The sequence below is a fragment of the Lynx canadensis genome, chromosome D1, assembly GCF_007474595.2.
Source record: "Lynx canadensis isolate LIC74 chromosome D1, mLynCan4.pri.v2, whole genome shotgun sequence".
Taxonomy (NCBI): Eukaryota; Metazoa; Chordata; class Mammalia; order Carnivora; family Felidae; genus Lynx; species Lynx canadensis.
This window is the reverse complement of record NC_044312.2, coordinates 16,229,289-16,301,118: the sequence shown is the minus strand read 5'-3', so window position 1 is coordinate 16,301,118 and position 71,830 is coordinate 16,229,289. Positions and strand designations below refer to the sequence as shown.

General features: G+C 41.7%; 1 protein-coding gene and 1 non-coding gene across 6 annotated transcripts; one reads left to right on the top strand and one right to left on the bottom strand.

The window, feature by feature from the left end:
• Window positions 1-34,072: 34,072 nt before the first annotated feature.
• Window positions 34,073-70,190, top strand: DDX6 (DEAD-box helicase 6). Of its 5 annotated transcripts, none has more exons than XM_032594996.1 (14): window positions 34,073-34,135; window positions 36,944-37,417; window positions 42,324-42,387; window positions 43,754-43,858; window positions 52,304-52,433; window positions 54,015-54,161; window positions 55,267-55,361; window positions 56,849-56,971; window positions 57,457-57,585; window positions 58,823-58,939; window positions 60,319-60,382; window positions 63,454-63,555; window positions 64,346-64,528; window positions 65,793-70,190. In XM_032594996.1, the coding sequence occupies exons 2-13, from the start codon at window positions 37,218-37,220 to the stop codon at window positions 64,519-64,521; spliced, it is 1,452 nt and encodes a 483-aa protein (XP_032450887.1). In that variant the 5' UTR covers window positions 34,073-34,135; window positions 36,944-37,217; the 3' UTR covers window positions 64,522-64,528; window positions 65,793-70,190. The 5 variants fall into 5 exon arrangements, with proteins under 5 accessions (XP_032450887.1, XP_030186609.1, XP_030186612.1 ...); XM_030330749.1 differs by having other exon boundaries at window positions 64,346-64,555; XM_030330752.1 differs by lacking the exon at window positions 34,073-34,135 and adding an exon at window positions 34,247-34,354.
• On the bottom strand, window positions 61,275-61,359 carry TRNAH-GUG. Its single transcript has one exon. It is a non-coding gene; the product is annotated as a tRNA-His (tRNA).
• Window positions 70,191-71,830: the final 1,640 nt, after the last annotated feature.

Genomic DNA, 71,830 nt, shown 5'->3' with positions numbered 1-71,830 from the left:
CTGAATCATGAGCAGAGGCCACAGTGGGCCATCTGAAACTGAGTGGCAAGAGAAAACTGAACGCTAAGGCATAAGCTGCATGTAATAAAGAATTGAAACTCTCCAGGCAACTGGTCAGTTCCAGGCATTAGCTGTGCTGGGAACCAGGCCAGGAAGCTGAATTTTAAAGCATTTTCTTCCTGGCCAGGGCCCTGCAACAGTGATATTCTACCTCCTCACCCCACCCCCACCCTTGGATTCCTGCAGTCCCCTGGCCTGTCAAAGGACTACAGGACAACGCGGCTCTTCCCACGGCTTTGCCTTGTACTGCAGTGTCCTCCCGTCACCTGCTGCTCTGCCCCTCCCCCGCAGCCCAGGGTCACAGCAGCCTGCAGCGCTGACAAGGAGCCAGCATCACCGGGACCCAGACGGCAGAGGTGTGGGTGAGGTGGCCGGCCACATCATCTGTGACCGGAGGGTTTGTGTTCTCTGCAGTCCGGCAATGCGAGGACCTGCCAGTGACCCTCAAGTATGTCCTGCGTTCTTTGGCCTTTGGGAAGTCAACGGCTGTCGTGAAAACAAAGCAAAGCCATTTCTGATGGGAAATCATTTCCGGCTTCCTTCTCTCCTGCCTTGTTTCTACCTGGTCATCTTCCTCCCGTCCCTCATAACTCCTGTGTGTCTCTGCTTCTGGAAAGGCCTTTCTGAACCCTTAAGACCCACTTCTTCAGGCTTCAGGTCATCTCTGCTATGATCGCCAAATAATTTTCCCTCAGGGCTCAGCTTTCTCCTAACCAGGGAAGCCGAAGGAGTGTTTAGAGAAAGTAAATAGCATTTAATATCAGCTTAAGTCACACATAGGTCTTCCGTACATGGTAGATGCTCTGTACAGAATGTATTTAACTTAATTGAAAGCAAATATAAAACGCCACCACACTTGAGAGCCAAAGCAACTTTAATTCTTTTCTAAGATTTATTTATTTATTTTGAGAGAGAGAGAACATGAGCGGTGGAGGGGCAGAGAACTGAGAGAGAGAGAGAGAGAGAGAGAGAGAGAGAATCCCAAGCAGGCTCCAGGCTCCGCACTGTGGGTGCAGAGCCCGGCTTGGGGCTCAGTCTCACGAAACGTGAGATCGTGATCTGAGCCCAAATCAAGAGTTGGACACTTAACCGACTGAGCCACCCAGGCGCCCCTAATTTTTAAATGATGTATGCACACATAACTGACAACATCTCAGGATCTTGGTTTAGACAGATCTAAGCGGAACTAGTTGTGACCATGGACAAGTCGCCGCGCTTGTCTGAATTGCCTTATTTTCTAAAATGAAGACAACAATAACAACATGTCCCACAGGGCTTTTGAGCGGATTAAATGTGACACTCTGTGTAAATGAGCCCTTTGTTCGTGCTCATGAACAGTGAAGAGAGGGCAGCGTTCTGCGTGTGCATGTTCTTTCCTAGGCTCTCTCTCTGAGCCTCTGCTTTTTGACCATGATCTCCGTGAGGGTGGGGCCAGGATGCACCCCCTGAAGGAGAGTGGTTGGCCAGCGGACTGATCCTATGTGCATAATCCCAAGGGAGCTCAGATACCGTCTCATGGTGTTTAGGACAGACTTGCGAGAAGGGCCTGGATCCTTAATTCTGAGTCAGAGGATTAATATCTGCGGAATGAGCCAAGCATGATACGTCAGGCCATGATGCGTAGTTGTGAAGCTTTAGGAAACTCGTTCATTTATTTATTTTTTTATTCACCCTAACATTTACGGCACCTCCATTGTGTCTGAGGCTACAGTGTTGAAACACATGCATGGTCTCTTTCCACCTAAGCTTACGGTTTAATGATTTAACCTAATCACTAATGGGCGATCAATAATGAGGCAATTAATTAGCATTCATTGAAAAACCATTCAATTCAACTGTGCGAAGGAACATCGTATTTTATGAAGCAAAACCACGACCCCTAAAGCTTAGCTCTTGGAGGAGAATATCTAGAGAGGAAGAACTGGCTGACCACACACACCTGCACCTGTCCTACGTTCCCCTGTCTTCAGGTTTCCTGTCTTTGCTGTCCCGTCGCCAATCCTCTAGCCTAAACATAGATTTTAAAACGTTTGTTTGTAGATGAAATGGGATGGAGTCCTCAACAAAAGATTTGACTAAAAATAAGGGAGACATCGTTGAAAGCAGTATGAAGCAATGCTGTGGCTTGGGAAATTGATAGTACCTACTAAAGCTCATCATAGTCACATATATATGGGATGACCCAGCAACGCTGTTCCCAGGAACACACCCCATGTGCATTTTTTTGTAAACATCTGTTCACTAAAACCATATGCTAGGGTGTTAATAGCAGAGGTATCTGTAACAGCCAAATATTAGAAACAACCTAAACGTCCATTTGCAATAGAATAGACAAATTAGGGTATCTTCACGTGAGGGAACACTTAGTATACAGCACAAAGATGGGTAGTACATGCAGCAAATGGGTGCATCTCAGCAACACAATGTTCAGCGAGGGAAAACCAGACACAGTAGGGGATATACTGTATGGTTCTACTCATCGAAAGTTCCAAATTAGGCGACACCAATCAGTGGTGTTTGAAATCAAGATAATAACTGTCTTTGAGGCTAGCGACTAGAAGGGGCTCAGGGACTCCTGGGGTACTAGTGGTATTCTATTTCTTCGATTTGGATGCTGGTTGCGTGGATGGAAATTCATCAAGGTATACACTTAGGATTTGTGCACTCTTCTATACGTATACTATGCTTCAACAAAATGTTTTTAAGAAAATAGTACAGAAAGGTCTGATCTCCTGATTGTCCTATAGCTGACTTACTCACAAGCTTGGTTTGAATGCTCTATAGCCCACTCTTGGACTGGACAAGTGCCCAAGCACTTTGCATATATATGTCCTGTTTTCTCAAGCCTTTGAACACATATTGGGAGCAGGCGTGGTCTTATCTTCCACCACCCAAGAGCTAATGTCTAGACAGCTTTCTCCTCTTGGTGGCTAAGCTTACTGTCTCCCTGGGTCTTCCAACCAGTTCCTGTGTCCCAACCGAGAGATATTCCAGAGCCCAGAAGATTGGTAAGACTGGTGAATAGGCGTATCTTTTGGGTGAGACCCCAGCCTCTGTAACTAAGAGAGGCACTGCCCCCAGCATAAACCCAATAATGAAATAATACGTTAGTAAAACAATAGTGATTGCGTTCATTCCGTAAGTTCTCTTCCCCTCCCCACCCCACCCCCACCCGCACCTGAGAAAATAAGCTTCACGAGAACAGGGATTTGGTTTTATCCATAGTTTAATTGTGTTTGACTCATGGCTGCTGTAGTCCCAGCACCCAGAACAGTCCCTGGCACATAACAGGCACTCAATAAATATTTCTTGAATGAAATAACTATTTTCAAAGAAAAGCAGCATAGCACAGAGGATAAAAGCGTGTATTCTAGAATTAGATTGCTTAGGTCCAAATTCCAGCTCTGCCACTTGCTAGCTGTGAGGTGTTGGACAAACGATTTAATCTAGCCATGCCTCAGTTTCCTCACCTGTAAAATGGAAATAATGCTAATGTCTTCCTCTTAGGGTTACTGTGAAGTCCAAAGAACACATGTAAAGATAAATATGGAACAGTTTGGTGAACAGTATGTCGACAGTGGGCTTGTCTTATCTACACAGGAAAATTGAAGTCTTCTGTGACATACAATAGATTAAGTAACAAGAAGAGATGTTAAGAAAAACAAAATACATTAAATGAAGAAGACATTTTTTAAATGTTTACTTATTCTTGAGAGAGAGAGAGAGAGAGAGAGAAACAGAGTGTTAGTGGGGTAGGGGCAGAGAGAGAGGGAGAGAGAGAATCCCAAGCAGGCTCTGTACTGTCAGCACAGAGCCTGACACGGGGCTTGAACTCATGAACTCATGACCTGAGCCGAAATCAAGATTGCTTAACTGACTGAGCCACCCAGGTGCCCCTAAATGGAGAAGACTTATAAAATTATTAAAATTTGAGATCCCAGAAAGATGTTTTGTAGGTATAGACAGGCTGATTCTAAAATTATATGAAAAGGCAAAGGAGTTAGAATCGCTAAAACATTTTGAAAAAAGAAGAAAGTGGGAGGAATCATTCTATCTCATGTTAAAGCTTATAGTATAGCTACAGATTCACTGCAAAGCTACAGTAATCAACACAGCGTGGACTGATAGACACATAGATCAATGGAACAGATGAGAGAACCCAGGAAGAGACTCCTACAAATATGGCCATATGAGTTTTCACAAAGAGACAAAAGCAATTCAAAAGAGGAATGACGGATGGGGCACCTGGGCAGCTCAGTCAGTTAAGCATCTGACTCTTGATTTCGGCTCACGTCATGATCTCATGGCTCATGAGTTTGAGCCCCCTGCCGGGCTCTGAGCTGACAGTGCGGAGCCTGCTTCGGGGGTTCTATCTCTCTTCCTCTCTCTTTGCCCCTTACCTGCTCTCACTCTCTCTCAAAATAAATATAAAGAAACTTAAAAGAAAAAGAAGAATGATTTTTTTTTTTTTTAACAAATGGCACTGGAGAAATTAGACATCCATAAGCACCAGAAGAAAAAAAAAAACTTGACCTAAACCTCACATCGTGTGCAAAAAAGGTAATTCAAAATGGATCGTGAATTTATAATACGTGAGAAAAGTCAACCACTGAATGATGCCATTTGCATGACATTCTCAAAATGACGAAACTATAGAGATGGAGAAGTGGCGTTAGAGGACAGAGACTCTGTGTGTGTGTGTGTGTGTGTGTGTGCGCGTGCACGCGTGCATGTGTTGCTCACAAATGTAAGGGATAGCACAAGGGAATTCTGTTATGATAGAATAGTGCTTGGTCCTGATTGTGGTAGTGGTTCCACGAATCTGTACACGATTTAAAATTACATGGGACCTCACACACACAAGTGAATGCATGCAAAAAATGGCAAAAAAATGAATAAGGTCTGTGGTCTAGTTAAAAATATTGTTCCAGACCTGGGTAGCTCAGTCAGTTAAGTGTCTGACTTCGGCTCAGGTCAGGATCTCACAACTCAGGAGTTCGAGCCCCATGTCGGGCTCTGTGCTGACAGCTGAGAGCCTGGAGCCTGCTTCAGATTCTGTCTCTCCCCTCTCTCTGCCCCTCTCCTGCTCGCACTCTGTGTCTCTCCCTCTCAAAAATAAACATTAAAAAAGTTTTTAAAAAGTATTGTTCCAATGTCAATTTCTTGGCCACGTATTGCACTACAATTAGATAAGATGTTACTATTAGGGGAGGTTGGATGAAGGGCAAACAGAACTCTGTGAACTGTTGTTTCAGCTTTCTGTGAGTCTGTAACTATTTCAAAATAAAAAGTTTTTTTAAAATGTAGATCATTTCTCATAGCACTTGATACATAGTAAGTGCTCAGTAAACATTAACCATTATTCTTTTTCTTTTTTTTTTTAAATGTTTTATTTATTTTTGATACAGAGAGAGACAGAGCGTGAGCAGGGGAGGGGCAGAGAGAGAGAGCGAGACACAGAATCCGAAGCAGGCTCCAGGCTCTGAGCTGTCAGCACAGAGCCCGATGTGGGGCTCAAACCCACAAACCGGGAGATCATGACCTGAGCTGAAGTTGGACGCTTAACGGACTGAGCCACCCAGGTGCCCCTGAAACATTAAATCTACAAGTGATGCCTGGGGCGCCTGGGTGGCTCAGTTGACTGTTGATTTCAGCTAAGGTCACTATCTCATGGTTGTGAGTTGGAGCCCCGTGTCCGCTCTGTGCTGGGCATGGAGCCTGCTTAAGATTCTCTCTCTGCCCCTCCCCCTTCTTTCTCTACAAAAAAGAAAGAAAGAAAGAAAGAAAGAAAGAAAGAAAGAAAGAAAGAAAGAAAGACAAAAAAACAAGTGATTTCTATAAAGCTAGTTCAAAGAAACTCTGTAACAGCCCCCCTAAAGTCCAGTAAAGGATGTTATAATTCAGAGATTTGCACTTCTCTTTATTTCTCCACCTGGCCTATTTCCTGTTTCTAAGGTACTTTGGTTGCCATGAAGACATAAACACAGCTAGTTTCCTCTAGATGGACTGCTGAATCCCACCCTGGGCTCTACCCCTCTGGTTTCCCTCATGACCATTCCCCCCTACATCACGGTTAGCCAATTGCCTTTGCCACTAACCTGCCCGCTTCCTCCACTCCCAACTTTCTCTCCCAATCTCCCCGTCCTGGTGAGTCGCACACTTTAGTGTGTGTATAGCTATGGGTATTTGCCCTCCCAATTTATAAATTCTGTGCGCAAACTCACCTCTCGCCACCGGGATTGACTCCTGCAAAGACTGTTTTCACTGAAGTATATTGATAAATGATAGATATAATAGATATTGATCTAAATTGGCCCAGTGTATATTGACTGGAGTTAGGAACACCTCGGATATTGACATTTTGTTTCCTATTAAATAGCTGCATAAGGAAATAGTAATAAATTTTTATGAGTAGGAATATAAATAACACAGAGCATCAAGGAAGTGGTAAGATGTTTACAAGTTGGTACAAAATAATGATCCAAAACAATGAGTGACTTGGGTAAAATTAAGAATTGGGCTACTCTTGGGGTACCTGGGTGGCTCTGTAGGTGAAGCGTCCAGCTCTTGGTTCTGGCTCAGGTCACCATCTCGCAGTTCATGGTTTCGAGCCCCGCATCATGCTCTGCGCTGACAGCAAGGAGCCTGCTTGGGATTCTCTCTCTCTCCTTCTCTCTCTGCCCTCTGCTGCTCCCACTCTCCTCTCCCTCTTAAAATAAATAAATTTTAAAAACTTAAAAAAAAAAGAATTAGGTTACTCTGTAGCCCAAATACAAAGGAAATAGATTGAAGGGAACAGCCATAGTCTGGAAAACTCAGAAATGAGCTATGTAGTAACCATTCATTTTCTTTCTTTCTCCTTCTCTCTCTTCTTCTTCAGCTAGTCATAACTTGGGGACGATAGGTGATCACACACACTGCATGAAGTGCGGCATTCCTAATGGTATTCAGCAGCAGTACAGATCAACTGGGGAAGAGATTTCATTCTCTGTGCAGAAGCTCCTGGAATGTCCTGAAGCAGCAGGTGGATCTAATGTCAGAGCCATTTGTGAAGTGGGAAAAGGGGTAAAACGTTTCATCGACCGTGATAAGCACTATCAGCATGAAAATCCCTGTGTGGAGCACCTGCTTCTGCCTTGTGCTGCCAGGAGCAAATTCCACCAACAGGTGCCCTACGAATGACGAAATGGCAGACGAGAACTCAAAAGATTAAGCACAGATCTGCAGTGAGATGTGTTTACATCCTATATATAGGTAGAGCGAGTATATTTTTAGGGTAGCAAGTTCTGGCCAAATGAGCTGAACATGAAAACATGAGTATTGCTCTACTTCAGCAGACCCACCCAATGTAATATTTCATCTCTGAGAGTGGAACTGAAAACTTAATTATTATGAAGAGCTTTCTACATAAAGCTCTAATGTATGACTAATTTAGTTTTCATTGTATGCTGTCTTGTAATAAATCTACACCATCTTCCCTACTGGATTGACTTTCCACTAGGACAGAGTCCCTGTTAAATCACCAGCTATCTGGGAACTTTGGGAAAAGTCACATTGGAGAGACAAGCTAAACACGGAGGCAAGCACTAACTTTTGTAAGTACGTAAAATTTTTCTAAATGGCCAAAAACATAATAAAATGTGTCAAACTATTTGTACACTAAATGTCTCAGAATGCTGCACTTCTAAAGTTTTTTTATGTAGGATTTTTCCAGTTTTTCCTGTTAGTTTCCCTGTTACCGTCTCCCACTCTCTTTGCTCTTAGGATAGAGCTTACTTAGCACAGACCCTCTTCTCTTCTAACAGTTTCTTTCTTCTTTTTTTTAATGTTTATTTTATTTTTGAGAGGAAAAGAGAGAGAGAGAGAGAGAGAGATGGAGCACCAGCTGGAGAGGGGCAGAGAGAGAGGGAGACACAGAATCCAAAGCAGGCTCCAGGCTCCCAGCTGTCAGCTCAGAGCCTGACTCCAGGCTTGAACTCATGAACCTCGAGATCATGCCCTGAGCCAAAGTCAAATGCTTAACCAACTGAGCCTCCCAGATGCCCCCCCCCCCAACAGTTTTTAATTGGCTTTGGGCAGATGATAAGTATTACTTACATGTGTACCACATTTCACCAATTATAAAGTGCTCATCCGGGGGCACCTCAGTCAGTTGAACGCTGACTCTTGCTTTTGGCTCAGGTCATGATCTCACTGTTCATGGCTTTGAGCCCCTTGTCGAGCTCTGCACTGACATCGAGGAGCCTGCTTGGGATTCTCTCTCTCAGCCCGCTCTCTCTCTGCCCCTCCCCCACTCACGTGCACATGCACACACGCTCTCTGTCTTTCTCTCAAAATAAACACACACACAAAATAAAATCTTAAAATAGTTTCAGTTGAATGTCTGTCATTTGTAACCGAAAGAGCTCTGCCAAATATAAACTTCACATCAACACTTTGAAGTAATAGGAATATTGTTACTGGCTTTACAGGTTGAAAAACTAATGACTGACTCCATAAATGAATATACTTCATTATATACAGAAAAAGAACTTCAACTCAGGCCTCACATTTCTTTCTTTTTTTTTTTTTTTTAATTTTTTTTTCAACGTTTATTTATTTTGGGGACAGAGAGAGACAGAGCATGAACAGGGGAGGGGCAGAGAGAGAGGGAGACACAGAATCGGAAACAGACTCCAGGCTCTGAGCCATCAGCCCAGAGCCCGACGCAGGGCTCGAACTCCCGGACCGCGAGATCGTGACCTGGCTGAAGTCGGACGCTTAACCGACTGCGCCACCCAGGCGCCCCCTCACATTTCTTAATCTAGAGCTTTTTTGGCTGAAATTCATTGTTTTTCTTTCTTTTTTTTTTTTTTTGAGAAACAGGGAGACGGAGCATGAGCAGGGGAAGGGCAGAGAGAGATAGAGGGAGACACAGAATCCGAAGCAGGCTGTCAGCACAGAGCTCAGCCCCACGAACTGTGAGACCATGACCTGAGCCAAAGTTGGACACCCAACCGACTGAGCCACCCAGGTACCTGTCTATAATTCATTGCTTTTCAAATAACCAAATGTATTAAAATGGCATATAAAGTAAGGGCTCTGAGAAAGGGCCCGCAGGTAAGACGTCGTGTCTAAATAAATATTCAATGCTTCATGAGCATTTGGGGAACAGATTTGCTGAGGTCAGACTCCGCCCTCTGCACCCACAGCATGCCAGAAAGTTTCAACATTCAATGAAAGATTCCAGCCAGCAGGGGCCCCAAGAGTGCACTGGGGGACAGATTTTCTAAAACAAAGACCTTCAAAACAAGTTTCAACAGTTTCAATTTGAACATCTTTGCTCCAACGGGTAAAGGTTTGTCTTTTCTTCTTTCCTTCCTTCCTTCCTTCCTTCCCTCCTTCCTTCCTTAATTCTTTCTTCCCTTTTTTCTATGTTTAAAAAGTCTACAAGACCTTACAAAAAACCAAAAATAGTAGTCTCTTGCTTCCTCTGCATTTTACTGCCTCATTTTCTACTCTTTTAATTGATTCCTTTATGTTTTCCAGCAGACCTTGAAAACACACTTCTGTTACTTACTAACTTTTCCGTTTTGGATATTATCTATTGGCTTCTCCATTACAGAAGATGAAAATGTATCTCTCTTTCATACATATCACCACCACCCATTTGTATGTCTCATCTCCCATTCCCCAATATAATTATATCCTAATTTTGGTTATTTAGTCTTAGGAAGGTCATTAGGTCATTAAGACCATGTAAACGCTATTCACAACTGAGTCATGGTGAACTAGAATGCACTGTGATTGCTTTTCCTTTCTTGGAGAACTGACAGCTTCCCCAAAGTTTACACTCAGTTTGTTTGAATGCTTAGTTGTCTATGTACTCATTAATTCAGCCCCAAACTCTCCTCCAACTATGAAATCCTGACTCAAAACACTAGGTACTTTGGGTGTCCTCTTGCTTTCATTCTGGAGACATCTCTCCAGGAGCCATCTGACCCACTCTGGTCTGGACTGGCTGCTCTGGCCCCGATGCACAGCTGTCTTCCTGGGACCTCCATCCACTGTCACTCGGAGATTCCCTCCCACCACCTCTCCCTGTGTTGCATAGTCTCATCCCATGTTGTTCTCCTTGGTCTACTTCTTCATATCTAGTGAAAGATGGCCCTCAGCAGCTTCCTGAATAAAACGTAGTTGGGAAATAAATTTTTACAGAACTTGCATGCTTGGAAATGCCTTTGCTTTTTTTTTTTTTTTTTTAAGACTTTATTTTTTTTTTATTTTTTTTTTTATAAATTTTTTTTTTTCAACGTTTATTTATTTTTGGGACAGAGAGAGACAGAGCATGAACGGGGGAGGGGCAGAGAGAGAGGGAGACACAGAATCGGAAACAGGCTCCAGGCTCTGAGCCATCAGCCCAGAGCCCGACGCGGGGCTCGAACTCAGACCGTGAGATCGTGACCTGGCTGAAGTCGGACGCTTAACCGACTGCGCCACCCAGGCGCCCCAAGACTTTATTTTTAAGTAATCTCTACATCCAACGTGGGGCTCGAACTTAGGACCCCAAGATCAACAGTCACATGTTCCACCAACTGAAGCCAGCCCGGTGCCCCCAAAATGTCTTTTCTTTCATACCTCATTGACAGTTTGGTTATATTGGGGTTTCGAGGTTGTAAATACTTTTCCATCAGAATCTTTTTTTTTTTCGTTTATTTATTTTGAGAGAGAGTGCTCATGCACAAGTGGGGGAAGGGCAGAGAGAGAGAGAGAGAGAGAGAGAATCCCAAGCAGGCTCTGTACTGCCAACTGCTAACGCAGAGCCGGACATGAGGCTCAAACCCACAAACCATGAGATCATGACCTGAGTCCGAGATCAAGAGTCAAGACATCTAACCCACTGAGCCACCCAGGATCAGAATCTCAAAGGTTAAAGGTGTCCCTTCATTGTTTTTATAGCTTCCAGTGTGGCTGCTAACTGATCTAAAGTCATTTTGATTCAGGGTGCCTGAGTGGCTCAGTCGATTGGGCGTCAGACTTCAGCTCAGGTCATGATCTCACGGTCCGTGAGTTCAAGCCCCGCATCGGGCTCTGTGCTGACATCTCAGGGCCTGGAGCCTGCTTCGGATTCTGTGTCTCCCTCTCTCTGCCCCTCCCCTGCTCACACACACACACTCTCTCTCTCTCTCTCAAAAATAAACATTAAAAAAATTTTTTTTAAAAACTCATTTTGATTCTTAAGCCTCTCTTTGTGGCCTACTTTAGATTAGTTTTGTTTTTCCCTTTCCAGGACCTCTTCTCTCTGCCGGTTTTCTTCCTTGATGATGTGCCTTCTTGTGAGCCTGTTTTCATTCACTGTTGTTGGCATACTAGATGGGACGTTTCAGTCTGAAAACTCACATCCTTTAATTGTAGGGAATGTTCTTTAATTATTCATTTGGTGATTTCCTCCCCTCTGATTTTTCTGTTCCTTTTTTTTCTTGAGTACCTTTTATTTACATGCTGGATCTCCTGGTCCAATCTAATTATCTTAGGACTTAGTTTGTTTTGTTTTCCCCCTCTATTTTCTATCTTTGCCTTTTCTCGCTGTAAGAGTTCCTCAACTTTATCCTGCAAACTTTTCTCTTGAAAAGTTTTTTTTTTCAAGGTCTATTTTTTTTCAAGGTCTCCCCTACTGGGGCCTTTCTTCACGAGGATCTCCCAGATCCCTCTAAATTCCCACTCGAGGCTCAGCCCCCAGCGCCCCACCGCTTGGCCTCCCGCAGGCTCTTAACTGGGGATGTCTGGAACAATCCGAATTAGCAGCCCCCCCCGCCCCCTTCTCTGCATCTCCGGACAAAGGTTGTCACTCCGGGGAGGGCTCTGTATTTTTCCTCATCGGCTCCAACATCTCCAGTGGTCTTGGCCTCTGGAGTAGGTTGAGGGCGGGGGGTGGTTGCCAGGAACTGCCATTTCCCCCTGGCAGCTGTCCCTGTCTTGCTGATGCCGCATCTGTTCCTGGATGGCTTGTTCTAACAAGTGTGGGTTCATTCCGTCCACACAAGTCGGCTGTCACCCCAGAGCCATAGTCCTTCTGGTGCCGGAGCTCCCCAAGGACAAGGTACGGGGAGTGTACCTGGGCTTGGAAGGTCTCCACCAACTTGGCACAGACCAGGATCTGGGACTCGTCAGATCAGATCCACGCTGAGTCCTCAGAGTCACTCCAGACTGAGTCATGTCATAGAGGACAACCTGCCCAACATTCTCAGCGTGCCTCAGAATGTGGTGGCACTGACTTCCCAGAAGTAAGAGATCCCACCTGGGCAGCATCCCAAATAATTGAGATGGATTTTTGAAGATCCCTGTCCGGGCACAGTGTCGGCCTTGGGTCCCTGCTTTCTACCCGGCGGGATCACGTGTCGAGGGAGGGACAGGTTACCGATGGCCTTATTCCCCACTCCTACCTTCCCCACCCCCCCCACCCCCACCAAATCACCCTTATGCCTACCTGCTGTAGTCTTTGAAATCTTTATCATGTTTTTGTTTTTAATTTTTATTTATTTTTAAAAAAATTTTTTTTACATGGATTTATTTTTGAGAAACAGGGTGAGATAAAGAGTGAGCGGGGGAGGGGCAGAGAGAAGGAGACACAGAATCTGAAGCAGGCTCCAGGCTCTGAGCAAGCGGTCAGCACAGAGCCTGATGCGGGGCTTGAACTCATGAACTGTGAGATCATGACCTGAGCCGAAGTCGGACGCTCAACCGACTGAGCCACCCAGGCGCCCCTCATTTTTATTTCTTTTGAGACAGAGAGAGCGAGCGGGGGAGGGGCAGATAGAGAGGGAGACAGAATCCCAAGCAGGCTCCATGATGTCAGCACAGAGCTCCATGTGGGGCTTGAACCCACGAACGGTGAGATCACGACTTGAAGCGAAATCAAGAGTTGGAACTTAACCGACCGAGCCCCCAGGTGCCCCTATCCTGTTTCCAGTTTGTAAGAGTTCTTTCTTGTTTGCAAGTGTTTCTTTTTATAGTGCCTTGTTCTTGTTTCATTAATTTGATAGTTTCTCTTATCTCTGAGGTTATTGGTGGTACTTTTTTTTTTTTTTTTTTTGAGGGAGAGAGAGTGTGACTAGGCTGGGTGAGAGGGACAGAAAGAGAGAGAGAGAGAGAGAGAATCTTAAGGATACACAGGGCTCGATTCCACAACTCTGGGATCACGACCTGAACCAAAATAAAGAGTCAAATGCTGACTGAGCCACCCAGGTGTCCCATTAATGATAGGTTTTTAATTTGTCTTTTTATTATGAAAGAAGTTTAAATTTCCAGATGATTCCAAGAAAAGTGAACTTTTTTCCATAATCATTTGAGAGTAAATTGCCAACACAATACCCATCATCTCCAGGACTAGTGCGTGTTTTCTCAAAAAGGGGCATTCTTCTACCTAATAAAATCACTAAAATTGACAAATTAATACTGACACATGACTGCCATCTAATCCACAGACCCCAGTCACATTTCTCCAATTGTCCCAATACTGTCCTTCATAATAACAGGATCCAATCCAGGACCATACTTCGCATTTGTTGTCATGTCTCTTTAGCCTCTTTCAATCTGGAACAATTATTCCTGTGTTTCTTCAACTTTCGTGACCTTGACACTTTTTTTTACAGGCCAATTATTTTGTAGAATGTCCCTCAGTTTGAGTTTCCTCGTGACTGAATTCAGGTTATGCAATTTTTAAAATTTTATTTATGTATTTTGAGAGAGAGAGCGCGCGAGCAGGGGAAGGGCAGAGAGAAAGAGAGAGGGAATCCCAAGCAGGCTCCTCATTGTCAGTGCAGAGCTTGATGCGGGGCTCGAACCCACGAACCAGGAGATCATGATCTGAGCTGAAGTCAAGAGTCAGCCGCTTAACGTACTGAGCCACCCAGGCGCCCCAGGTTATGCAATTTTTTTGTGAGGAATAGCAGAGAAGTGATGCTGTGTGTTTTTTATGGCCTCCTCTCAAGTGGTAACTGATTTCAATTTGCCCCATCATTGAGAAAGTTAACTTTGATCACATGACTAAAGTGGTATTTGCTAGGTTTTTCCATTGTGAGGTCACTTTTTTGCCCTTTGTAATTAGTAAGAATTTTGCGGGGAGGTACTTTGAGACTATGCTTATATCCTGTTCCTCATCAAACTTTTACTCATTAATCTTAGTTTTTCTTGACTGAATGAATTTTTACCATGATGGTTGCCAAATGGTGATTTGTATTAGTTGTCATTCTACTGTAAGGAAACGATTTTCTCCCCATTTGTGTATTCATTTATTTATATAAGTATGGAATACAGTTTCCTATTTTGTTCAGTGGATTATAAGCATTGACTATCATTCTTTATTTTGATGCTCAGATTTGGTTAGTGGTTAGCCCCTTCTGCATCATTTTGACATGTCTCCGCCATTCTTTAAGCACATCTTTACTTTCTGGCACAGAAAGATGGTCCGGGTTTATTTTGCACTTTCCCCATCTCAGTCCTGGAATCCATTATTTCTCCAAGGATCCCTGGTTCCTTTTGTGGAGAATGGTATTTAGAGACCAAGGTTTGGACACTAGGGGTGTTTAATCACTGGTGGAGTATTGCTGTCTCCAAGTTCTCTTGGCAGATAAACCTAGAGAATATGTGTACATGTGCACACAGTACGTACAAGCATATACACACATTTGCATCTCTATTTATTTCTCTGCCCAACACTACAGTTTTTTACCTTTCCATGTTGGCAAATTTCTTCCTGTTCAGTGAAGGGAGGAAGGAAGACAGAGGGGAGGTGTTGGCTTATTGTTTGGTCACTTTACCGATCCGGCGAGGCTGTTTTGTGGAGGAAATGTCTAAAAGCAGTAACTTTAGGTCTCCTCTGTTCTACTTGCTCGGGAAACTAGACTTCCAGCTTTCTGCTGGGCTGAGGGAGGAGAGAGGTTCTGGGCACCTACATGCATAGTAAGCAGACTTCGAACCAATCTCTTGTTTGCAGTCCCTTCACCCCATGACTTCCCGAGGTTCCTGTGCCCTCAGCTCCTGAGCCTTTGGGAGTTCTGTGGTGAAAATCAAGTTGCTTCTTGGTTTTCTCTCGGACACTTTGGGATACAGATTCCCTGGTTCTGCTAACACAGTTAACATTCATCCCCTCTCCTGTTCCCTTTGTCCTTTTTCTGTCATCTCAGTGGAGCTTTGAAAGGGTGGGGAGTTAAATGCCTATTTAATCTGGCAATTTACAGGAACTCCCATTCAAACTTCCAGGCTTCTAATGGCCTCCACGACTCTCTGCATCCAGGGCCAAAGACCCAGATGCAATTCTTTTCAGTCGCATATTCTTTTAATCCCTCACCCTTTCCTTCCCTTTGGCTCCTCTTATCATTCATTGACCTCTGGGCCATCTCTTTCACGGGGTCCTGTGGAATCCTCCTTGTAATAACAGCAATAACAATCATAATAAGGAAATCTTGACTTCTCCCTTGGCCTCACATCAAATTTATGCCCCAGGCCTATCGACCCTCCCTCCGGAAACTCTCGAGAATCTGCCACTGTCCCTCCACATCTGACCCCAGCTCACACCTTCACTTCTCACCCGGATCCCCTTCTGGTCGTCCTGCCTCTAGTCTAGCTCCATTCCACACATTCCAGTTTCTTTTTATGAATGTGACCATGGCTCTCTGCTGCATAAAATCCTTTCCCAAGTTCATGGTTTTAAAATTTGGATTGAATCCTTTCAGGTGAGTGAGTACTCTTGAAGTCTTTGCAGGTCCGCCACACCCTCTTGTCTCACATTCTTTTAGGGCACCTGCCCTCCCCTGAAGGCATCGGGGCTTTTAAGCCCTGCTTTAATGACTTCCCACTGGTCTGGGGGAAAGTACAAACTCTTTAGCTGTTCCTTAAGACCCTTCAGGATCTGGCCCCTGCGTCCTCTATTCTCCAGCCAACCTATTCAACTCCATCATACCTCAGGTTTTTTTGTGTGTGCTCTTCTCACTCTCCCCTCCCATTCATCTGGCTATTTCTGACCCAGGTCTCAACTTAGGCATAATTGCCTTTGGGAAACCATGCCAGTTCTATGCCCCTCCTGCTGGCTCTCCTTGGGGACTCTATCTGTTTCCTCTGTAAGTGCACTTTATCACACGATATTATAATTATTTATTTATTGTTTTATTGTCGTAAGCCCAGAACGTATTTGACACCTACAGACCTTCGATAAATATTTCTTTTAAATATTTTCTAATTAATAAGTGCATCTGGGGTGCCGGGGTGGCTCAGTCAGTTGAGCATCTGACTTCGGCTCAGGTCATGATCTCACAGTTTGTGGGTTCGAGCCCCGTGTCAGGCTCTGCGCGGGCAGCTCAGAGCCTGGAGCCTGCTTCGGATTCCGTGTCTCCCTGTCTCTCTCTGCCCCTCCCCCCCTCGTGCTCTATCTCCCTCTCTTTCTGAAAATAAATAGACGTTAAAAAAGTAAAAATAAATAAATAAATGCATTTTTTTTAATGTGGCTTACGATGAGTTAACCCTGGGGTAAGTTTTTATAGATACATTATCTTGTCTTCACAACAGCTTAAGACATAGGTACTGTTGTCATAACCCTACTTGTCAATGTGAGGAATCAAATCTCAGAAATATAAAGTGGGGGCACCTGACTGGCCCAGTTGGTAGAGCATGCGATTCTTAGGGTCGTGAGTTCGAACCTCACGTTGGGCATGGAACCTACTTAAAAAGAATAAATACATTTTTAAAAATTAAAAAAAAAAAAAAGAAATACGAAGCAACTTGCCCCAAATCATATAATTATTAAATGATCCAGGTCAAATACAGGTCTGTCTAACCCTGAAATCTGTGCTACCAATTATTTAGGTCACTACTACTTTAACCTAGTTCAGGAAGCAACCATCCTGTCCTTCTGGACTGAGACCTGGCCCCCCCCCAGGCGCTTGTTCTCTCATAGTGCCCGTGCCAGACCATTCGTTCTTTATTCTTTTTCATTTTAAGTAGGCTCCAAGCCCAACATGGGACTCAAACTCACAATCCTGAGATTAAGAGTCACGTGCTCTACCAACTGAGACAGACAGGTGTCCCAAAGACCATTCGTTCTTTAATGCCCAGGTGTGCACATGTTCAGAGGCTGGACAGCATTCTTGTGGTACCCCACAGCTTCTCCTTGGTAGGATTGGCAGATTTAGCAAACAGGGGTGCCTGGGTGCCTCAGTTGGTTAAGTGTCCAACTCTTTTTTTTTTTTTTTTACATTTTTTTAAATGTTTATTTTTTCTTGAGACAGAGACAGAGCGTGAACAGGGGAGGGGCAGAGACAGAGGGAGACACAGAATCTGAAACAGGCTCCAGGCTCCGAGCCGTCAGCACAGAGCCTGACGCGGGGCTCAAACCCACGAACTGTGAGATCACGACCTGAGCCGAAGTCGGACGCCTAACCGACTGGGCCACCCAGGTGCCCAAGTGTCCAACTCTTGGTTTCAGCCGAAGTCATAATCTCACAGTTTGTGGGTTCGAGCCCGATGGTCAGCATGGAGCCTGCTTGGGATTTCTCTCTGCCCCTCCCCTGCTCATGCTCTCTCTCTCTCTTTCTCTTAAAGAAACATTTAAAAAGAGATTTAGGAAATAAAAATACAGGGAAGCCCATTAAACTTGAATTTCAGGTACACAACAAATTATTTTCTTGTACAAGTATGTCCCAATGCAATATTTTGAGGCATATTTATGCTAAACATTATTCTTTGTTTATCTAAAAGTCTACTTTAGTTGTGTATCATGTATTTTATTTGGCAACCCTGCACCACTGTTATTCCACCTCCTTTGAAAGGTCCCCTACTTTCAAAACATCCTACTTAGTGTCATCTGTTGATTCATTCATTCAACACATACCGAAAAGCCAGAGACTACGGGATGTGCTGTGATACAACACATTCCCTACAGGAAAGGCAGAAATCGCTTCCTTACAGGTTGTTAGTCCTCTTGCTACTTTTTTTATGCATACTACCCTGAGCACATAAGCACACTCTAGCCTTTCATGCCTTTAAAATAATTGTCAACCCTGCTCTCCCTTCTCTGAATCACCCTATTTTTCTCCTCTACTCAGCCAAAATTCTTCTGTCTCCGCTCCCTCGCTTGCCATTCATTCGAAGGATGGGGTAAAGCTTAGTGATTAAGAGTACAGATTTTGTTGTCAGAACGCCTAGGTTTACATCCAAGCTGACTCTTGCTATTAGTAACCCAAAGTGCTTCATTTCTTTAAGCATCAATTTCCTTTCCTGTAAAAAGAGACAATTGCCTACCTCACTTCAGAGGGTTGCTGTGAGCATTAAATTAGATTATTCGCATGAAACACTTTGCACGTGCCTGGCACATAATAAGCATTCAATAAACATTCATATTATGCCACTAAAATCTATATTCTGCCTGGTTTGCTACTGGAAATGCCCTGGCCAAGGTTAGCGATGATCTTGAAGTTGCCACACCCAAAGGGTAGTTTTCGGTCTGCATCTTACTGGACTCTTGTGACTCTTGACACGACTTCTTCCTTGACATTCCCTCTCCCTGTGGCTGCTGGATCCCCACTTTCTCCTTGCTGTCCCCGACCTGTCTCTTCTAGGCCTTCTTTGCCGCACCCTCTTCCTCTGCCTGACTCCCCCAGTGTGCTCTTCCTTGAGTTTATCTTTTCTCCTCCTGCCTCAATTCCACTCACCTTTGCTGGGAGGTGATGTCCATCCTGTTGTTGAACTGCCGTTTCTGTGAAGAATACATCTTTCCTATCTCCACTTCTGACCTCTCCCCTGACCTCCAGTTCCACATCTCCAGGTGGATGCCTACAATATGCTGAATATTTGTGTCCCCCCCCCCCAAATTCATATGTTGCAACTCCCAATGTGATGGTATTTGGGTGGGGGGACATTTGGAAGGTCATTAGGTCTTGGGGTTAGAGCTTCATGAATGGGATTAGTGCCCTTCCTTAGAAAAAGATGCTAGGGAGCTAGATGGCTTTCTTTCCACCATGTGAGAAGTCAATGAGAAGTCAACTGTTGTCACAGCCAGGAGGAGAGCTCTCACCAAAACCTGACTATGCTGGCACCCTGATCTCAGACTTCTGGCCTCCAGACTGTGAGAAAGAAATTTCTGTGGCTGATGAGCCACCCAGTCTATGGCATTTTGTATTATAGCAGCCTGAACTGATTAAGACAATGCCCAAGAGGTACCTCAAATTCAGCACTCAACTTAACCATCTCTGAAGGTATTACTTACCATCTCCACCATGCAATTTGATCTGCTTCTTAGATTCCAACAGTGGCCGTCGCCTCGAACCTCATCAAGTCCACAGACCTAGAAACCTAGACATCATTCTTTCTCCTTTGTTCACCCTTCGTTCCCAAATCCAACCCATCTCCATGTTTTGTCGCTTAAGTTACTACTGATCTCCCAAACCTGCCTTCTCTTCCTAAGCCCTCATGCTTGGGTGGAGGATGGGTTAGAGGGACCAAGGAGAGGGTTAGGAGGTGTTTTCAACCGTCTAAGTGAGAGACGATGTGGAACTTCCTAAGTGATCTTCTTGGTCCCTCCAAAACCCATCCCTATTTGGTTATCAGAGTAATATTCCTAATCTCCCCATAAGTCACCTTCATCTTCAAAATCTTCAATGGCTCCCCTTCACGTATAGGATAATGTAAACACTTCAATGCCTAATATAAGGACTGTTTATAGAGTGACTCCCGACCGGCTCTCCAGCCTCAGCTCTTGCCACGTCTTTCCCCCCTACACATGTATACACCGAGGCTACTTGGGGTTTCCCACTCCCCACCCTAGTTCACTTGCTATTGACGGTGCCAGTAACCCTCTTCCATCTTGGCCCCTCTGACCAATCCCTACTCAACCTTCAAAATCCTGCTCTGAATTTCATCTTGAAACCTTTTCTGAAATACCGCACTCCTGCCTGCTTGTAGAGTTCATTATTCCCTCCTCAGTACTCCTTCCAGACTTAGTACATTTCTTCTTCTCCTTCTCCTCCTCCTCCTCCTCCCCCTCTTCCTCCTCCTTCTTCTTCTTCTTCTTCTTCTTCTTCTTCTTCTTCACAGAAGCTTCGTACATTTTTTCATTAGAGCGCATCATTATATTATTCTTCATATGTCTATATGAAGAATATGTCTATATGTCTATATTTGCTACTACTAGAGTGTAAACTCCTTGAGGTCAGCTATCTGCCTTCATTCATATTCACTCCCCAGAGTCAAGTATAACTACTAGCACGTGGTGGATGTCCAGTTAATGTTTATTAAACCAAGCTGCAATTCTTCATCGGTGAGGCATGAAAGAGGAGGGAGAGAGGATATGAAGAGAGAAGGAAGGCGGGAGCTAAGTCTGGAGAGGTTGGGAGAAGAAGGCACCTTGTGTGCCGATCTATGAAATTTAGATTTCACTCTGTGGAAAACCAGAACTAGCAGGGTCTTCAGGCTGGGGAGGGATTTGGACTTAAGAAGCCATTTCTAAGAGCATTGTGAAGGGGGGAGGACTGGCATATGAGAGGACTTTCTGAGGGCTACTGCAGTAATGCAGGCAATAGGTAATAAATGTGTACATCAAGATAATGGCAGTGGGTATAGACAAAAGAGCTAAGTTATAAGTGGTATTTCTGAAGTAAGGTCATCGATTTAATTCAGAGGAGTAAGATAATGTGAGGAATGAGGGATAAGACCTCTAAGTTTCTGGCTTAGATGACTGGTGATACCGTTAAAAAAAAATATACGAGACAACAGGGGCAAAAGGGTTTGGGCAAAAGGGTTCAGACAGAATGAAGGGCTAGTGAGACAACCAGAATAATACATAGTCACCAAACGGTGGCACAAGGCTAGGGGCCACGTATCTGAGTGATTGCCAACACACTACAGCCTGGGGACCTCATGATTATGGGTGAGATAGTCTTCAAAGGAAGAAAGAGAATTAGGAAAAGTACAGTCCTGGGGGCCAAGAAAGGAAAATATGGAGAAATAGTGGGTATGCGACACTATCAAACGCCAAAAAGCAACATGTGCTAGTGTGTGTTTTGTAAAATCCCTCAGGAGGTTGGGTGGTATTCTGCTGGGAGTGAGAGAACAAAGAGAGGTATGGGCGATCCAGTTGGAAAGACTGCGTGTTAAACAAATTTGAATAAATTTCTTCTGTTCAGGATTTTACATTTAATATGTGAATCCACCTTGTAATTTCCCAAAGGGAAACATTTTCATTTATTCACTTTGGTAAAAATGAAACATCTTTCATGTGCTGGAATTATGGGGCTGCTACAGTAACAGAACAGACAGGATTCCTGTCCTCCAGAACTTACATTCCTGGGGTGCCTGGGTGGCTTAGTCAGTTTAGCTGCCGGCTCTTGATTTCGGCTCAGGTCACGACCTCACGGTTCGAGAGGTTGAGCCCCACAGTCGGGTTCGGCGCTGACAGCATAGGGCTTGCTTGGGATTCTCTCTCTCCCTCTCCCTCTCCCTCTGCCCCTCCCCTGCTCATGCTTTCTCTCTCTCAAAATAAAAACAAAAATAAAGAACTCACATTCCTCGGGACAGTCAGACATTAATTGAACAAATTAATTAACTGCCAGCGTGCTAAACGCTGCGGAGCTGAAGCACAGGGTACTTCCTACAAAAGCATCTAATAGGACGAAGGTGACACACGTGTTCGCCAGGGGAGTTCAAGGAACTGGCGTTTCGCAGAACAAAATTGAGGAAATGTGGCCGCGGAAAGGTCAAGTAGGCTGGGAACCAGAGCATACGTCCTTGGATTTAACGATGAAAAGGAGTCATTGATGATGCTAGTGAGAGCCATTTCATACATTGATGAAGCCTCGACAGACAATCTACTCTTTGGCAGCCTAGGGGAAGAATAGGGCAGCAGCTGTAGGCAGAAGACTAAGTCGAGGGCAGGCCGTCTTTAGTCTGGGGAGTCTTCCACCAATTTGCAAGTTGAAAGAAAGGAATCAGAAGAACTAGACAGTTTGCAGTCAAAGATAATGAGGACACGTGTTCGTGTGTTCGCTTGTAAATATTTGTTTGCTGTATCCTTTGCTCCGGGGACTGTATTAGTCACGTATGGTACAGTGGCGAACAAAATACACGTGATCCCTGCTCTCCTGAAGCTTATATTCTTTTTTTAAAAAGTTTATTTATTTATTTTGGAGAGAGAGAGAGAGAGAGAGAGAGAGCGAGAGCATGTGCATACAAGCGGGGAAGAGGCAGAGAGACAACCCCAGGCAGGCTCCGTGCTGATAGCTGGACCCCACGAACCACGAGATCATGACCTGAGCTGAAATCACTCAGTGAGTCTGACACTTCACCAACTGAGCCACCCAGATGCCCCTGAAGCTTATATACTAACAAATAGTAAACAAGTCAGCCGATGAAGATCTAATCATTAGAGCTACAAGGGGTGCCTGCCCGGCTTGGTTGAGCAGCGGACTCTTAACATCGGCTCAGGTTGTGGTCTTGCTATCGTGGGATCGAGCCCTGACTCAGGCTCTGCACTGAGTGTGGCGCCTGCCTTCCCTCTCCTTCTGCTCCGCCCCCCCCAATAGATAAATGGTCATTTAAAAAAATCGGGAGGGAAATAAATCAGGTCCCGTGATGGAGGTCGGGGTGTGTGTGAGGGGACAGAGGTCTTTAAGGAATGCCATTTGCTTGGAGCTATGAAGAATAAGGAGCCAACTGTGTGAGGAGGGGTGGGGGGAGTGCTTTCGATAGAGACAATAGTAAGTACAAAAGCTTTGAGGTGGGAAAGAGGTTTGGGTGATCCAAGAACTTCCGAGGGCCACTGCAGCTGCAGCAAGGTGAGCTGATGTAGGAGGGGTAGGCAGGATTCAGATCACGTAGGTCCTTGTCGACCAGGGCAGGGTCGCTTCCCGATCGGGAAGCTACTGAAAATTGACGGCAGTGATGCAGAGTAGGGTCAGGCAAGAGGGAATAGAGAAGGAGTCCGGGCTAGGCGCTTACAGCAGTCAACAGGTCAACGAAAGACAACCCTGTGGCTGAGGATGGAGGCAATGGGGTAATAAGGAGTAGACAGATACAGGAAATATTTCAAAGGTTGAACCCATAGGCCTTGGGGATGGATTGGATATGGGAGATGAGGGGAAGATTGAGATAATATGCAGGCCTTCTGGAAGGATTAGTTTTGAAGAGGAGACAAAAGGGAAAGTGCAGTTGACTCGAGAGCCCATTTAATAAACATTTACTGAGTGCCTTCCAAATGCCAGGCCATGTGCTGGGTGTTGGACATGCGGAGAAGACAAAAGCATGGGTAGAGCCAGTCCTCGTGGAAAGGCAAACCTACAACCAAACGAACTCTGATGCCACCTGATTTGCACAGTAAGAGCAATTTGCACAGTCGTGGCACAGAGGTGGGAGTGCTTCACGCTGCCTGGGGTACTGGAGGGAAGAGGCGTCAGGGAAGAAGGTAAGGCTAGGTTCTGTGGAAGGTGAGTGTAGAGGTGGGGAAGGGAAACTAAGGAAACCCAAGCTCTATGACCTTGATTTTTTTTGCATGAAGAAGGAGCCAGTCTTTTGCTACGCGTAGGCACTAGAAGACCTAAGAACTGCTGTATATTCTTGGCTGTGTTCTCCAGAGGTGGGGTGGCTGGATTTGTAGCTTCAGCATCCATCATGATGCCTTGGTTCTAGTCACAGGGCATTTCACCATCCAGAGATATCACTGAGGGCATGGGCATATTCCGCCCCCCCACCCCAATCTTAATTTCCCCCAAGTTACTTCTTATTATTCTATTATTCATTCAGCAGCATTTAATAAGCATTTACTGTGTACCTGGCATAGAATAAATGAATGAATAATGAATGAATGAATGAATGCACAAAAGAATAAACGGTTAAATGAATGAACAAGAATTATAGTTTATCATCGACAGTAGGAACAAGATGTAACTGAAAATTTGAAAACAATTATATTTTTAGCCACCCTACCTTTAGCACTGAAACAGGTTTTGAAGCTGCCTAGATTACGCACTATAAAAATAGCTGTTGTTTATTGAGACTGGCAATGAGTCAGGCCCTATGCTAAACATTTTACATATGTTTCTCCTTTACTCTTCTTACAATCACCCCAGAGGCAGATGTATCATCCTGATTATACAGATGAGAAAACAGGTTTCGGGAGGCTGAATGGCTTAATGGCTTACGCATTCAAACCCAGGTGTAATTATTCCAAAGTCAGATCTCAACACTATGCATAGTTTTCATTCTTCCCCTACTTTTATTTTTTTATTTTTTTTTTTAATTTTCTTTTTTTTGAACGTTTATTTATTTTTGGGACAGAGAGAGACAGAACATGAACGGGGGAGGGGCAGAGAGAGAGGGAGACACAGAATCAGAAACAGGCTACAGGCCAGAGCCTGACGCGGGGCTCGAACTCGCGGACCGCGAGATCGTGACCTGGCTGAAGTCGGACGCTTAACCGACTGCGCCACCCAGGCGCCCCAATTCTTCCCCTACTTTTAAAAGACACTATGCTTTTGTATAAACATTGCTTGAGCATTTGAACCTGTGCCCTTTTAGTTCCTGAAAATGTTAAGAGTGGAGATATCAAAAGCTCCTACTTTTGCTGGCTGGAAGAAGAGACGTGCATCCACAAATAGGGACAGTGATCTTTGATTCTAGTGCCACTGACTGTGGTCACCTACCCAATGTTTTCTACCATTGCCATCATTTCACTCTTTCCTGAAAATTAATTGCACCAGTGAGTACCGAGCATGTCAATATCAAGCAATTTATACAGATGATTAGTTCATAGTTCTGCTATGTGTACTGGAGAGTTATAAGACATGACACTTGCCTTCGGAGAGTTTCCAATTTAGCAAAAATCAGAAATAAGACCACAAAAACTCAATCAAAGACAACTAGCCAGTGTGTCCTTGGGGACTGAATTGTGTGTCTATAAACAAAGAATTTGGAAGACACGACATTTGGCGTCATGTGGAACGAGGAAAAGTAAGATCTGTTGAGTCTTTTTTTTTTTTTTTAATTTTTTTTTCAACGTTTATTTATTTTTCGGACAGAGAGAGACAGAGCATGAACGGGGGAGGGGCAGAGAGAGAGGGAGACAGAATCGGAAACAGGCTCCAGGCTCTGAGCCATCAGCCCAGAGCCTGACGCGGGGCTCGAACTCCCGGACCGCGAGATCGTGACCTGGCTGAAGTCAGACGCTTAACCAACTGCGCCACCCAGGCGCCCCTGATGAGTCTTTTTTTAACCTAACACATTACGTGTTAGATATTATGTTACATTCTTCACATACATGATCTCATTTTAACGTTATCATCCAATCCTATTCAATAAACACTTCCTGAGCTTCTACTACATTTACGCAAAATACCAGGGGCGCCAGGGTGGCTCAGTCAGTTGAGGGTTCTGACTCATGATCTCAGCTCAGGGTCATGAGTTCAAGCCCTGCGTTGGGCTCCATGCTGGGCATGAAGCCTACAAAAATCAATAAATAAACAGGGGCACCTGGGCAGCTCCTCGGTTAACATCCAACTCTTGATTTTGCCTTAGGTCATGATCTCATGGTTCCTAAGTTCAAGCCCCACATCAGCTTCTGAGCACGGAGGCTGCTTGAGATTCTCTGTCTCTCTCTCTCTCTCTAGCTCTCTCTCTCTCTGCCCCTCCTGCATGTGCTCTCTAAATAAATAAATAAGTAAATAAACAAACTTTATAAAAAAAAATAAACCCAAATCAAAATACCTTACTAGGTGTTATTGGTGAAAGAAATATGAACATGACTTTGTTCCTGTCCTCAATGAATTCAGAAAATAGACATGTATACAAATACAAATGGCTATGATACAGGGCTATAAATACAGTGATTATATAATTTATTGGGCCACTTTTGAGAACCAACAGGATATTAAGAATTACTGAAGACAAACCCAAGCATAAACCCAAACTGTTCTGAACAAACCAGGTCGTATCACCTTACGAATGAAAGAGCTTAAAGTGAGGGGCGCCTGGGTGACTCAGTCGGTTGGGCGGTCGGCTTTGGCCCAGGTCATGGTTTCACAGCTCGTGGGTTTGAGCCCCATGTCGGGCTCTGTGCTGCCAGCTCAGAGCCTGCCTAAGGTCTGCTTTGGATTCTGTGTCTCCCTCTCTCTCTCTGTCCTTCCCCCGCTCGTGTTCTGTCTCTGTCTCTCTCAAAAATAAAAACGTTAAAAAAAATTTTTTTAAAGGAAAGTTTAAAAAAGAAAGAAAGAAAGAAAGAAAGAAAGAAAGGAAAGAAAGAGCTTGAAGTGGTAGGAAGACATAGGAGCAGTTGGGATGAATCAGGGAAGCCCGGGGACAGAAGTGGATTTGAGCTGGGCTTGCTGCAGGGGACAGCATAGGCAATAGGCATGTAAACAAAATAATTTCCAGTACCTTAAGGGGTAAACAGTGAGGCGGGGGTGGAGAGGAGGACTAAGGCATCTCAGAGGAGGTAACATTTAAGCTGACACTTGAATGATAAGAAGGATCAAGAAATTCAACGACAGGGGCGCCTGGGTGGCGCAGTCGGTTAAGCGTCCGACTTCAGCCAGGTCACCATCTCGCGGTCCGTGAGTTCGAGCCCCGCGTCAGGCTCTGGGCTGATGGCTCAGAGCCTGGAGCCTGTTTCCGATTCTGTGTCTCCCTCTCTCTGCCCCTCCCCCGTTCATGCTCTGTCTCTCTCTGTCCCAAAAATAAATAAAAACGTTGAAAAAAAAAAAAAAAAAGAAATTCAACGACAAAAGAAAAGCAAGTCACAAGAATAGTCTTCTCCCAGCAGTGATGTTCAAGGTCAGTAGGGCCAGCCTCCCACTCATGGGGTTTGGTAATAATGAAGAAGCAGAAGTGGAAGGAAGTGATACCCCAGAGCAAGAATGGATGTCACCTAGCATGATGCCTGTTCCTAGGAGGCCCTCAGTAAATGCTTGTTCCTCCCTCCTCTCCCACTCAGCAGGTAATGAGAGTGAGAGAAGATTGTTTTTGTTTGTTGTTTAGGATGGAGAAAATGTTGGGCATGAACCCAGGTTATGGGGAAGAACCGGCAGCGAGGGAGATATTAAAAATGTAAAGGAGGGGCAGGCTCAGTCTATTGAACATCTGGGATTCCTGATTTCGGGTGGGATCATGGTCCCGGGTCCTGGGATCAAGCCCTGAGATTCTCTGCTTAAGATTCTCTCCCTCTGCCCCTCTCCCCCACTAGTGCGCACACTCTCTCTCTCTAAAACAAAATAAATAATAAAGAAAAAAAAAAAGAAAAAAGCAAAGGAAAGGTGGTAACCAATGGGATATTTTATTTAAAAAGGATGGATGTCAGGGCCATGTTAGCCTTAGATAGGAGGCATGATACTTCATTGTCCTAGGTAGGAACAAATAGAAGTCTGCATGGGGGAGGTGGAAAGTTAATGAAACTTCTATGGTAAGGCTTTGATTTGAAGGTGGGCTTATGGATAGAAGGACAGATTTGGAATGCTGTTGTGGGGGAAAAAAATACCCTTTAAGAACAGTGGTTGGTTCTCATCCTTGGCTGCATATTAGGATCTTCTTGGGAGACTTAAAAAACATGATGCTGGGTGCCCAACCCCAAGGATTCTGATATAATTCCTCTGGGATGGGGCCCAGGCACCAGTGTTTTCATAAAGTGGCTGTGTTGACGCTAATGAACAGCCGTGATTGAGAACCACCAGTAAGAGGCTTGCAGAGGGCTCAGCTGAGGTGTGGGAACAGGAGTTTGTTGTCGAGCCAACAATCAGCTTGGTTACACGCCTCTCTCCAGCACCAACTATTCCTGGAGCAGAAGCTGTGAAATTAGAGCGTGGCACTTGTTTGAGGTTGGTAAGACGCTAAGCTGAAGAAGTGCGTGAGGATAGAGACCGGGGGAAAAAGAATTGAACCGGCCAACCATAGGCTCTAATCTGATGGAATAAGAATAGATTCAGACGAAATCTAATAAAGTAATACTAGCAATACCAAGCAATTTTTTTAAGTGCCATCTACCAACTACTAAAATAAGGGATTTATACAAATTCTCATTTACTCTTATACAGCTGTGGCTCCCATTATCCCCACTTTATACATGGGAAGGTGAAGCATAGAAGTTTCCCAGGGGAACTTGGCTGGCTGGCTCAGTCAGAAGAGCATGAGACTCTTGGTCTCAGGGTTGTGAGTTCAAACCCATGTTGGGTGTAGAAATTACATAAATAAATAGATATTAAAAAAAAAAAAAAAAAAAAAAGGAAACGTTCCCAAGTTTATAGAGTTAGTAAGTGTCAGAACTGGGATTTGAAACCATGTCTGACTGACTCTGGAGCCTGAACTCTGGCTGGGCAGGAGCAACAAAGTGGGAAACTTGGGAGGACGGGAGCTTGTGACAATCTACTGGGTTCTGAATGGGACTTAGACCCAGAGGAAAGAAAATGAGAGGGTTTCCAAGGGCAACAATGAAAAGTGAGGGGATGGGTCTCATATCAAGAGACCAAGGCCCCTGATGTATCGGAGGAAGAATGGGAAACCAAATTGGATGGGCACATTGGCAGTCTCAATCTGTCAATGGCATATCTCCAGGTGGTAAAAAAGAATCTAGGAGACACTAAAGGGTTATGTAGGGGATGGTTGACATGATAAAGAGCAATGTTTAAATTTCATCAACCAGATGAAGAGCTAGAAGGTCACCGGGGAGACTTCTGCCCTGAAATATTGTTTTCTCCCCGTGTTCCTTGTCTTGTCCTGGTAGCCAGAGATGTTACTTGCTCCAAACTTGGCACTCAGGGCTGAAGACATTGCCCACTCTTTAGCTATAAGATACCTTCCCAGGGCTCATACCTAAGATCACAGTCTATTTTCAAAGACCAATAAAAGGCTCTGCAAATTGACTAGTGTTAGGAAATCAGGGTGGGACACTTGTCACAAATGTTGCTACCCCTGCAAGAGAAGGTTATTCAGAAATATAATTTTGTTATAAGGTCCTGGGTACAAAGGAGGCATGGTACACATACTAATACCATGACAATCCCACAAGTTCGTCATGGACCCCCATCAACGTCACCTCTCAACAACCAACCACCCCTGAACTAATTCAAAAAGTACCCAAGGGGACCAACGCATCATAGATGGGGATGGTGTAGGTTCTTTCTTGATCGGATTAGACCAAATGAAATGTATACCTAAAGAATGAATTTTCAGTGTCTGCCCAGCCGCACATTATTTTCAAATTAGTGAATAAGTTCAAATTGTTGGTGCACAGTAATTTTAGGAGAACCGAAGAGGCAAAACAAATAGGTAGGATTCTCTGGGTGATGACCAAAACAATGCTGGGACCTGAGGCACCTGGGTGGCTCACTGAAGCGTCTGACTTCGGCTCAGGTTATGATCTCCTGGTTCATGGGTTCGAGCCCCACGTCGGTCTCTGTGCTGACAGCTCAGAGCCTAGCAGGCTTTGGGTTCTGTGTCTCCCTCTCTCTCTCTCTCTTCCCTTTCCCCGCTCACACTCTGTCTGTCTGTCTGTCTGTCTCTCTCAAAAATAAATAAGCATTAAAAAAAAAAATGTTGGGACCTGATGAGGCCGCAAGAAACCTGGTGAGCTGAGCTAGCTGGTTATGGTACCCTGGGAACGGGGAGATTTTTTTTCTGTCAGAGGGAATATGAATTCTGCAAACTAAAGCTGGCAGTTTGGGGGAAATGTGTTTAACCCACTCACTTCCCTCTCTGGTTGTCATCTTGCTTTCCTACTTTTCAACTTAAGTTTATCCTGGAAGTGGAGCATTTATCCCAACAAAATGTGCCTGGTGTGGTCTCTCAGTGATTAAAGACATCTGCTTAGTTTGCATTAACGTCTATGCGGTGCCTGGACCTCTCTGAGGGTATCTTTGCTAAGCATGTAGGAGGCTGATACTGCTTCATTTTCCTCGGGTGTATAAACTGAAGAAGCAATTTTTACCGGCTATGAGGCCAAAGAAAATGGGCCCATTTGCCTTTAGTCTTAGCCATTACCAGATGTTGCTTGAGCATATTTCGAGAAGAACTTTATCTGTTGAACCTTCTTTTGGAAAAATAAAAATATTAGCCCACAAACCATGTAAGAGGGAAAATGCTGTACTATAGAGCTTAGGCAGGTGTGATATAATCATTTTACCGAGACTATGGAATGGGCAAACATTTTTTCTTCTAAGTAATGAAGTAGCTTGAGTTAAAAAAAAAAAAAAGCCACATTTCCTTAAAAAAAAAAAAAAACGTATAGAAAGCTAAAATCATGAAATCTGTTTTAGCATGTTGAAAATATTTGGAGTTTTTTTAAGTGGGGGGTTGCCTGGCTGGCCCAGTCAGAGGAGCACGTGTGACTCTTGATCTCCACGTAGTGAGTTTGAGCCCCAAGATGGGTGTAAAGATTACTTAAATCAATAAACAAATAAACTTAAAAAGAAAAAGGAAACATTTGGGGTTTTTAAGAGAGCATCACAGATGTATATCTTCCAGGTTGAAATTACTTGGAATTCTAGATTCTAAATATTTTAAATTGAAGTCAAAATGAAATCATGTATAAATTAACCTGGGATTTTTTTTCCTTCTAGGTATTTTTAGGTAAATAAATGAGGACAGGTCATGAGACTGGCAAAGAATATTTGCTGGGAGGACCCATTATGGTGATCAAATTCCAAGTAGCATTTTCTAGTTGTAGCTCATGACTTACAAAAAAAAAAAAAAAAAAAAGAATTCTGTGTTTTAAACAGAGATGATGAAAACCTCAACTTTGTTTATGAATCTTTTTCTTTTTAAAAATATCTTTCCTACAGACCAGTTCTCTAGGAGCCGGCCAACAACGCAGGCCTAACACTTTAGCTAACGGTTTCATAGTTCGAAAGCCAATAAGTAGGGTATGGGGAAAACAAATGGAAATGGCCAAGACATCTTGGGAAGCACTTTACTACAATTAATAAGTGGCCTCACTGGGGACAACTTACCCTCCAGAAGCCATATTTACCTCAGATCACCCAAACTATTATATTCAATAGTAACTAAAAGTCCCAAGGACTGGATTTGTGTGTTATTTTTATTTTATTGTTTTTAAGTTTATTTTTAGTTATTATGAGAGAAACATAGAGAGCAATCAGGGGAGGAGCAGAGAGAGAGAGAGAGAGACAGAGACAGAGAGAGAGAGAGAGAGAGAGAGACAGACAGACAGAATCCCAAGCAGGCTTCACACTGTCAGCACAAAGCCTGACATGGGGCTTGAACTGTGAGATCACGCTGAGCTGAAATCAAGAGTTTCAGTTGCTTAACCAGTTGAATCACCCAGGCGCCCCTTAAATACAATTTATAAATATAAGGATACTGTGTACATTATCATATAATTCATCTCTATTCCTAAAGTGTCACATTTTCACTAATCTGTTTGAACTGGGGAGAAAAAAAAAAAAAAATATATATATATATATATATATATATATATATATATATGGAGATAGCGAGACTGGACCTACCAAACACTGAAATGGAACCCAGAAGAAGATCCAAGGATTCGTAACTTAATTCTGCACCATCTATGCTTCTTACCAGAAAACTGCAAAGGGCTGACATAAGTAAGTTGTAAGGATATCTGAGTATCTTACAAGAACATTATGCAGAATCATTAAAGGTTTTAGCCCTGGCAGGATTCCTAGGTGAGAAAGGGCAGCTATTTCATATTCCCTCCTCACTTTTGTTTTTTGTCATGACCTCAGCCAGACTCCTTTTGAAAGTAATCACTTATTTGTGAACACAAAACCTTTTCCTTTGCCTGGTCTCATTTCTTTTTCTTTTTCTTTCTTTCTTTCTTTCTTTCTTTCTTTCTTTCTTTCTTTCTTTCTTTCTTTCATGTTTCTTTGGTTTTGAGAGAGATACAGAGTGCAAGCAGGATAGGGTCAGAGAGAGAGGGAGACAGAATCTGAAGTGGGCTTCAGGCTCTGAGCTGTCAGCACAGAGCCTGATGCGGGGCTCAGACGCAGGAACGGTGAGATCATGACCTGACCTGAAGTCAGAGGCTTAAATGACTGAGCCATCCAGGCGCCCCTGGTCTCATTTCTTGAGTGACCTGGGCAAAGAGACCCACCAGCAAGCAGTGGCTGGTTTTAAATTCTTAGGCTCCTCTCCCTCCCACTTATTTTTGCCCTCCTTCCCTTCACATTCCTGCTACTTGGAAAGGCAGTGAGGCAAACAAGGCCTCACGCTTTAATATTTTATTAAGGAACAGGGGCACCTGGGTGGCTCAGTTCGTTAAGTGACCGTCTCTTGGTTTGGGCTCAGATCATGATCTCACTGGTTCCTGAGATCCAGCCCCCACATCCCTGCTCTGCGCTGACCGAGCTGAGCCTGCTTGGGATGCTCTCTCTCTCTGTGTCCCTCTCTTTGTCCCTCCCCCAATTGTGCCACTCCCTCTCTCTCAAAATAAATAAATAAACATAAAAAAAAAAAGGAACAACTTAGCCATCCTCTCTCTAGGACGGGCACAAGGTGCAGGGTTATTCCCTTGTATGAGTGGATGTTTTAAAATCTGGGTGGGAGATGACATTCTAAATTTAAATTTATAACAAAAAAGTTGTAAGGGGAACTTTCTTCGTGATCTCAAGAATAGGCTCTTTACACTTCTGTACTACCTTTCCATTGGCTGTGTGAAAATAAACAAAGACGACCAAAGGAGAACAGGCTATTTATTCACTGCTTGCTAAGCGAGGGAGCCGGCCACCTTCACTTAGTTTGGTACTCAACGGCAGGCAGGGAAAACGGGGAGGCTTGAGGTGTGCTCTGATTGGAGGTTGTTGGCCTGAGAAGCCGGAGGCAGGCTAACCGGAAGAGGCGCTGTTCTGTGATTGGTTTGGGGAACATATTTGGCTTTCTCTGATTGGCCCCGGGTTGGAAGCAGGGGCAAAAACCAGGGAAGCTGGCAGTCAGCGACCAAGCGCTGCTCGTTCTGGGCCCGTCACTGCAGAGGCTGTGGTCTGGCTTCCCAAGCCGGTTGCTGCAGAGGCGGAGGGTCGGAGTTCTGTTGTCGCACACGGTCTGGCCACTGTCCTGTACTGTCTCTCGGCTGGGGGAGACCCAGGTTTTTCTCTTCTCTTGACCTAGGAAGCTTCCCAGCTTCAAATTTTTGTTTTAGCTGGGACAAAATAGCGCTCCCGACGCATCAGGACACAAGTATTTATGGGCACAAATACTGGAATAGCTTCCTAGGGAGAGTCAGGCCTGGGGGAGAATCGCCCTCCGCCTTCTGGTTCCTACTTCCACCAGAAGTGACTCCTCAGCAGCTCTCCCTTCCCCTCGGGACAGGCCGGCTCCCCCCCCCCCCCCCCCCGCGTCTCCCGGCCTGGCCTCCCGGGGCCAGGCAGGTCGCAGCCCCGGGCCCCCGCGCGCCCCCATCCCGCGTGCCCCTTCCGGTCCCCACTCCCGGGCGCGCGCCGACACCTCCGGGCCACTAGTTCCGCGCGTTCCTGGATGGAGGCGCGCCCGGAGGGGCTCGGACGCGACACCCCGGTCCTGCAGCAGCCTCCGCGGCCCGCGGGGGACGTCAGGTCAGCTCTCCTGTCCCCCAGCCGCGGCCCGGACGGCTCGTTCTCGGAACGAGTCCTTGCTCAGGAACAAGCAGCTCCTCCTCTGGTCACAACCCCCGATTTCCACTGCCAAGGGGCGAAGACAGGGTGAACTCTTCCCGGCCACCGTGTCCCCCTCATTTCTCCTCAGCTGTGGAAAAAGCCAGCCCCGCTTCCCGCTCAGAGAGGAACCCGTATTGCCCCCTCGAGTCTCCGTCCTCGGGGCCCCCATCTGTGTGAGAGCACGGCCGTCCATTTTCTCCTCAGGGAGGTTCCCCGGCCCGCGTTCCTCCGGCCGCGAAGCCGGGAGGCCGTGACTCCGAGGCTGGCGCGGCGGTGGCGGAGCTCTCGCCATCTTGTCTGTAGGAGGAGCCGCGGCCGCCGCCGCCGCCATGCGGACAGGCAGGGGGAGGGGGAGGCGAGGGGGAGGGGGCGGCGGGCGGGCGGGGGAGGGGCAGAGCAGCCGAGTTAGCTCAGCCCGGGCGGCGACTCTGGCGGCGCCATGAGAGCGGGCAGCGGCGGAGGTAGGGCTGGGCGGCCGGAGAGCCGGCGGGCGCGGGCGGCCCTGCGGAGCGGCCCCCGGAGCGGGGCGGGGGCGGGGGCGGGGGCGGGAGGAGGAGGCAGCGGCGAGGGGCCGAGTGGGGGCGGGCGGAGGTTTCAGAGGAGGAAGGAGCCGCCGCCATTTTGGGAGCTTCGAGTCAACAATAAAGGACCGAGGGTGCCGAGCGGGAGTGGCCTCGGTGGTAGGACTCGGGCCCGAGCCGCGGGGAGTGGGGTGAGGTGGTGGGGTCGAGGTCAGCGGTGCGGTCGGGGCCGCGAGAAGCCCCTCGGCTGGCGTGGGGGGCGCTCTGAGGCGGAGGCCTGAGGCCTGGCCGGGCCCCGGGGAGGAAGGCGGGCGGCGGACGGCTGCCGTGTGGGGTGGGGGCGCCTGAGAGGAGTCGAATATGGGAATGTCGTGCGCGGCGGGGTCCGGAGAGGGAGCGGGCGGAGTACGCGGAGGAGCTTTATGGAAGTCGAGGGGATGTGGGACCACAGGGGCGGCAAGGACTTAGGGGGATGGTGGAGGTTATAGGGTACGAGGCGGCCCTATAGGGGGCGGCAGGGATATGCAGTGTCGGAGGGCTCGCTTTGGAAGAGGACCCGCTGCTGTTTGGTTGGAATAAGGCCTCGTAGGTCGGTAACAAGAGACCGATTGTGGAGCCCCCGAGTCGTGGAGGCAAAGAGGGGCTTTCTGACTTTAAGGGTTTCTCTTTGGGGCCTTACAGGGGGAATCCCTATTGTTTTCTGTCCGCGGAGTTGGTTCCCTGCTCTTGTGGCGCAGATGCGATTACAGGGCCCCAACCCCTTTGTGTTGATGGTCACAGGGGGCTCACTTGAAGTGTGTGAGGATTTTTTTTGGGGGGGGGGAGGCGTACGGGGGGAGCGAGAAATTATTGCCCCACTATTACGGGGCTCAAATCACTGGCTTGTTTCTTTTCCTTAGCGCTCGCCCCCTTTTCTCTTCCACGGTCCCCTCTTCCCCTCAGAATAAAACAGTCACTCCAACTTGGAGACCAAGCTTAGAGAAACTGCGCCGCATTTGCAAACAAAAGCTCTTGTCTGAGATGACGATACTGTTTTGGGTGTGAAACTGTCAATTGCTAACTACAATCTGGGAAGCGCTGTAATTAACTCGGCAAGGGGCTCCTCCCAGCTAGTCTACGTTTCGTTCGTATTTTTGAAAATGTAGAATGTAACTTGCAAGGCTAAATTGGGAAGGGGTAGGAGGATTATTTCCTTCTCTGAGACATAAAGCTGCAGTGCAGGTTTTGGTTCAAGTAAGAAGGGAGTACTAGTTACATTTTGGATCTAGGGAGATAGGAGGTCTTACGTGCTGGAGGGACAATAATGATATCTTTTAATCTTTAGAGGCTGCCCTCTTCATCCTCTTAACTGCTTCGCAAGCGAACAAGTCTTGTGTGAACTCCGTGATATTGTTGATCATAATCTAAACCTGTCAATACAGGAAACTGTTTAATGCCTTGAAATGCTATTAACCACGGTCTGCATAAGGGATCAGATTCTAAGAGACTTAGAATAGACAGCTTTGTATATGTAATAATCAGGATTTGCTTGTCAGCAACTTTATTTACAATTTTTAAAAAAGACATAACCAGTTGTCTTTTAGAAAAGTTCTATTGTTTTTGCATCCTTGGTGTTTGGCCAGAAAATCAACACCAATCAATAAGCGGGTGTATTTTTGGTAAGAAATATGAAGGAGTTTAAAAAGAACCCAAGAGAGTAGTCCTTTATTTTCTGGCCTTTGTAAATTGTTTTATTTACTACATTGTAAAATAAGAGTTTGATTTGGGAAATAATTAAAAATGGCAGTTTGGCCAGTTCTTTTTTAAAACAACTATTAATTAGTACTCTGGATTTCTTGGAAAGTTTGGTTAAAGTTACTAGTGTATTTTAGTTTTTACCACATTTTTTTCAACAGGCAATTTCCTTTTTGTGTTTTTATAGATAAGTATATTTAATAACAAAGGAAATTTTTCAAGTTAGGATATACTTTTTGAAAAGTGTTATTGGCAATGTATGTGGCTAATAGTTTTTTAGTATTCAAATTTTATTAAGCTGGCTAAAGATTTTCTTGGCTCTTTCTCAAGCAAAAGATTGTGACATACAGACGTGTGTCTCTTGACTACTTCAGCTATAGTTTTAAAGGGCAAAACCTAAGAGAAAAAAGAAAATTTATTTTTCTTCATGAAATTCAACTTCTATGGTTGAAATTCATAAAGGCACAAATGTGGGGTTTTCTTCCTGAAAGCATAAAGTCAAAACCTCAATTTCAAGAATTCTCAGTTGCTGTCAGAAGTAGGGGAAAAAAATTAATACATTGTCTTGCCTTGTTCTAAGATGTGTATTGTAAATTTTACTAATTTTACAATTAGCAAAATTGTGTGATACTTCTTTGAGTTGTAATGCAATTAAGTGTAATGAATCATTGACTTTTAGAGGTGTCAGGGACTTTTAAAGAATTCATGAGGGAGGAAACTGAAGGGAAGATATTATCATTTGACAACTAATGCTAATTTAATCACGATGTCTTTTTACCTAATCATCTTTGGGTTGCTTTGAACTGACAATTTAAAATGTTTGAGATTGGTCTCATTTGGCCTGGTTTTTGAGGCAGTTAATCTTTGTGTGTCTCTCGTAGCATGGTTAGTTTTGGTCTAAGTGGATCTATATTTTTAATTCTTTAATAGAGTGATTTCCTCTAAAGGGGTTGTTTAAAAGGGAAAGTTTCTAACTTTCCTGTGTTTGCTAATTAAACTTTCTCTTTGTTTCAGATTGAAGTGAGTGAATTCAGATACATAACTCAACCTTGTTAGAGGGCTTTTTAAAAAATAAAAAGTTGATTCGGTGCATGAGAGCAAGTTACTGCTGCTTACCGTTCAGAGACTTACAGGTGCTTGCCTGCATTGCAATAAAGGACTCATATATTGAGCAAGACTTATATTTATCTCTTCGTTTTGGAGAGCCTAATAAACTGTTATTACAGTTTCTCTACTGACTTTCAAAAGTTTTGAAGTTTGAAAGAGACACCTTTACAATTAATACAGCATGAGCACGGCCAGAACAGAGAACCCTGTTATAATGGGTCTTTCCAGTCAAAATGGTCAGCTGAGGGGCCCTGTGAAGCCCAGTGGTGGCCCCGGAGGAGGGGGCACACAGACACAGCAACAGATGAACCAGCTGAAAAATACCAACACAATCAATAATGGCACTCAGCAGCAAGCACAGAGTATGACCACCACTATTAAGTAAGTGTTAGAATAAATCAACACGCTTGGGAGACCAAGGAGATTTCTTTTTGTTACTTTGTTGACTACTTTATACCTTATTTAACCATTTTGATTGCAAATAGAGGACAGATTGCTTTGTATTATGGGCAGTGGGTATTTGCAATGGAATAATGTATTTTTGTCGTAATTAATACAGGCTTGTTAAAAATTTTTTTTTTTTCAACGTTTATTTATTTTTGGGACAGAGAGAGAGACAGAGCATGAACGGGGGAGGGCCAGAGAGAGAGGGAGACACAGAATGGGAAACAGGCTCCAGGCTCTGAGCCATCAGCCCAGAGCCTGACGCGGGGCTCGAACTCACAGACCGCGAGATCGTGACCTGGCTGAAGTCGGACGCTTAACCGACTGCGCCACCCAGGCGCCCCAATACAGGCTTGTTAAATAACAGACACAGATGATATATATGAATTTTGTATACATTACTTTTTGAAACATTTCTGGCTTTCATAATTAGCTCAGATTCATCTTGTTTTTGCCAGTATGGCTTTTTCCCTAGTGTTGTAACTGTACCTTACCCTAGATGAAGTGGCAGTTAGAGCCAATTTCAAGTTTTAAATTTAAAGACTTGTCCAGCCTTCTGAGTCATACTTACTGAGAGGAAATTTATCCATAACTTTTTTTTTTTTTTTTTTTTTTTTTTAAATTTTTTTTTTCAACGTTTATTTATTTTTGGGACAGAGAGAGACAGAGCATGAACGGGGGAGGGGCAGAGAGAGAGGGAGACACAGAATCGGAAACAGGCTCCAGGCTCTGAGCCATCAGCCCAGAGCCCGACGCGGGGCTCGAACTCCCGGACCGCGAGATCGTGACCTGGCTGAAGTCGGACGCTTAACCGACTGCGCCACCCAGGCGCCCCCCATAACTTTTTTTTAAGATAATGTTACTTTATTTTTTTTTAAGATTATGTTACCTGTAGTTTAGTTTTGTTTTATAAGCTTTCTCGTTTTACACATATACAGTATTACAAGCTGTTATGTATCATAGGGAACTCAAGATTTTGAACTCATGGAAATGTACATCTCTGAATAGTCCCAATTCCCTTTGTTGACTCTTAAAAACTTAGGAGCCTCATCTTACCACAGAATAATTTTTTCTTTTAAATCTGCTATTTGTCATCTAAGTGTACACTTTAAATTATTTGAATGATAACTGTCACTCTAGAGATTCAGTTAATAGACTAGAGATTCAGTTAGTTCGACCCTTGACCCCACTTCATGTTTGGCTTTATTAAGATTCTAGTCGTAGAGATTGATTTACTCTTGAAATCTTCATATGATGAAACTGCTTCACTGAACTAAAGTGTATGTATTACTACAACCTAGATCTTCTCTGTACCTAAGAAGCACTTCTAAAGAAAAGTAGCCCTTGAATATCATAGAGATGGTTACTGGTATGTGATTTGCTAGTGACCTGTAGAAATTAACTTCCAATGGAATTGATTTGGTCATTGAGAGAATTGGCATCAATACATGTTGTTATTTCTTGTGCATATTTTATGATTTTTAAGGTGAATGCTTTAGTATAGAAATCAAAAATATTTTCTAAATTGTAGTTTCTCTTGACAAAATATGAATAGGTTAGCAAAATTTAGGACATCTTTAAAAAAAATTTTTTTAATGTTTATTTTTGAGAGAGAGGGAGACAGAGCATGAGTTATGGAGGAGCAGAGAGGGAGACACAGCATCTGAAGCAGGTTCTAGATTCTGAGCTGTCAGCACAGAGCCCGACGTGGGGCTCGAACTCACGAACTTTTGTGACCTGAGCTGAAGTCAGGCGCTTAACCAGCTGAGCCACCCAGGAGCTCCTAGGCTATTTTTAAACATAAAGCTGTGTTATTTCATTATTTTCTACTTAAATTCTGGCTTGAGACAACAGTAGATTTTGCTTTCTCTCTTTTGCTCATCCTGGGATTAATGGTTTCTTTTTAATTCTGGGTTCTTTTTTTTTTTTTTTTTTTTTAATGTTTATTTTTAAGAGAGAGCCGGGGGGGAGGGGCAGAGAGAGAGGGAGACACAGAATCCGAAACAGGCCCCAGGCTCTGAACTGTCAGCACAGAGCCTGACGCGGAGCTCAAACTCAAGAACCACAAGTTCATGACCTGACCTGAAGTAGAAAGCTTAACCGACTGAGCCACCCAGGCGCCCCTAATGTTTGTTTGTTTTTGAGAGTGAGTGAGCAGGAGAGGGGCAGAGAGGAAGGGAGACAGAGGATCTAGAGGATCTGAAGCAGGCTCCCGTGACAATAGAGATCCCAGTATGGGGCTCAAACTCAAGAACTATGAGATCATGACCTGAGCCGAAGTTGCATGCTTAACCAACTAGCCACCCAGGTGCCCCTAATTCTTTAGGTTCCTTAAATCTCAGTTTGTCCTCTTCCTGTGAAGCTTTCTAGATCCCATCACTGTCTTCAGAAATCTTCTAATACTTATCTTTATCACTTATTTTCTCTTTTTAAATAGTTTGGGTTTTTTCTCTCCTAAGATTATAAGTTCCATGTGGTAAGATTTTCCATTGTATTTCTGCGTTTTTATTCACTTTATATTGAATTTGACAGCGGCAAGTTAGCCTAGTAGGATGCACAACTAAATTTTTTGTTCAAAAACCTTGGTGTGTTTTGTAGGCAGAGGTGAAAGACTTTGGTACCCTTGGAATTAGTAGCAAATAGTTACCTGTGTTACAGTATCTTAAATTACATGGGACCTAGCTTTAAGGAAAATGGCTCATCTTTCTAAATCAAGACTCTTGAGATGTTTTGAGGGCTCTGATTATATAAGAATTGCTGTAATGAAATCATTGAAAACTTTTGTTTATTTTATAAAGATGACACAGTGGAAAGCATTGTCTGCTTTATTGACATTTTTTTTCCCCATTAGATGCTTTGGGTGTAATTTGAAGTTTTCACCTGAGCAAAAGGGAAATTTGTTTTACATGTTTCTCTTTCATGATTTCAAACATTCTCAGTAAAATAGATTGGGAGTTGTTCATTAACAGCTAACGCTGACTTCTTATTTTGCCAGGCACTGTGCTGAGTGCTTTATATAAATTATTTGCTATAATTATTATTATTTTTAATGTTTATTTATTTTTGAGAGAGAGAGAGACAGAACATGAGCAGGAGAGGAGCAGAGAGAGAGAGGGAAACACAGAATCTGAAACAGCCTCTAGGCTCTGAGCTATCAGCACAGAGAGGAGCAGAGAGAGAGAGGGAAACACAGAATCTGAAACAGCCTCTAGGCTCTGAGCTATCAGCACAGAGCCCAACGCGGGGCTTGAACTCACAAACCGTGAGGTCATGACCTGAGCCAAAGCCAGGCGCTCAGCCAACTGAGCCACTCAGGTGCCCCATAATTTTTTTTTTTTTTTGATGGTTATTTTGAGAGCGCATGCAGGAGTGGGGAAGGGCAGAGAGAGAGAGGGAGAGAGAGAATCCCAAGCAGGCTCTGCACTGTCAGCGCAAGCCAGACACAGGGCTTGATCTGAGGAGCCATGAGATCATGACCTGAGCTGAAATCAAGAGTCTGACACTTACCCGACTGAGCCACCCAGGCATCCCCTATTTGATATAATTCTTAACCCACTTTATATAGGAGAGAATTAGAGGCTTAGAAAGGTAACTGCTGCAAATCACAGAAATAATAAATAGTAGAGTCAGGGCTTGACCTGGTTTGAAACCTAAAGTTTTGAAACTTTAGAGCCCTTAGTTTTAACTAGTCATCAGAAGTTAGAAAATCAGATGCTAACTTACAGGAGACTGTGCCAAATGAGACGGTACTTACTTGTTCTGACTAAAGGAGTCTGCTGCTTGATTTAAACTCCCAGTTATTAAGCTCTTTCAAACTGTTGACATGCAGAAGTTTGGAACTAGTGTTGAAGCTTCCAGTTTTTTCAAGAAAAGCCAGAATGTGGACTTTTATATGAAATCTTTTAATGTTTAAATGTTGGCAACTAATTTAAATGAAAACACACTATGTACATCAAACAAAACACATGGGTTACCAGTTTTGAGAACAGTTGTACTGTATATTACACTGCTGCTCTTAAGAGGATGGATGCCCAGGGGTGCTTGGGTGGCTCAGTATATTAAGCATCTGACTCTTGATTTCGGCCCAGGTCACGATTCTGGAATCATGGAATTGAGCCCTGTGTTGGGCTTTGCGCTCAGTGTGGAGCCTGCTCAGGATTCTCTCTTTCTCTCCCTCCCTCTGTCCATCTCCCTGGCCTGGGTACTCTCTGTCCAAAAAAAGTGGGGGTGGGGGGGTGGTTAAGTGCCTTATTCCCTTCTTTTTATTTATTTATTTTTGTATTTCTTAGGTTTTATTCATTTAAGTAATCTCTATACCCAACTTGGGGCTCAAACTTACGACCCTGAGATCAAAGAGTCACATGTCCTTCCAGCTGAGCCACCCACGGTACCCCTGCCTGTTCCCTTCTATTTTTGATTTTTTTTAAATCCTCTCTAGATTGTTCTTTTGTAAGAAGAACGGTTTTTCTAAAGCTGTTTATGTCTGTTAACCATATTCTGAAGTAAATAGCAATACATTAAACTTACTGTTTATTATAATTATGGTGAATCATCTTTGTATTATTAGAAGAGTGATGCTGTGGGGGCGCCTGGGTGGCTCAGTCGGTTGAGTGTCCGACTTCGCCTCAGGTGATGATCTCGCAGTTCATGAGTTCGAGCCCCACGTTGGGCTCTGTGCTGACAGCTCAGAGCCTGGAGCCTGCTTCAGATTCTGTCTCCCCCTCCCTCTGCCCCTTCCCCGCTCATGCTCTGTCTCTCAAAAATGAATAAACGTTAAAAAATAAAAATAAAAAAGGGTGATGCTGTGAATTCTCATGCTTCAATTTTACTGTATTCTCTGTAGACCTGGTGATGACTGGAAAAAGACTTTAAAACTCCCTCCAAAGGATCTAAGAATCAAAACTTCGGTAAGTTGGTTGTAAAATTCAAGTGGAAAAATGGTGTGGAAACTCTAAAAATGAGGTAGTTACTTAACAATAGGCATTGTGTATTTACTCTGAAATAGGTTGAAATGGTTGAAATTATATAGATTATATATGATGAATTGCCAAAATTTTTCACTGTTTGGAGGAATTCTATTAATACAGTAATGTGTATCTGTATGTTAAATACTGTGTTTACACGTGTGTATTTTATCTAACTTACAGAGTACTTTCATGATTTGCAAGGCATTTTCTCAAAATTCTCTTGCTCCCACCGACATAGTAAGATTCAGGTTAGATATTAACCCTGTTTAGTGGATGAGAACAAGGAAGGTTGAAAGGTTAGTTCTCTTAGCACAGTGTTCCCAGCTAGGGGTGATTTTTGTCCCTTAGGGGTCATTTAGCAGTAGCTAGAGACATTTTTGGTTAACTCAGCTGGTTAAACTCAACTGGGGGGATGCTACAGGACATCCCCTTACAACAGAGAATTTTCTGGCCCAAATGTCAATAGTGCTAAGTGTGAGAAACCTTTATTTAGGATAGGATATTTGTAGGCAGTGAGTGGGAGTTAGGGTTTGACTTCACATCTTGTGATTTGTAAAAATAACAGTATTCTACCAGTCCTCAGAAGAATATGACCGTAGGGTGGCCTTTCCCCAAAACAATCTATTTTATTTTTTAAATGGTTATGTCTTTATTGAGAGAGAGAGAGAGAGAGAGAGAGAGAGAGAATGAATCCCAAGCAGGCTCTGTGCTGTCAGTGCTGAGCCCGACACAGGGGCCGAACTCATGAACCTGTGAGATCATGACTTGAGCTGAAATCAAGAGTTAGCTGCTTAACCCACTGAGCTATCCAGGCACCACTCCCCAAAACAATTTTCATTTTATTTTATTCTTTAAATTTAATGTTTATTCTTGAGAGAGAGAGACAGAGCATGAGTTGGGGGGTGGGGGTGCAAAGAGAGAGGAAGACACAGAATCTGAAGCAGGCTCCAGGCTCTGAGCTGTCCGCACAGGGTGTGACATGGGGCTAGAGGAACCGTGAGATCATGACCTGAGCCAAAGTCAGCCGCTTAACCAACTGAGCCACCCGGGCACCCCCCACCCCAAAACAATTTTTAAACGATTTGTGTTTGTGTTAAAGAGTAGTTATTTATTCTTTAGGAATTATTCTTTAGGAATACTTGAAATATTGATCGAGACAAGCAATTTGCATATATTTATATTTTAAATGGGGTAGATAAAAAATTAGTCCCTGAAACAAATTTTCTTAAGCATACTAGCTACCTAAGGAACACAGTTGTACTTTATTATTTTGTTGTTGTTTTATTTCTTTTGTTTGTCTGAGTAGGATGTGACCTCCACAAAAGGAAATGAGTTTGAAGATTACTGTTTGAAACGGGAGTTACTGATGGGAATTTTTGAAATGGGCTGGGAAAAGCCATCTCCTATTCAGGTATGTTTCTTGTTTTTATCCATATAAAATATTGTGAGTTAAGCAATCCATACTTTTTGATCTGTGTGGGTGATACAGTTATCCAACACTTTTGTGTGTGTGTATACACATAGGCACTTTTTATGAACGAACCTTTTAAGGATAAGTCACAGAATCATGGCCCATTGCCTCTAAATATTTCAGTGTGTATTTCCTGAGAATAGGACTTTTTTTTTTTTTTTTTTTTTTTTTTTAAATAAGCTCTGTGCCCAGCGTGCAGCTTAAACTCACAACCCTGAGATGAAGAGTAACCTGTTTACCAACTGTGCCAGCCAGGCACCCCTAGGTGCCTGTGAGTAACCGTAGTGTACTTACCTTTGGTCAGTTTAATGCAGTATTTTTATCTCATCTGTCATTTGTATTCTGATTTTTAATTGACTCTAAAATATCCTTTATAGGATTTTTTTTCTTTTCTGTACAGGATGCATCCTAGGATCAGGTTTTTCATATTATGAACCTGTATTACATATAGTTAGTTACATTTCTTTAACGTTTTACAGTTGTGAACATTTCCCTAGTCTTTTTTTTTTTTTTTTTTTTTTTTTTAATGTAGAACATTCCTCATTTGGGGTTTGTCTCCTGTCTGTATGTGATGAGACTCAAGCTATGCATTCTTAGCCAGGGGACTGTAGAAGTCACGTTGTAGCCTTCTCAAGCTACCTCATTGGGAGGTATATACAGTGTCCATCTGTTTCTCAATGGTGAATTTAATTTTGGTTACCCTCTCAAGGTGGTGCCTTAATTTTTTTTTTAAAGTTTTTATTTTGAGAGAGAGAGTGTGTGCACATGCGTGAGCAGGGAAGGGGCACAGAGAGGAGAGAGAGAATCCCAAGCAGGCTCCATGCTGTGAGTGTGGAGCCCAGTACAGGGCTCAATCTCACTGTGAGATCATGACCTGAGCTGAAATCAAGTTGGACGCTTAACTAACTGAGCCACCCAGGCACCCCTAATTAACTTTTTTCCCCCTTCCCTTAAAACTAATAAGCAGTCTATGGGGAGCCTTTAAGACCATGCAGGTATCTTACTCTTCCATCAAAATTTCCCCTTAGTCTTAGTATCCATTGTTGATTCTTGCATACTTTAATCTTTACTCTGGTGGGTAATGATGGATTTCCAATGGTAGTGCTCCTTGCACGTTTGGCCTTGTGAAGAAGAGCCTTCCCATATCTTTTCATGTAGCTATATGTTATCAGTGTGGACGCATGAATTTTTTTTCCCCTGGTGGTATTTTTGTGGCCAAATTGTCCCATATTTGGCTATGGTGAGCTCCTTCAAGCTGGTTTCTGTGTTTTTGTAATATCCCCCCACTCCCCCCCCCCCCCCCGCTTTTTTTCTGATAGACTATCTTTTGGAGCAATTTTAAGTTCATAGCAATTGAGCAGAAAAGGTATTTCCCATAAACCCTGGTCCCTACTCATGCATAACCTCTCATTTTCAACATCCCTCACATGAGTGATATATTTATTATAACTAAGGAACCTTTCTTAACCTTACCTAAAGTTTGTAGTGTGTTTATAGTATGCATTAGTGTTCACTCTTGGTGGTGTACTTTCTATAGTATGCTGTACAAATGTATACTGACATGTACCCATCATTGTAGTATCACACATAGTAGTTTTACTGCCCTAAAAATCCTCTGTGCTCTGCCTGTCCACTCCTCACTATCCCCTCTTTTTCCTTGAGTACTTCCTTTTTGGTATATCATGGTGTCAAGCTTATCTGCACCTATGGTATCCCAGCCTTGGAATCAGTCATTTCTCCAGGGAACCCTGATTGTCAGTGGGACAGCAGTATTAGAGACTTACATCTGAGTACTGAGTGCACTGTTTGCTCCTTGACTCTTCAGGTGGAAATGTGTATGTGCACACACATACATGTAGGCCTAAACATGCATGTTAATTGACAGTGTTGGTTCCAGGCTGTAGTAAGGACAAACCCTGTGACAATGAGCACTTTTTCGTTGAGCAAACGTGTACTGAGTGACCCAGAAAATGTTAGACACTGGAGATACTGTGATGAACAAGACAGATAGGGTTCCTGCCCTCACAGCCAGGTGGATGAGACTACTAACTGTACAGATAATTTCAGTGTGCTGTGATGAGCCCTCTTCTAGTTGAAATTGTATTTATGTGTAGCCATTAAAAGAAGATGGAATGACCTGGAAGAAGTGATCCATATTCTAAGCCAGAGACACTGGGATAGCGATTGCCTAGAGATTCTAAACTTTGTGTGCGTTTGTGGACGAACTAAAGAGGTTTATTATGGTTGGAGAAAGTATCAAGATAAGGTTATATATCATCAGACAATTTGAGTACATACATTAAAAATACTTCGGAATTTATTTTTATATAATGTAGTTCATGTTAATCCATTTTATCTACAGGGATGAAAGTTTTATGAGTCTTCTGTTATAGGGACTGTATCATTCAACTTTGTATCTCCAGTATTCAGGTGCATGGCAGGAAATGGGCCTTCTGATACTCAGTAGTATTTATTTAGAAAGTTGTGAAATTATGGTTGACATGTCCACATGCAACCTTGGTCTGTAGAACTATTGAACAGCACTAGCTTTGCAGTCAGACTGTCCAGGTTGAATTCCCAACTCCCCTCCTTTCTAAGTTGATTATTTGAGGTATCTCTCTAATCATCAGTTTCCTGGCCTGTAAAATTGATACAACAGCATATATGATATATATTATAGAGTTGTTGTGAAGGTTAAGTGAGGTCATTCATGTTAGTATGCTTGGTATAGTGCCTCATCGATGTTGAATGCTCTATAATTGGTATGGGTTGTTGTTCCATAGACTTGTTTTATGAACAAAAGAAATGGGGGGAGGCAGGAAGGAATAAACGCCCCTGCCTTCCTCAAAAAGAAAAAAAAAAAAGAGACAGTGGTTCATTTAGGAGACTGAATTCTTAATGGAGCCTTGCTGGCTCCTGTTTCCCACCTAATGCAGGGCTTGATCTCACAAACCGTGAGATCATGGCCTGAGCGGAAATCAAGAGTTGGATACTAAACCAACTGAGCCACCAAGGCACCCCTAAAATTGACATTGTTGTTCGCGTCTGAGTATTAATATAACATAGAGATAGTTATCTCTCTAGCCACTTAACTAGTCTCACATCTAGCTTTCTCTGTAAAATAAAAATAAGTAATCTTCCTGACAGGGTTTTTGTGAGAATCAAATGCAATTTGTAAACAAAATATATATTTTTTAATGTTTATTTATTTTGGGGAGATAGAGTGGGGGAGGGGTATAGGGAGAGGTAGACACAGAATCTGAAGCGGGCTCCAGGCTCTGAGCTGTCAGCACAGAGCCCCACGTGGGACTCGAACCCACAAAGCATGGGATCGTGACCTGGGCCGAAGTAAGACACTCAACTGACTAAGCCACCCAGGTACCCCTGTAAACAAACTATTTTGACATAGCAAAGCAGTGTACAGATACAAAGTATTATTTTAGATACCTGGGACCACCATTCCCATTGTCTTTTTCTTCACTATTGTTTTGCCTGAGAATCTGTGGAAAATACAAGATGGTCCTTAGAATTAATTCAGTTTAACAAACCATAAATATTAAGATTTTGAAACAAAGAAATTTAGAAACCCTCTAGTAAAATCTAACCTCATGACTGGATGTCTTCTATTCATTCTGTTCTTACCTACTTTTCTCTCCTTGTTTTCCAGTTGTTTTTAAGGTGTTCTATAATACTTAGTTTTACAATGTTGTCCAGACATTTTTTCCCCAAATACAAAAGCCTTTTGGATCAGATGGGTGTCATCTGCATTTGAATCTTTTTTTAAGAGATGGTGACTTTGTTGGCTGTAAGATTATTGGACAATGAAGCACTTAAAATTACATCCTCAAAAAAGATTGTACCCTGACAGTCTGGAACCATATATACTACAGATTGCTTCCACACATCTTTCTTTGGTGCAACCATCTGTGACTCTAGTTCTAGTTCTGAATGCTATCCCCCAGAGCTAGCATAACTGTGCCTTTCTAAAGGCATAGCTTTATAGGAGCACAGACTTCTTTGGAAGGCCTAAGAATCTACTGTTTTATTCTGCTTAACATCGTGAAGCCTTACAGAGTCAACTCTTGAACAACAAGGGTTTGAACTGCATGGATCCACTTATACACAGATTTTTTTTCAGTATTGTAAATGTGTTTTCCTTAGAACTTTCTTAGTATTTTCTCTAGCTTACTTTATTTATTTACATATAACGTACAAAATGTGTTGATTGTTTACCTTACCAATATCAGGCTTCCAGTCAACGGTAGGCTGTTCGTAGTTGTAGAGGAGTCAAAAGTTATTTATACATGGATTTTTGAGTCTGCCGCGATGCAGAGGGGTGGAACGGGAGGGAGGGTAACAGTGCCTGTAATTCCCTCGTTCAAGGGTCAACTGTTTACTTCGAGATGGTTGAAAATGACAGCTCTTACTGCTTCCAGACCCTACGTACAACCTTTGAAGACTTTTTAGGTAATGACGAAATGGCAAGTAGTCCATTATTGAGGGAAACATGGAAGTTCCTTATTGTTGGCAACAAAATTTCTCAACGATTTTGAGAAATTATTTTGTCAACCAGGTCTAATAAAAATTGATAGTTTATTGTTGATAGCTAGGAATTATAGCATCCTTAATCCTTTGCAAATCATTCCTTTTGCTAATGTAGATTTCTTATGACTCTAGGAATTGGTTTCCTAACTTTGCAGAAAAGTGTTTAAAAGTATTTCCTCATTGGTTACGGTGGCAAGATTGGAGTGTGTTCCTAAGTTAGAGATATTTTTGAAATTATTATCTTCCATATCCTTTTTTTTTGGTAGCACTAGATACCTATGAGAACCATTGCCGTTGTCTATGACCATACCACCCTGAACATGCCTGATCTCATCTGATTTCAGAAGCTAAGCAGGTTTGGGCCTGGTTAGTACTTGGATGGGAGAACCATTGCCATCTTCTCCACCATAGTCATACTATCTTTTCCCCTGAGATTAATATTGTTAAGGTCCCTAGCACTAGGAGGTAAAAAGAAGCAGCTACTCCAAAAGCAGCTAATTGGGCAATTTTCAGTTTTTTTAGGTAAGACACTTTTGTCAAATGCCTCTCAGTATTAGGAAATTGGGAAGTATACTGTGCTTTGGTTGTAGGCAACAGAAACCAACTTGGGCTAACTTAAGCAAAGGGAAATTTCTTGAAAGAGTATCAGAGGAGTTCACAAGAGTGAGAAAAATCTGGAGAAACACACTTGGAATAGACCAAGAACTGAGGCAGCTGTGAAGGGCTTAGAAAGCTACAAATTGTTATAGGATGTACTTTAACAATTTAAATTCTAAGAAGGGAGCATGGAGCTGGTCTGGCTTCAGTTGATGTCTCCTCTTTGGCCAGAGTGTCCGGTGGGGAGATGCAGTTCCTCAGATGGAAGTTAGGGTGCTACTGGGAAAGGGAAAATGAATCCTAGGGTAACCAAAACACAACGAATACTTAGTGGATAAGTCTCTAGACCTTACAGTGGAACATGGACTTGGGGAGATAAGGTGGCAAAATCAGACCTCAGATTGTAGGGTTGTCATGGGTTTTTTGATAACTTGATTGAGATACAAATCCCATATCACAGAATTCACACATTTAAAGCATATAATTCAGTGGGTTAGTATATTCACAGTTGTGCAACTGTTACTGCAATCAATTTTAGAAAATTTTCATCACCTCAAAAAGAAGCTGCTTTAGCAGTCTCCCTTCATTTTCCCCTAGCCCTAACCAGCCACTAATCTTAGTGTCTCCATGGATTTGCCTGTTCCCCACATTTCATCTAGATGGAATCCTAGCATATGTGATTTTTTGTGAGTGGCTTCTTTGACTTAGCATTTTTTAGGGTTCATCCATGTTGTAACATGTATCAGTCCTTGCCTTTGTATTGCTGAATAATAATTCTGTTGTATGGCTATACTACATTTGGTTTATCAGTCGACAGGGTTTTTTTCTGCTATTAGCTATTTTGAATAATGCTACTGTGAACATTCATGGACACGTTTTTGTGTGGAGAGGTTTTCATTATAAAACAAAGTACCTAACTTGAAAGGATATAAATAATATAAAGTATCTGAGTGCCGGACACACAGTAAGTTTTTAAAGTTTTTTGTTTCCTTCCTTCTTTCTTTTCTCCCTGGTAGCTCCCATGATTTCTTCTTGGGTTTCAAAGCTGTCTGAACCTGACTTGTATTCTCTTTCTTCATATTACCTAATCTTCCTAGGAAACAGTGGTGAGAGACGGTGTGGATGTATTGAATTCCCTGCTTGCTAATCATAATGGTTACCATATGGGGCAAATATATGTGTATCTTAAAGACTAGTTTACTTGGTTTAAAAAACAAAAAAACTTTAAACAGTTTCTGTAGACTGTAAGCCCTTATCAGAGAGTGCAGGGGAACAGAAGTCAGTGCCTTAATCCAAGTTAAAAGGTGAACCCAAAATGGGAATTAGGGTACCCCTAAGCTAATTCTGACCTGCCTCACTTTATTAAAAGTTTTATTCTTTTAAAGAACCTAACTCCAGGGCTGCTTGGGTGGCTTGGGTCAGTTAAGTGTCCAACTCTTGATCTCAGCTCAGGTCTTGATCTTAGGGTCGTGAATTCAAGCTCCGTGTTGGGCTCAGGGCTGGGTGTGAAGCCTGCTTAAACAAATAAAATAATAAAGAAAAATAAAGAACCTGACTCAGGATGTCACTGGGAGACCCTTTTATCCTGCTCTAGAACTGAGTAGTGTGCACGTAGCCTATTTAAAAACTGTAGAAGGTAGGGCACCTGACTGGCTCAGTTGGAGAGCATGCATCTGTTGATTTCGGGGTTGTGAGTTCGAGCCCCATATTGGGGGTAGAGAATGAATGAATGAATGAATGAATGAATGAATGAATAAATTGAACCGTGGAGGTAATAGGGCTTAAATAAATAAATAAATAAATAAATAAATAAATAAATAAATAAATAAAATGAACCGTGGAGGTAATAGGCCTCCAGAGCAACTGAAGATTAACAGAGTTGTGAGTTCGAGCCCCATATTGGGGGTAGAGAATAAATAAACAAACAAACAAATGAACCGTGGAGGTAATAGGCCTCCAGAGCAACTGAAGATTAACAGAGTTGACTCAAAGTAGGAGGAGATTAAGACCAAAGAGTCAAAGCCAAGGATTTTCCTTTGACCTGCTTTACTGTGATAAGCAGAGTGCTTAATGCTGGTTGTAGGAAGAGAGGGTAACAGAGTATTGTCATTGGACCATTTTTTACGTTGTTTTGGCAGCTGTGTTTCTTTTTCTGATAATATGGAACCCATCTGACTCCTGTGATGGGTTCTAGGTAGAATGAGTACCACAGTGGAAAAAAAATGCAAGTAATGATGTTTATTACTTAAATGTTTGTATAATAACTTTAAAGTGCTAGAGATACTTCTTTTGGTTATTAGCTCAGGCATAGAAACTGTTAAAGTGGTAATAAATCTCTTTCCTAATTTATTTTCCTAGTTTTTTGGTTTTAGAAATTAAAATTTTTAGTTTTAGAAATGGAAGTGTTCTGCTTCCTCCCTGTTGATACCTATTCTCATTTTTAAATTTCTCTCTGTATATGAATAATTTTCAGTAATTTTGGGGAGGCCTTTGCTGTTTAGGTGATTTGTCCAAATAGGAAATGTTATCTTTACAAAATACACTTGACACAGTAAGCTAAATGTGAAAGTGAAAAGTCAGTCTCTGATGTGACCATCGATGGAGATAACTGGAATAGAATTGGGCCTCCAGTTGAGCACGCTTCAGGACAAAGAAGTTGCATGTGAAAACATTGACATTGACATTGTGAACTTATGTAATAAAATCAAATAGGAACTAAAGTTAAACTTTCTAGCTGATTCCTATTTTTTGCAAGGATGGGCTGCCCAAGGCACAATTTTTCATTGTGTTTAAATTTAAATCGGCTTCCTAGTCTCAAAACGTACAGTCTTACCTTTGTATTCTTTGTATCATTTCTTCTCCAGTTTTTAATTGTGAGATGTCCTTTGCTTTTTTTCTGTTTATTCAAGTCTTATTTGTGTGTCAGCCCAGGTTCCTCCTTTTCGTTTGTTGTTTTCTTTGTTTAGATGCCCAGCTTCCTTAGGCATACACATTCTTGCACGTACAAATTCACATATACAGTTTGTATTACATTGGGATACAGTTTATACTGTACGCAGTTCTGATCTGTATTGGTTGGCAATGTTGATGACATTGGCTGGTAATTTACCTCTGCCTATTCTTGTAAAATGCAAATGTGAGACACTTTAAAGTTGTACCAAAGAGGTATACCTTCAGTGCATTTAAAGAATAATTTCCTTATTGTTTTTATTCATGAGTAATTTTCATTTTCTTGTCTCTTAGGAGGAGAGCATTCCCATTGCTTTATCTGGTAGGGATATCTTAGCTAGAGCAAAAAATGGAACAGGCAAGAGCGGTGCCTACCTCATTCCCTTACTTGAACGGCTAGACCTGAAGAAGGACAATATACAAGGTTAGTTTTGTTTTGTTTTTTTTTTAAGTTTATTTATTTATTTTGAGAGAGAGCACAAGCTGGGGAGGAACAGAGAGGGAGAAAGAGCGAATCCCAAGCAGGCTCTGCACTGCCAGCGCACAGCCCAATGAGGGGCTCAAAAGTCATGAAGTGTGAGATGACCTGAGTGGAAATCAAGAGCCGGAGGCTCAACTGACTGAGCCACCCAGGTGTCCCAGTTAGTTGTTTGTTTAAACTAAAAACTGCAGTTTGCACCTTAGAGCTATGTGGAAGATGTTACCATCTTTTTTTTAGTCAGAATTTATATAATCTGGAGTTAGTATTTACCTATCCTTTCACAGCTTGGGGCCCAGTTAGTTGTCTTACAAAATATCCAGCTTTTGGAAAGATTTCTAGTTTTCAGAAGAGTTTTACATATTACACAGTTTTGATAACATTCCAGTGAAATAGGCAAAATAATCATTATTGCCTTATAGATAGGAAAGCTAAGATCATGAGAAGTTATCTGACATTGCTACTTAGAAATTATGGAACTGAGTTGTTTCTTGTGGCACCTGTGTGTCTGCAAGAGCTCATGAACTTTTTCTTCTGTATAAAGCCTTGTGGTTTTGGAATTTTAAGAGCTTAGGAAGTAGAGAAGAAAGAAATTTCCATAGTTGTACGCAAAGCAAGCTAATAGAGTTAATTTTTTTTTTTTTTTTAGTTTATTTTTAAGAGAAACAGAACGCAAGTGGGGGAGGGGCAGAGAGAGATGGAGACACAGAATCCAAACCAGGCTCCAGGCTCTGAGCTGTCAGCACAGAGCCGGATGCAGGACTCGAATTTACAAGCCATGAGATGATGACGTGAGCCGAAGTCAGACACTCCACCAACTGAGCCACCCAGGCATCCCATAATTTTTGACCTCTAAAGCTTTTTCTTAAATTTTCATAAATTGGTCTTGATCTATAATGATCATTTCTTCCATTTTCTCTTTACCTACTTTCATGTGATTTTTTTTTTTTTTTTTCAACGTTTATTTATTTTTGGGACAGAGAGAGACAGAGCATGAACGGGGGAGGGGCAGAGAGAGAGGGAGACACAGAATCAGAAACAGGCTCCAGGCTCTGAGCCATCAGCCCAGAGCCCGACGCGGGGCTCGAACTCACGGACCTCGAGATCGTGACCTGGCTGAAGTCGGACGCTTAACCGACTGCGCCACCCAGGCGCCCCTACTTTCATGTGATTTAAATGGAACCTGGGCAGCAAGAGTTTTCTATTCAGGTGTTTAGTGAATCTTTTGGTGAAAAATTAATAAACTTTGGGCTAGTTTTTACCAACTCAAAGAACCCTTTAAAGGTTTGTAACTAAGGAGTACCAGGTTTATATAGCAGTGCTGCTGAGGAAAAGTCTGAATCTGCAATACTGTAATAGGTGGGTTTTTTTGGTTGTTTTTTTTGTTTTGTTTTTTGTTTGTTTTTTTGGTAAAGGAAATTTACTTCCTTGACTTTTCAGAATCAGGCCTATTATGATTCAATTTTCTGTCTTTCTGTAGCTTATTAAAAACTCTTAAAATAGGTTTTCTTTTTTTCTGTTTTCCAGCAATGGTGATTGTTCCCACTAGAGAACTTGCTCTACAGGTCAGTCAAATTTGCATCCAGGTCAGCAAACACATGGGAGGGGCCAAAGTGATGGCAACCACAGGAGGAACCAATTTACGGGATGACATAATGAGGCTTGATGACACAGGTAGGAAATGATTGCTCTAAGGTGGCCTGGCTCTAAGTGGAATTACAGACACAGGTGTTTCCTTTTAAACTTACTAAAAATTGTTTTTGAGAATTAAGGACCAGAAACATTGCAGTAGAAAAATGAGTAAAGGAAATGACCATTTCATTCGAGAAAAAAGACAAATTGATATTAATTGGAAGGATATTCAGCCTTCCTGGTAATTTTTTTAATGTAAATGAAAACAGCAATTTGATACCATGCCTATCCAATTGGCAAGACTAAGAAATAGTAGTAACCAATAATAAAAGTTTGAGAAGAAACAGGCTATCTTGTAGCATGGGGGTATAAATTGATACAGTCTTTATGGTGAGCAGTTTGTGATTATGTTTTGAAATTAGGAGTGTATATATTCAAGAATCTTTCCTGAAGAAATAGGCAAATGCAGGGTCAGGTTAGTGCAGTATGGTTTGTAGTACTAAAAAAATTGGAACATCCTAAACGTTAGTGGAGATTGGCTAAATACATCGGGGTGTAGTCTGAATGGAATTCCCCAAAGCTGTTAAAAAATTAAGCTGAACTGTATTCATTTTCATTAAGAGTTCTCCAGGATACATCATTAAGTGAAAAAAGATAACAAAACACCAAGCATGAAATTAACTTATATAAAATTATACATAAAGTTTGAGCCAGAATCTTATATATGGTTGTCATCTGGTAAATTACTTACCATGTGCTTCATACTGCACAGTTACTTAAAATGTCTCATTTCATCTTTGTAATAATCTTCTGAAGGCCATTCCTCTAGATTAGAGGGAAGCAACTGTACCAAAAGCCTGGTATGCCTTTGTTATTCATTGGGGATTGTTTTAATACAAGTATGCCCCTTATTTGGAGCAGGTGATTTGGGAATCTGTTAGCTCACCCCACGTAGAAGTGAAACAAGTATTTTCTGGCCAACCTAAGATGAAATGAAAATCCATATCCTAAAACACGTCTTTGCCTGTTTGTATTATTCCTACCTTTACAACAGTGTTTCTGATAAAATATGTATGATAAATCTTTATTGTATCATGTTTGCCTAAGCTAAAATTAATGAGAATACATATTTTCTAATTTTGTGTAGTGCATGTGGTGATAGCTACCCCTGGAAGAATCCTGGATCTTATCAAGAAAGGAGTAGCAAAAGTTGATCATGTCCAGATGATAGTGTTGGATGAGGTAATGTCTCTTTATTTGGAAAGTATTATTTTGTGCTTTGTTTAGAACTGTCAGTGAATGAAGCAAAAGCTCTTTGTGTTTGTGAACCTTTAATAAATGCATGACTCTTGTCAATTCAAACTAATTTGCTTATAAAACCCATTTAACTTTTTAAAGGCAATAGGTGATAGGTATTTATAGGAAAAGTTCAGCCTTGGGTCTTTTTCTTAGGGATGCCAGATAGTTTGTAAGTTTTGTTTTTATTTTTCAAGAGAAGTAATTGTTGAATACCTTAAAGCCAAATTCATTCTGAGTCTCTTTCCAATCAGTAATACGTCTTAAAAGACATGTAATGTCTCTCACCCCTCGTTTAGTATGTCCTCTTTTCTTTCTCTTTCTTTCTTTTCTTTCTTTCTTTCGTTCTTTCGTTCTTTCTTTCTTTCTTTCTTTCTTTTTTTAAGTTTATCTATTTTGAGAAAGAGCAAGTGAGAGTCCCAAGCAGGCTCCGTGCAGGGCTCAATCTCACAAACCGTGAGATCAGTCAAGATGCTTAACTGACTGAACTACCCAGATGCCCCTAGTATGTCCTTTGTACTGTTTGGTTTTTCATCTCCAGTATATGTGTTATCTCACCAGGTTGTAAGTGCCTTTTAAGAACTTACTCTGGCTCTGCATTTGTGGGATCTGGCAGTGTTTTTGTATATAAAGTCTATGGGTGTTAATGTTTTTGAAATAAAGTTGCTTTCCTATTTGATTTGTGTCTTAGATAACTAGATCAGGTTATTGTAGTCTATCAGACAGGTTTTTTTATCTTTGAGTAAGGAGAGAGAATGTTTATTAATGACTGTTGGCTAGCAATAAGTACTGAACATGTTTCTTCATTTACTTTTTACACCAACCCTGTAAGGTAGGTATCCTATAAAGTAGTTAACAATAAGTGAAATTTCTAATTTTAAAGTTGTGGACTGAAGTATTGGGTGTAAATAACCTGCCAATATAGCTAAAAAGTCAAAGAGACTGGATTTCAACTCAGGTAATTTGACTCTGCAGATTGTACTCTCAGCCATGTACTGTCTCTCATGGAAATCACATTAAAATTCTGTTATGGGGGACGCTTAGGTGGCTCAGCATCTGACTTTTGATTTTGGCTTAAGTCATGACCTCACAGTGAGACAGAGCCCCAAGTGGGGCTCTGCACTGAGCATGGAGCCTGCTTGGGATTCTCTTGCTGCCCCTCCCACGCATGCACATTTTTCTCTCTCACTGTCTCTCAAACTAAATTAAAACTCTGTTCTAGGATTTTTTTTGCCTATCTAGAATATGGTATTATAGATTATCCACCTTCTGAATCCCTGGGACTGTGTCTTGGTGCCATCGGACTGGATGATGTTAGAGAATTTACTGTTTTACAACCAGGAGTATTACATGAATGCTCTTGGATGATGCCTTACTAACCAAAGACCTTAAACACTAATTGTTTTTGAAATTGTCTTTTCTGTGTACTGCAGGCAGATAAGTTGCTGTCACAGGATTTTGTGCAGATAATGGAGGATATTATTCTCACGCTACCTAAAAACAGACAGATTTTATTATACTCCGCTACTTTTCCTCTTAGTGTACAGAAGTTCATGGTGAGTATAAATCTACATGGAAGCAGTGCCATTCTGTTGCCCACAAGTATACCTTTATTCATAATTACATCCTGTAATCAGTCTCTACGTTATGCTGATTGTTTCAAGTTGTTGGCTTTTTCGTCAGCTGATCAGTTAAGATTTGTTGTGCATAAATTAACTTATTTTTTTAGTTGTAATAGTAATTTGATTAAATTATTCACTTAGCGTTTGGTGTCAGGCTGACATATAATCATTGATACTGGATAAATTGATTATAGTGTGATCCTATATACAAAGCAGAAAATAGAAACTTAGCTACATATCTGAATGTTAGATCTTCCATTATATGGTAACTTGTTTCCATCATAGATTATGTATACTTTGAAGAGAAGAGATCTGCATCCCTTTAAAGCGATAGTTTTATCAGAAAATTGTAGGGTATATTTTGAGTTCCAGAGATACACTCTGCTTTCATTGAATTATATGACTCTTCTTTTTTTCAGAATTCCCATTTGCAGAAACCCTATGAGATTAACCTGATGGAGGAACTAACTTTGAAGGGAGTAACCCAGTACTATGCCTATGTAACTGAGCGCCAAAAAGTACACTGCCTCAACACACTTTTCTCCAGGGTAAGTAATGGGCTTCAGCTACTGAATATTATAACCCCAATTAAACAGTTGTGTCTATTTTTCCTACCATTTTCAATGTAAAAAACAGTCCACAGCTTTTTCTTAAAAGGTAGTTTGGGTTGTTGATCTGAAGTTGATACAGTATGATGTCAAAGGTACTTTTAATTAAATCCTAAAATAATTTGACCTTGATTTTATAGTTGCTCTCATTATCTGCATATTCTGTATTTGCAAATTTGGCTGCTCCCCAAAATTTATTTGTAACTTGTGATCAATACGCACGTGCTACTGAAGTCATTTGTGGATACTAGTAGTACAATGGAAAATAACAGCAGTTGTGCATAATCCCAACTGAGATTGAACAAGGTGACACACTGCCTTCTTATTTCAGCTCTCATACTTGTCTTTCTTGTAGTCTGTGCCACATTAATGCCACATTTTTTGCATTTTAATGTTTTGGTTTTTTGTTTATTTCATGGTTTTATTTATTTATTTATTTATTTATTTATTAACATTTATTTATTTTTGAGACAGAGGGAGACAGAGCATGAACGGGGGAGGGTCAGAGAGAGAGGGAGACACAGAATCTGAAACAGGCTCCAGGGTCTGAGCTGTTAGCACAGAGCCCGACGCGGGGCCTGAACTCACAAACCGCGAGATCATGACCTGAGCCGAAGTCGGACGCTTAACCGTCTGAGCCACCCAGGCGCCCCTGTTTCACAGTTTTAAATGGCTCCTAAGCTTAGTGCTCTCCGTCGCTCCTAAGCACAAGAAAACTGATGTGCCTTGCAGAGAAAATGTGTATTGGATAAACTCTTTACAGCCAGGCAGGAGTTACACTGTTGGCCATGAGTAAATAAGGGGTCTTTGAATAGCAACACACATAAGATTATCTGTTGATGGATTGGTGAAAAAGATGTGACTAGAGGCTCACAGGAACCTAATCCTTTATCTCTCCTGGGAGCAGTGGTTTTGTATTCACGTGTTCAGTATTTTTTGTTTTTTTTCACATATCCAGTGTTTGTGGCAACTTTATAGAACATAATTATTGCATATAATGAGATTGAATGTGTTTTAGTCTTGATGATTTTTACAATTTTGCATCTCTGTTGTGTCATGAGATTCTAAGTCTTAGACCGTATTTTTAACATCTATCGGTCACTATTTTCAAGATTTGGCAAAGTAAAATGAAGGTTTTTGTTTTTCTTTCTCGTATTTTTTTTTTTTTTCCCTTTAGCTTCAGATAAACCAGTCGATCATTTTCTGTAACTCCTCTCAGCGAGTTGAATTGCTAGCCAAGAAGATTTCTCAACTGGGTTATTCTTGCTTCTATATCCATGCTAAAATGAGGCAGGTGAGTATAAAACTGGAACTTGTGTGCAGATTTTTAAAATCTTTTTCTAAGTATTTCTTGGATTCTGTTTTTTGTTTTAATGCTCCTCCATATGTCCTAAACATAAGAATGAATTATTCCTTAGTAAGCAAGGGACCTTTCATTGTGACCTCCGTGGTTCAGTTTTCTGGCTATAAAACATGGTATACACACTCTTCCCTCACAAGGTTGTTAGGAAGATGGAGATAGCTTATAAATGAGTTTATAAATGAGTAACTATTGTAAACTATTGAGCATGATACAAATATGAGATTTTACTCCCTTTCCCAGGTAATGCAGATTTGCACTGTTTAATACAGTAACCACTAGTCACATGTGGCAATTAAAGGAGTTAAAATTAAAGTTTAAAATTTAGTTCCTCTGTCACACTAACCACATTTTAAGTGCCATGTTACATGTGACTAGCAACTACAGTTTTAGAAAGTACAGATATAGAACACTTCCATCATTGCAGAAGGTTCTATTGGATAACACTGCTCTAGATTTTTAATTTATGTACCTCAGCCCTTATGTTTTTCTTCACTGTTTGCCTTAAGGGCACAATCTCTAAATTTTAGAACTAAATCAGGAGTTTAAAGAAACGCAGAACTATAAAAATAAGATTTTTGTGTGTGTGCTAATTAAACATTGTGAAATTTTGTGAAAGAAAGCAGTTCCTGTAGACTAACAGATTAAGAGCTTAAGTTAATCAGCACACATACGGTTTTCAAAGCAGCTTGAAAATGGATCAGATATCATGTGGACCCTAATATTAGAAATTGTCACAGGAAATGAATGTATTAAGGTGTAGAGAATATTTCCAACTGGAAAAATGTTGCTTTGAATGAAAGGAAAGATGAGTTTGCCAGATGATAGATTTATTTCACTTTTTTTAGAGTCATTATGTATGTGTTTTCATTTTTGTATTTTAATTGAAAAGTAAATTTCTGTTTTTGCATACAGGTAACTCAAAAGACAAGTAGTAGATGTTTAGATCAGGCCAAACTTCTGTCATTTTCTGTTTGAAACATTTAAAAAATATATACACAAAAACATGGTGAAAATTGTTGCTTAAAACCCAGCAAAAAAAAGATTAAAAATACCCTTAAGAGTTAAGATAAATGGTACATGAAGATACATAGTAAAATATGTTTTAGTTGCTTATTAATTCCCGTGGGAAACTAATATATGGTTAACTTTTTTATCTTTTGTTTTTAACTTAGGGGTTTTGAATTGGCTCCTCTCTCATTTGTGTAAATTTCGGGTATACTAAACTGTTTGGATAGGAGAAATTAATGATAGGAAAATTAGGGTTATGTGTATGAGATTTAAACAAACCAAGTGCATTACTTTGTTCCTAGGAACATCGAAATCGTGTATTTCATGATTTCCGAAATGGCTTATGCCGCAATCTTGTTTGCACTGGTAAGTATATCCGTATTTACCCCTTGGTTTTCTCTTTAGTTCTGCTCTGCTTTCTCTATCCATATCTTCCATCAGAGTCTGTGACAGAATTCAGCTCACCCTAATACCATTTCTGGAATTTCTGAAGTTGAAATGAGCTTAATTCCTGAAACTAGTTTCCATATCTGAAACTGCAGAACACTTGTTGGCGCTCATACCTCATCTCTGTCTTTTGAACAGTTGTGGAATTTGTGTGTTTTCTGAATAACCTTAGCATACAGGAATGAGATGTATGTAGTACATGCAAAATAAATTAACATTAAGAAACTATGTTTTGGAAATTATTTACTGTGGCCTCTTAATTTTTTTGACAGAAACAGACTAGTCTATATTTTGGTGTATATTTAGTGTACTGAACTTCAACTCGGGAGCCAGGTGGACATTCAGAACAGACAATGAGTATCCTTCCATCTCTGCACTGGAAGTACAATCTTAGTATTGGTATGAGATTAATCATCTAAACTAGGCTTCTGGGTAGAGAAGAATCTGGATTTAAAAAGAAATTTTTTTTTAGTGCTTAATTTTGAGAGAGAGAGACAGCAGGGGAGGGGCAGACAGAGAGGGAGACACAGAATCTGGAGTAGGCTCCAGGCTCCAAGCTATCAGCACAGAACGTGATGTGGAGCCTGAACCCACAAATCAGGCGGCCCAAGGATTTTTTTCTGTGATTGAGGTACACATACACAGAGAAATACAGTAATTGTAAGGATATCATTCAGTGACTTTTTTTTACATATAAAAAAATTTTTTTTAATGTTTATTTATTTTAGAGACAGAGCACAAGTGAGGGAGGGGCAGAGAGAGCCAGAGACAGAATCGGAAGCAGGCTGCAGGCTCTGAGCTGTCAGCACAGAGCCCGATGCGGGGCTCGAACCCACGAACCACGAAATCATGATCTGAGCCACAGTCAGACACTCAACCGACTGAGCCATCCAGGCACCCCTCAGTGACTTTTTGCATATGTATACACCCATACAACTGTCATCCAGATCAAAATGTAGAGTAGTTCACAATTTGAATTTGTTAAAATGCTGCTCTAGAAATAAACTCCAAGTTTTTACTAACGGAATATTGAATTTGCTAATCTACAAGAACCAAAAAAAGACTATCAGGTATCCTTGGTGCTTCCAGTTTACCTTTTTCTGTCTTATATCTAACAATACAGCTGTGAATTAATACATGTATGTTTACTTTGCCAGCAATTCTAACCTTTATATTGAAATAAATGGAAAGGATATTAGACTTCTAGAATTTTTATTTTTATTTAAAAAATTTTTTTAATGTTGGTTTGTTTTTGAGAGAGAGAAAGAGAGCGTGAGCAGGGGAGGGGCAGAGAGAGAGGCTGACACAAAATTGAAGCATAGACTTTTAGAATTTTAAGATTAGGGTTCAAGTCCTACCCTTTTTAACCTGTAATCATATGACCTTGGACAAGTCATGCTTTTCTTTTATGCCTTTTTTTTAATCTGTAAAATGAGAATGCTTTAAACCAAATTCTGAACAAATATGTGTTTTATTTATTCAAAAATAGTTTTTGATATTCAACCAATATTCTGCCAGGTATTTAGTTAGTTGGTGCTGGAAAAATATTACTCCTCAGTTTTATGTCTATTTTACCATAATTAAAAATTTTCAGATATATACACACATACTCCCTGCCCTTGGGGAACCTGTAATGTAGAAAAGGAACTAGTTCACTGGTGAAATGTTGAGAGTTGTTAAGCAAATTCAGCATTTCTGCAGACAGAAAACAGAAGAGTGTTTAATGTCATTAAATAAGTACTGAATAACGTATGTGTACAAAGTGTATAAATACATGCGAAGTATCACTCTTTATTTCAAGGACCAATGGTTTAATCAGAGATAAAAAAGATAAACAACCTTGAGAGTCTAAAACAGCCCTGCAACCTTTTTCTTTAAAGTGCCAGATAGTAGGTATTTTAGACCTCGTATACCATAAGGTCTCTGAAACAAGTTACTCAGCTCTGCCATTCTAGCTTAAAAACACCCTTAAACAGTACATAAACACACAGGCATGGTCCTGTGGCAGTAAAACTTTATTAAAACAGGCTTCGGGTTGGGTCTTCAAGGGGTCCTAAATTTTCATAGGAAAGGAAATTAATTAGCTGTGGTGATCTGAGAAGAGCTGGAATTTTAACTGGCTTCATAAACTATATAAGTTTTAGACTTGAATAAGGAGTTTTCAGTTAGGGGACTGGTATAAAACATGATCCATAGAGGGCTTCAAGAACATGCATTTAAGGAAAGATAAGTGGATGAATTTCATGGAGGGGGTTTGAGGACATGTGTTAGAGAAGTATATTAGGATCAACACGTGTAGGGTGGAGGACCTTGTATGTCAGTCTTACATTTTATCCAGAGGCAAATTAATGAGTTACAAATTCAAAGCGGTATTTTGGAAACAGTAGTCACCATTGTGGATTATTTTGGAGTGTGGAACTGATAGAAGCCCTAAAACCTAGTTATTAGTCTATTGTAATTGTTTCTACTTGTAGTTTTCATAGCCTAAATTAGCCTAGTAATTGGGGAACTAGCAAAGAGAAGGTGTGGCCTTGGCGCTAACCTCAGACTTGTAAATCACTTAGAATGAGATGAATGAATTCTAAAAGTGTAAGTAATTACTCTTAGTGGCTTATCTCTTCTTTTCAAAGTATTCTTGGTTAATCCATTTTGATCTTGTATTGAATACTAAAAATTACTGGTTACTCCTGAGACTCATTTATAATGAGTTTGTAGCTTAACAGTCATTCTGATCTCTTCCTGCATTTGCAGTTACCTTACACCGTTTCAAAAAAAAATTTATGGGACTTAGGAAAAGGTAACTTGGCTAGCAGAAAATTATTTATGATAATGTGCAGTAAAGATAATGCTAGTAATTTGCAAGTACATTTAAAATACCTAATGAATTAGAACTTAGGTTGCACTGGAAAGACATGTTAAATAGTATTGTGGTACCAAGAAACATGCTTAAATTGAAAGATATAATGGAGATTCTCTCTTTCTTTTTTAAGATTTGTTTACCCGAGGTATTGATATACAAGCTGTGAATGTGGTAATAAACTTTGACTTCCCAAAGCTGGCAGAGACCTATCTCCATCGTATTGGAAGATCAGGTGAGGAAAAGGAAGATGTTCTTCTTCTTCTTCTTCTTGTTTTTTTTTTTTTTAATGTTTGTTTATTTTTGAGACAGAGAGAGACAGAGTATGAACAGGGGAGGGTCAGAGAGAGGGAGACACAGAATCCGAAACAGGCTCCGGGCTCCGAGCTGTCAGCACAGAGCCCAATGCGGGGCTCGAACCCACGGACCGCGAGATCATGACCTGGGCCGAAGTCGGACGCTCAACCGACTGAGCCACCCAGGCACCCCAGGAAGGTGTTCTTCATGGAAGTGTTTTGAGAAGTGTAATCACTAAATTCTGTTCTTTTGTGAAATAGAGTATACTAGCAGTGAGAACAGTGAATTAAAACTAATTTAGTTGTTTGATATTTAAAACTGATTTCTATTCTAGAGCATTTAAGAAAAGTTAAAATAACTTTATATGTGCTTAAGGTGAGGGAAAATTTAAGCATATATATATATATATATATATATAATATATATATATATATATATATAAAGCATGAGAGGCATGCTTTTCTCAGGTGGTGCAAACTACTGTTGATGTTTTGTGGCAACTTTTGACATAAATGAGCATCTGTTTTGTCATTTGAAAAAGGTAAATGAGGGTACTACTTAGGGCGTGAAACCAAGTTGTAATGTGTGTATGAGACCGTAAGTGGTTTCATACACTCACAGTGGCAGTGAACAAAAACAGTCCTATATGGTTTTGCCACTAATAGACTTGCGTGCACACATTGATTCTCATATTTAACTCATTTTTATTAAAAACTGTTTTTCTTTAGGTCGCTTTGGTCATCTTGGCTTAGCCATCAACTTGATCACATATGATGATCGCTTCAACCTGAAAAGTATTGAGGAGCAGCTGGGAACAGAAATTAAACCGATCCCAAGCAACATTGACAAGAGTCTGTATGTGGCAGAATACCATAGCGAGCCTGTAGAAGATGAGAAACCTTAACAAGCATGTGTGTACCTGACAGAACAGTAGCTAAGTGAGTGTAATGTTTAAAGAAAAGAAAGAAACCAAAGTCCTCTTTCCTGGGGAAAATCTGATGTGGCGCTACATATAATAACAATGATAGAGTAAAACACCGGTTGGCATAAATAACTAAACTGGGACCTGTTGCTTGGGTGAAGTTGTGGTCTCATTAGAGAATCTGTAAATGCTGTTCTTGAATGCAGTCTTCCTGTGTAATGTGATATATGAGGAGTACTTAAGACAAATCCATACTTCCAAAATAATGAAAGCAAAGAATCTTTTTTAGCGGTTTGAATATGAAAATATTTCTTGTCTTTCCTTTATCACTCAGTCATCTCTCTGTTGTTAGCATCACTCTTAATTTCTACTGGCCACCTTAATAAATCAGGTTAATTTTTTTTTTTTTATGTTTATTTTTGAGAGAGAGTGTGTGCATGTGAGCAGGGGAGGGGCAGAGAGAGAGGGAGACCCAGAATCTGAGGCAGGCTCCAGGCTGTCAGCACAGAGCCCGACATGGGGCTCAAACTCATGAACCGAGTGAGATCATGACCTGGCCCTAAGTTGGCCGCTTAACTGAGCCACCCAGGCACCTCCTTAATAAATCAGGTTAAATTACCTACACTGCCTCATTGCCAAATGTGTAATCAGGCTGTGAGGATAATTGTCTTTTTTTTTAACTGCCCACTCTGGTTTCCTGCACCATTTCATTTCATTGTTTGATGACTATCAACTATCAGGCTCTAATACTGATGCTCAAAAGAAAGCTCAACATAAAGGAATATAGGCTATTTTGCAGGGTTTTTTGTAAGGAAAATCTGATTTGAGAGATGATTGTTTCCAAATTAGCAATAAACCTTTTACCTGTTATTTTTAAGTTTCTAAGATCCTCTCTTCGCTTTAGTCTTTCTTTCCCCTCCCCTCCTTAATTGAAATGTCAAACACAAAGCCCTCAGGCAAACCTAAAAGTAGGCAATGTTTGCTGGTGTATTGGTAGGCTGTTGAGTTCGTGGAAGGTTAAAAAAAAAAAAAAAAATCTTGATTTTATTTGTTTTGGATACCAGAACTTTCAGGCTCTCATTCTATCTCTGGGATGCCTAGCAGAAATTCCTTCATCCTAAATGGATTCTGTGGGAGGCATAGGCTCAGTAGAAGCTACTAAGAGCATTTGGGATGGAGATTGTGAAAAAGTAGGTACCCTAGTTCGTTGCTTTCACAAAAGTTAATTTTAGGTTTCTTCCTTCTTTCTTTAGGCTTTGACAAACTACAGAAGGCTCGTTTGGATCTGTGACACATCGTTTGGGGGGGATGCTCTTCTCTTTGTGGGTTTTTCATCTTCTTTTATTTTGGAACTATGAAGACTTAAAAGAGCTCAGACATTTTTTCTTTTTTTAACTGGTGAAGAGAAAAAGCTGAAAAGAAGGAATTTACCTTTTTTGTTCCACTTGTTTGCACTGTGTGCTGACTGAACATTAGTTGCACTAACTGCTGGTTTTTAAAAAATGTTTTCTGGGGAAGGGGGACAAGGAAGGAGGAGAAAGAAGAGAAGGGGAGAAACCCTAAAAAGAGAAGAATCTTGATGAACACACAAGCTTGTCTACAATTTCAAAATTCTCCAACAGCTGACTCTTGAGTGCATTTCAACTTCTCCCTAATTACTCATCCGTTTTTTAAGCCTGAAGAGCTTATTACTTATTTGTGCGAAGTGCCTTATGCTATGAGACCATTCAGAGTATCATCTTTTAGACACAGCCCAAGGAATCAACATAGTAATTCTTTGCTTTTTTTCTTTTTTCTTTTTCCTATCTTTTAAAAATTTTTTGTCTTTTCATTTTGGTTTCAAGTTGAAGTCTCTCCCTTCCCTTTTTACCCAGTACTCAAGCCCAGGGCTGGAAGATGAAACATATTAGTAATGTTAAACACCATTTTCTTTTTGTTTATGTGGAGGAGTTGATATGCAACTGCAGTTCATCCGCACTGTAAATACATGTATTTAAAAAAAAAAAAACAATCCCAAGTAAAAATTTCTTCTGGGCTGAGTAGATTCCAACATCATCGCTCCCAAAGGAAAGAGCAGTCTATCATTGCAGGAGCCATATGACACGCCTTTGTGCTCTATAGCAGAACACTAAAGACTGGTTTACATACGCTTCCATTAGCAGTTATGGCACTTGATGTGTAGACATGTCAGAGCCTTGACCCTCTTTCCTCTGTGGCAGAGCGTGTCCCATAGAAAATTGGGTGTGTATACTTGTATAAACTTTGTAAATAAGTTTTTTTCTGGGTTCATATATATATATATACATATATATATATTTTTTTTTTTTGGATGAAGGTTGCTGGGATTAAGGGGATTAGAGTGATTATGGGAGCAGCTAAAGATGAGAGGGGCTCAGTTTTCCGCAACACTAAATTCTAAAAAGTACTTTTGGCCTCTTGCTGTAGAGAGCAGACCTCTGTGGGGACCCTGTGTTGGAAGAGGGACCCAGAAGTCTGGGATTCACTGTTTGCTGCCACACTGTATCATCTGATACCTTTGGAGAACACCTGCGAGAGAGCAAGGAGACTTCAAAAACCTCTGATTCAAGATGCTAGTTCTGAGAAGCTCTCTCTGATTGTGCTTCTTCCCCCTTCTTAAAAAAAGTTTGAGGAACTTTTCAAGCTCAGCAAAAGGGGACAAAGATTAATCTCCCTTGCAGTGTGGGGATTCAGTTGAGTGGCAGTGTCTGAGCAGTGTATGTACAAAGCATGGATTTGCATTTCAGAATACTAGCCAGTACCAGCTTTGGTAACGTTAGCAGTTCTGGAGCTTACTTTCTGTGGATCACTTCCTATACTCTGTAAGTGTGTTGCCCTCCGCCCACCTTGATACATAAACTTCCAGGAATGGGCAACTCCTGAGAGCTGTTAACTTTCACGCTACAGAAAGCTGCTTGCCATCCTCTTGCTTTGTGACAAGAATTATCTGTCATTTTGCATTGTAAATTGCTGGCAAATGCTTTACAGTTAATAGTGTTGCTTTAAATTGTGCCCCTCCCAACATGCTTGATGTTTGGCCTGATCTCCAGGCAAAAGGAGTGAGATGAATCAAAACCAGTGAACTTTTTTTTTTTTAATGTTTTTAATTCCCTTTTAACCCAGTGTACTAGGTCAGTCAGGAGGCATCTAGGGTTTTAAAAAAAAGCAAAAAAATGATATGAAAAAAATCTGATTTCCATACTGCATTTTTTTCCAGACCCTAAAATATTACAAGATAAATCCTGCATACGCTTTCATGCTTAACTCATCTGGGTAAAGAAATCAATTATTCAAAGTTGCTTTTTTTTTTTTGACTCTTGCCTAGTTCTAAGCAAAACTATTTGTGACTCACCCATAACTCCTTAGGATCGAAATCCTGCAGATGCCTCCTGATCAGACATAGCCCTAACTCCTTAAAAAAACTGTAGCAAGAGCTGCACAGTACAAACCCCAAAAAGAATAAGCTCAAATATTTGGTATCCAAGCTATGTTCTTTCCAGCCAATGTTGGTTACTAAATACAAACCCTAATTAAGGAATCCTTTTCTTCCGGGGAGGGGTGGGGGGAGGGAATTTAGAAGGCATCAACTTTTGACCAAAAAATCTTGTCCTTGTACTGATGCAGCTCTCTCTTTCTCCCCCGCCTCTGGCGAGATAAGAGGGATCATTCATTATAGAAGAAAAGCTTGTAAATGCAAATTGGTATCTCGCTAGAGAGTGTGTGGGTGACAACAAACCGCGCAGTCTCCTTTGCCATCCTCAGACTGTGCCTGGTGCCACATGCCTGTGGGTCCCTCTTAAAGCACAGACTTAACTGAAAGTATTACTGAAGTATATAGCCTCTGATGAGGAGTGGCACTTAAACTATCTGGGACACCACTATTGGACACAGTCTTGTAGAGGCAGCTGTCCAGTTTTGGTGCTTGACTCTTGAATAGGAATTGCTAAATGGAAAGATGCTCTAAAGACTAGGTCAAAGCCTAGTCTCTCTTTTTTTTTTTTTTTTAACACCCCCCCCCCCCGGGCTATTAAGGGGTATTGTTACTGGAAATTGTTTTTGTGTTCTTTCCAATATTGGCTGTTTTAAGTAATGGCGGTATTTTTTTTCCAGTGGTTCATTTGAATGAGACTTCCCTATTTTTAATACTTAAATTATGTCCAACTCATGGTTTTGCCTGTGGTGTAGTAGTTGTGTAATGGTTTATGGATCGTTACACACCTTGATGCCTCTGGGCCTGTTTAGTTTTTCTCTTCCCGTATATTTTGATGGAGAAACTTTCTTGGCTTTCCTTTGGGAATGGAATAAACTTATTCTAAAATGATCTCCCATGGGAAGAAGTTAAGGGAGAAGGAAATCTAAATATGTCTCTTAATTATTTTCAAGTTGGTCCCAGCATCATCATATGGGTGGGCCCCAGTGGCTGGAGGGAGGGGGGAGGCAATTGGTTATCAATATTACTTTTTTCAGAATGAGATGGGAGCATCTTTCCTTTGCTGTGTGCTTTGTGTTTGATACCATCATGCTTGGGTCAGAACCAGACAATTCAGCACAAAGCCTTGAGTGTAAATTGGTTGGAATCAAAACATCTCATTCTGATCACTTTGTTTAGTTTTTTTTTTTTCTTTTTCTTTTTTTTTTTTTTTTTTTTTTAATAGGGGTGGGAGGGAGGTTACTATGCCCCAAAAGGGAGGGTGTCTGCACTAAGGATTTAGAAACACTTTGGAAGCTCATAACCTCATCAGAAATGACCTTTAGCCACACTCCTGACCTTATAGATGAGTAAAAAAAGATGAAATAATTTTGGGGGAACTAAGCCATGTTATTTTAATTTGCTACTTTTTTCAACGTTCTGTGTATGTTAAAAATTGTTACTGTGGAATCATTTTGTGACAAAACACTTTTGTCCAGCAAAATTTTGGCTTCATGGGAGCTGAAGTCAGTCAACTTTTAGGTGAACTTAAGTGGACTTTGGTGAGCTTGTATCCTACTTTATATCCTTAAGAATTGCTTTTTAAAACTCCCAAAGAAAAATCTCTGGTCTAAAAACTCATCTTTGGGGTAAAGAGTTAAGTGTCCAAAGGTTATAACAGTTCATGAGGTTAGAGGGAGCTAGCCTGGCACCTGGACTCTGCCCCTCCACAGCTGACAGATTCCAGCAGAAGTGTGTTTAAATTCTCCAGTAGACAATACTGGGCAGGGAAAGGGAGGGGGTAGGGGCTGGGTTATTAAGATACAGGCTACTGTATTTTATCCAGTGGTTGTGTGGGAGGGGTGCCTGGAGAAAACAAAGTCACTTCCCTTTTTTGAAACAAAACTAAAACTTGAAAAAATATTTTTTTGTTCAGTAAAAATGGAATGGAATTCTAATGTCCCTAGCCACAAGGGACCAGTTCCACTGAGAAGTGAACAGTGGGGACTCAAAATTTTGAAAACATTCGGGGAAAGGGAAAATTGGCTTTTTGTTAATTGGCAAATGTTCCAGTGGGACTCTGTTTTTGTTGGGATGTGTTATGTTGTATGTACACATATATGGACCAGAGTCTCTGCTGAGTTTAGAAGGTTCAGAAAAAAATGGCTGATAAAATCTTGGTTTTTGTTAATTTATCTCAATAAAAGCCCACTGGAACTCCAAATGTGTGTGTGTGTATGTATGTGTGTGTGTGTGTGTGTATGTATGTGTGTGTGTGTGTGTGTGTGTTTAGGAATGCTTGCATTTGAGAACATTTTACTAAAGTAATTCACATGATGTGGCGTTAAGACATTCCCAGCACTACTTCTGTGAGCCCAGTTGAATAAAATCTGAGTGGTCACCCTCATTCAGCGTAGAAAACGTCTACCATCTTCATTTCAGTTTTTCAGTTCTCGTTACCTAAACTGAACCAAGATAGTAATCATTTGGAGAGATGTTAGTCCGGGCTACATGGAAGTGAGGTATCAGATGTTTCAGTAAGCTAAACATACCCACGAAGTTCACTTAGCAGTGAATCTAACGGTATGAACAGAATTTGTATGTTTAGAAGCACAAAACACTGATGAGAGAAATCAAAGACCTAAATGAGAAATTTAGATACTTAACAGCTGAACACACAGCTTTGTCCCAACCTCCAAAAAAATAGGTATAACTAACAAAAAGTGTGCAAGAATTGTATGCCAAAAGCTGCAAAAATGCTGATGAAAGAAATTTGAGGTGTGCTGTGTTCATGGAATGCCATAACAATTTTGAAAAAATTGAAGGGCTTATTACCTGATTTGAAAACTCAGCTACAGCAAAGTTGTAAATCTACTTCTTTCACTACAATACAGTGTGTGTGAGGAAATGTAGGGGGACATGACGTCAACCTTCCCATCTAAAGAGCAAAGATAAAATTGTAAAAGTGCCACCAACAGAGACTTGAAAGTTGAAACATTGGTTGTTCCTACCATATCTTTCAACACCTGTGCATTTGGTTTATGCAGAAGACAAATGGATTATAGAGATTGATAGTGGATTATGATGACTTCAACTGCTATCCCACAAGTGCTTTTTTGTTTTTTTCTGGAGAAAATCACATCCTCTTAGGCCTGGTATGTAGCTATTGATGTGTTGAATACTTCCCGGGTTCCCCCCCCCCCCCCCCCCCATAGCAAAGACCAGCAATACAACTGGCAGAACCAGCAATACGACTTCATTGTCCTACGTCAGGGCTCTATTACGCTCTTACTGGTCTACACAGACTTTGGTCACCTGAATTCTACAGGATATCATGCTGGCCCACTATATTATGGATGTGATGAGGATATATAGCATCTACCCAGATGCTTTAATAAAAAAGCATGCTAGAGGATAGGAAATAGATTTAACAAAACATCATGGACCTGCGTCAGTGGAATTCTAGGGATCCATAGGACCACGGTATGTTGCAATATCCCTTTCCAGGTGAAGGACAAATTGCTACATCGGGCCTCTCCTACCGCCAAGAAAGGGGCATAATGCCCAGTGGGCCTCTTTGGATTTTGAAGGTAATATATACTTTGGGTGTGTCACTTTAACTTATTTGCTGAGAAATCTGAATTGTTGCCTTTTTTTTTTTTAACGTTTATTTACCCTTGAGAGACAGAGTTGAGAGAAGCAGAGAAAGGGAGGAGACACAGAATCTGAAGTAGGCTCCAGGCTGTCAGCACAGAGCCCGACATGGGGCTCGAACTCACAAACCGTGAGATCATGACCTGAGCTGAAGTCGGACACTTAAGCGACTGAGCCACCCAGGTGCCCCTGAATTGTTGCCATTTTTAA

Excerpts from the sequence above, each read along its gene's own strand:
- DDX6 (XM_032594996.1), top strand. The coding sequence starts at position 37,218 with ATGAGCACGGCCAGAACAGAGAACCCTGTTATAATGGGTCTTTCCAGT. Across the intron at positions 43,859-52,303 it reads AAAAGCCATCTCCTATTCAG|GAGGAGAGCATTCCCATTGC; the intron begins GTATGTTTCTTG and ends CTTGTCTCTTAG. Across the intron at positions 54,162-55,266 it reads AATGAGGCTTGATGACACAG|TGCATGTGGTGATAGCTACC; the intron begins GTAGGAAATGAT and ends AATTTTGTGTAG.